The following is a 72,089-nucleotide window of genomic DNA, read 5'->3' on the forward strand; positions in this document are numbered from 1 at the left end:
AGATATGTAATCAGACCCAAGCATACTACATAGATATGTAATCAGAACCAAGTATACTACATAGATATGTAATCAGAACCAAGCATACTACATAGATATGTAATCAGACCCAAGCATACTACATAGATATATGTAATCAGAACCAAGCATACTACATAGATATGTAATCAGACCCAAGCATACTACATAGATATGTAATCAGACCCAAGCATACTACATAGATATGTAATCAGAACCAAGTATACTACATAGATATGTAATCAGAACCAAGCATACTACATAGATATGTAATCAGACCCAAGCATACTACATAGATATGTAATCAGAACCAAGTATACTACATAGATATGTATTCAGACCCAAGCATACTACATAGATATGTAATCAGACCCAAGCATACTACATAGATATGTAATCAGAACCAAGTATACTACATAGATATGTAATCAGTACCTAGCATACTACATAGATATGTAATCAGACCCAAGCATACTACATAGATATGTAATCAGAACCAAGTATACTACATAGATATGTAATCAGACCCAAGCATACTACAAACTGGATTCCAAAAAAGTTGGGACACTAAACAAATTGTGAATACAAACTGAATGCAATGATGTGGAGATGGCAAATGTCAATATTTTATTTGTAATAGAACGTAGATGACAGATCAAACGTTTAATCCGACTAAATGTATCATTTTAAAGGAAAAATATGTTGATTCAAATTTTCACGGTGTCAACAAATCCCAAAAAAGTTGGGACAAGTAGCAATAAGAGGTTGGAAAAAGTAAATTTGAGCATAACGAAGAGCTGGAAGACCAATTAACACTAATTAGGTCAATTGGCAACATGATTGGGTATAAAAAGAGCTTCTCAGAGTGGCAGTGTCTCTCAGAAGCCAAGATGGGTAGAGGATCACCAATTCCCACAATGTTGCGCAGAAAGATAGTGGAGCAATATCAGAAAGGTGTTACCCAGCGAAAAATTGCAAAGACTTTGCATCTATCATCATCAACTGTGCATAACATCATCCGAAGATTCATGCATAACATCATCCGAAGATTCAGAGAATCTGGAACAATCTCTGTGCGTAAGGGTCAAGGCCGTAAAACTAATCTGGATGCCCGTGATCTCCGGGCCCTTAAACGACACTGCATCATAAACAGGAATGCTACTGTAAAGGAAATCACAGAATGGGCTCAGGAATACTTCCAGAAACCATTGTCAGTGAACACAATCCACCGTGCCATCCGCCGTTGCCAGCTGAAACTCTACAGTGCAAAGAAGAAGACATTTCTAAGCAAGATCCACAAGCTCAGGCGTTTATACTGGGCCAGGGATCATTTAAAATGGAGTGTGGCAAAATGGAAGACTGTTCTGTGGTCAGACGAGTCACGATTCAAAGTTCTTTTTGGAAATCTGGGACGCCATGTCATCCGGACCAAAGAGGACAAAGACAACCCAAGTTGTTATCAACGCTCAGTTCAGAAGCCTGCATCTCTGATGGTATGGGGTTGCATGAGTGCGTGTGGCATGGGCAGCTTGCATGTCTGGAAAGGCACCATCAATGCAGAAAAATATATTCAGGCTCTAGAACAACATATGCTCCCATCCAGACGTCATCTCTTTCAGGGAAGACCCTGCATTTTTCAACAAGATAATGCCAGACCACATTCTGCATCAATCACAACATCATGGCTGCGTAGGAGAAGGATCCGGGTACTGAAATGGCCAGTCTGCAGTCCAGATCTTTCACCTATAGAGAACATTTGGCGCATCATAAAGAGGAAGGTGCAACAAAGAAGGCCCAAGACGATTGAACAGTTAGAGGCCTGTATTAGACAAGAATGGGAGAGCATTCCTATTTCTAAACTTGAGAAACTGGTCGCCTCGGTCCCCAGACGTCTGTTGAGTGTTGTAAGAAGAAGGGGAGATGCCACACAGTGGTGAAAATTGCCTTGTCCCAACTTTTTGGGGATTTGTTGACACCATGAAATTCTGATTCAACATATTTTTCCCTTAAAATGGTACATTTTCTCAATTTAAACTTTTGTTCCGTGATTTATGTTCTATTCTGAATAAAATATTAGAAGTTGGCACCTCCACATCATTGCATTCAGTTTTTATTCACGATTTGTAGTGTCCCAACTTTTTTGGAATCCGGTTTGTACATAGATATGTACTCAGAACCAAGCATACTACATAGATATGTAATCAGACCCAAGCCTACTACATATATTTGTAATCAGAACCTAGCATACTACATAGATATGTAATTAGACCCAAGCATACTACATAGATATGTAATCAGACCCAAGCATACTACATAGATATGTAATTAGACCCAAGCATACTACATAGATATGTAATTAGACCCAAGCATACTACATAGATATGTAATCAGAACCAAGTATACTACATAGATATGTAATCAGACTCAAGCATACTATATAGATATGTAATCAGACCCAAGAATACTACATAGATATGTAATCAGACCCAAGCATACTACATAGATATGTAATCAGAACCAAGCATACTACATAGATATGTAATCAGACCCAAGCATACTACATAGATATGTAATCAGAACCAAGCATACTACATAGATATGTAATCAGACCCAAGCATACTACATAGATATGTAATCAGAACCAAGCATACTACATAGATCTGTAATTAGAACCAAGCATACTACATAGATATGTAATCAGACCCAAGCCTACTACATATATTTGTAATCAGAACCTAGCATACTACATAGATATGTAATTAGACCCAAGCATACTACATAGATATGTAATTAGACCCAAGCATACTACATAGATATGTAATTAGACCCAAGCATACTACATAGATATGTAATTAGACCCAAGCATACTACATAGATATGTAATTAGACCCAAGCATACTACATAGATATGTAATCAGACTCGAGCTTACTACAAAGATATGCAATCAGACTCAAGCATACTATATAGATATGTAATCAGACCCAAGAATACTACATAGATATGTAATCAGACCCAAGCATACTACATAGATATGTAATCAGAACCAAGCATACTACATAGATATGTAATCAGACCCAAGCATACTACATAGATATGTAATCAGAACCAAGCATACTACATAGATATGTAATCAGACCCAAGCATACTACATAGATATGTAATCAGAACCAAGCATACTACATAGATCTGTAATTAGAACCAAGCATACTACATAGATATGTAATCAGACCCAAGCCTACTACATAGATATGTAATCAGAACCTAGCATACTACATAGATATGTAATTAGACCCAAGCCTACTACATAGATATGTAATTAGACCCAAGCATACTACATATATATGTAATCAGACTCGAGCTTACTACAAAGATATGCAGTCAGACTCAAGCATACTATATAGATATGTAATCAGACCCAAGAATACTACATAGATATGTAATCAGACCCAAGCATAGTACATAGATATGTAATCAGAACCAAGCATACTACATAGATATGTAATCAGACCCAAGCATACTACATAGATATGTAACCAGAACCAAGCATACTACATAGATCTGTAATTAGATCCAAGCATACTACATAGATATGTAATCAGTAGTGATGAGCAGCAGGGGCAATATTCGAATTCGCAATATTTCGCGAATATTTGGGCGAATATTCGTCATATATTCGAGAATTCGCGAATTCATGATCTCCAGGCATTATTTTCTTGATTGTGAAAATTCGCATAATATTCGCATACAAATTTTTCGCATAAAAATTCGCATGAACTGTTATTTCCACAAAAATCGAATATTCGCAATTACGAATATATTTTGCGAAATTCGAAATATTCGCGAATTCTCGAAGTGCCGATATTCGCGATTAAAATTTGCAATTCGAATATTCGTGATCAACACTAGTAATCAGAACCAAGCATACTACATAGATATGTAATCCGACCCAAGCATATGTCACAACCAGACAGCTGAGAAGCTCTGACAGAGGCCTTTCAGAACCTCCTCCTTGAGTTTCTGTGTTGCGGTATTCAGCTCCTCCTCTCGTTAGCCTCTCTCAGCTGTCATGTGTTGGACTAATTGCTTCCCTTTAAATTCTTCCCCAGAAGGCTTTTCTGGGCGGCTTATACTACTTCCTGGAGTGTGTGTGCACGCTGACTCTGTCCTCCTGTTTGCTTCAAAGCTAAGTGTTGTACCTTTATCGGTTATTTTCTGTTTGCTGGATCTCAGGTGACCCTGACTCCCTCCGTATCTTGTGTAGGGAGCCGGTGGTCGTGTCCCCTCACTATTGTAGGGTGCTCAGGGCTTTATAGTCAAGGTTCGTGGATATGCAAACCTCCACCATTCGGATCTTTGCATAGGCTGAGCAGCCAGGGAAAGTGCCAGGTCTTCTGCAGGGGTCTCCCTTGGTTCCTTAGTTTTTGGATCCAGCGAGTCGTTTATACATGTTGCTTTGCCTTGTTTCCTGTACACCGTCCGTGACATTATAAGCCGCCATAACCGTCTCAAGCATGGATCCGGTTTCACTTTTGGCTGAACGCTTCCAGGGTCTTTCATTGGAGGTAGCTGATCTCCGTAAGACTTTTTCTCAGCTTCAAGTGACCGGTTCAGCTTGCGTTCATGGAGTTTGTTCAGGCCTTCTTCCCCACTCCTCTGGTGATGAGGAATGGAGGGTGGGGATCATTATATCGCTGCTCAGAGGTAACGCTCAGTCCTGGGCATTTTTGCTGCCGGAGGGGGCACGGCCTCTCCATTCAGTGGATGAATTCTTTTTAGCCCTGGGTCAGATATATGATGATCCGGATCGTATTGCTCTGGCTGAGTCTAAACTATGTCTATTATGCCAGGGTAAACAGTCCGCAGAAATATACTGCTCAGAATTTCGGAGATGGGCAGTTGATACTGGTTGGAATGATGCTGCGCTCCGAAGTCAATTTTGCCATGGTCTTTCAGAGGGATTGAAAGATGCATTTGCCTTTCATGAGAGGCCTATTTCTTTGGACTCTGCTATGTCTCAGGCCGTTCGTATTGACAGGCGTCTTAGAGAGAGAGGAGAGATGTCTCCTTCCTGTCATACGCAGTCCCAGGACAGTGCAGCGGTCCCGTTCTGTGCGCAGGGATCTCAGTCGCCGTCAGCCCCTTCTGAGCAGGAGCCCATGCAGCTGGGGTTGATTGCTTCTGACAATAGAAGATTCAGCTCGCATGGGAGGGTTTGTTTTTGTTGTGGAGGTATAAATCATTTGGCAAATATTTGTCCCTCTAGGAGATTCAGGCAGTTTTCTGGGAGTAATAAAGAAACAAACAGGAAAAAATCTTTTAAAAATGTTCCGTCTGTTACTATTGGCAGGGTTGAGGCGGAAATTGAAGGTTTTCCATTTGCTTGTAGTTCCCGTTTTGTCCTGTCGGCTAGGGTGGCGCTAGAGAGCAAGAACATTTTTTGTGAGATTTTTGTGGATAGTGGAGCAGCGGTTAATCTCATTGATAATCAATTTGCGATAACTCATGGTTTCCAGGTGCGCACTTTGGGAAAGGATATTCCTGTTTTTGCTATCGATTCCGCTCCACTTTCTCAAAAATCACTAAGCATAACCCCACCATTGATTGGCAAGCGAGGCAAATAAATGGTTGGAGTGACTTTTGCAGAGAGAATTGCCTCATGACATCTGTTTCTGAGGTTGCTACTAAGACTGTACCATCTTTTCTCTCTGAATTTTTGGATGTCTTCTCTGAGAGTGGAGTTCAGGATTTGCCCCCGCACAGGGAGTACAATTGCCCTATTAATCTCATCCCAGACGCCAAGCTGCCTAAATCTCGTTTATACAATCTTTCCCAACCTGAGAGGATCGCTATGCGTGCTTATATCTCTGAGAGTCTGAGAAAAGGACACATACGACCCTCGAAGTCACCTGTTGCCGCTGGTTTTTTCTTTGTTAAGAAAAAAGATGGTTCTTTAAGACCTTGTCTGGATTTCAGGGAGCTGAACAATATCACAATTCGTGACCCTTATCCGCTTCCTCTGATCCCGGACCTATTTAACCAGGTTGTTGGGGCTAAAGTCTTTTCCAAATTAGATTTAAGAGGGGCATACAACCTGGTCAGGGTCAGAGAAGAGGACGAATGGAAGACGGCCTTCAATACCCCTGAGGGCCATTTTGAAAATTTGGTTATGCCTTTTGGTTTGATGAATGCCCCAGCCGTTTTTCAGCATTTCGTGAACAGCGTTTTTTATCATTTGATGGGAAAATTTGTATTGGTGTATTTGGATGACATTTTGATTTTTTCTCCCGATTTCAAAACTCATAAGGAACATTTACGTCAGGTCTTGCTCATCCTGCGGGAGAATAAATTATATGCGAAACTGGAAAAATGTGTGTTTGCGGTTCCAGAAATTCAATTTCTGGGGTTTCTTCTCTCCGCTTCTGGTTTTCGCATGGACCCCGAGAAGGTCCGCGCTGTGCTTGAGTGGGAGCTTCCTGAGAATCAAAAGGCACTGATGCGTTTTTTGGGCTTTGCCAATTATTACAGGAAGTTCATTTTGAATTATTCTTCTATTGTTAAACCACTCACTGATATGACCAGAAAGGGGGTAGATTTTTCTTCTTGGTCAATAGAGGCGCGTAAGGCTTTTTCTGATATCAAGGAGAGTTTTGCTTCCGCTCCCATCTTGGTGCAACCTGATGTTTCTTTACCCTTCATAGTTGAGGTTGATGCTTCTGAGGTGGGTGTGGGGGCGGTCTTGTCTCAGGGTTCCTCTCCTGCCAAATGGCGACCGTGTGCCTTTTTCTCAAGAAAACTCTCCTCCGCAGAGAGAAATTACGATGTGGGAGATAGGGAATTGTTGGCCATCAAGTTGGCTTTTGAGGAATGGCGCCATTGGCTAGAGGGAGCCAGACACCCTATTACCGTATTTACTGACCATAAAAATCTGGCCTACTTGGAGTCAGCCAAGCGTCTGAACCCGAGACAGGCCAGATGGTCGTTGTTCTTTTCTAGGTTTAATTTTGTTGTCACGTTCCGCCCTGGAGTTAAGAATGTGAAGGCAGATGCCCTGTCACGTTGTTTTCCGGGAGGCGGGAATTTTGAAGACCCGGGTCCCATTTTGGCTGAAGGTGTGGTGGTCTCTGCTCTTTTTCCTGAATTGGAGGCAGAGGTGCAGGCAGCCCAGTCAGAGGCTCCTGATCTTTGTCCTCCTGGGAGGTTGTTTGTGCCTCTCGCTTTAAGACACAAGATTTTTAAAGAACACCACGATACGGTCCTTGCTGGGCACCCGGGGGTAAGAGCCACACTGGATCTCATTGCTCGGAGATTCTGGTGGCCTGCGCTTCGTAAGTCGGTTGAGGGTTTTGTGGCAGCCTGCGAGACTTGCGCTCGTGCCAAAGTCCCTCATTCACGGCCATCAGGTCCTCTCCTTCCCTTACCCATTCCTTCCCGTCCTTGGACACATCTGTCCATGGACTTCATAACGGACCTGCCTCGTTCCTCGGGGAAGACTGTGATTCTGGTGGTGGTGGACCGTTTTAGCAAAATGGTGCATTTCATCCCTTTTCCTGGTTTGCCCAATGCTAAGACGCTGGCGCAGGCATTTGTTGATCACATTGTCAAATTGCACGGTATTCCTTCAGACATAGTCTCTGATAGGGGCACGCAGTTTGTTTCCAGATTCTGGAAGGCTTTCTGTTCTTGCTTGGGGGTTCGGTTGTCATTCTCTTCTGCTTTCCACCCGCAGTCGAATGGCCAGACAGAGCGCGTCAATCAGAATCTGGAGACATATATGCGTTGTTTTGTGGCAGAGAATCAAGAGGATTGGTGTTCTTTTTTGTCCCTTGCTGAGTTTGCTTTAAATAACCGTCGTCAGGAGTCCTCTGATAAGTCACCATTTTTTGGTGCATATGGGTTTCATCCACAGTTTGGGACTTTCTCGGGAGAGGGGTCTTCTGGTTTACCTGATGAGGACAGATTCTCCTCGTCTTTGTCATCTATTTGGCAAAAGATTCAAGATAATCTAAAGAGCATGAGTGAGAGATATAAGCGTGTGGCTGATAAGAGACGTGTGCTTGGTCCTGACCTGAATGTTGGTGATCTGGTGTGGTTGTCTACCAAGAATATCAAATTGAAGGTTCCCTCCTGGAAGTTGGGTCCTAGGTTTATTGGGCCTTACAAAATCCTGTCTGTCATCAATCCTGTTGCATACCGTCTTGATCTTCCTCAGACTTGGAAGATCCATAATGTTTTTCATAAGTCCTTATTGAAACCTTATGTTCAACCCATTGTACCCTCGCCTTTGCCTCCTCCTCCGATTATGGTTGATGGGAATCTTGAATTTCAGGTCTCTAGGATTGTGGATTCTCGTCTTGTCCGCGGTTCTCTTCAGTACCTTATTCAGTGGGAGGGGTATGGTCCTGAGGAGAGGATGTGGGTCCCAGTGACGGACATTAAGGCCTCTCGTCTCATCAGGGCTTTCCATAGGTCCCATCCTGAGAAGGTGGGTTCTGAGTGTCCGGAGTCCACTCGTAGAGGGAGGGGTACTGTCACAACCAGACAGCTGAGAAGCTCTGACAGAGGCCTTTCAGAACCTCCTCCTTGAGTTTCTGTGTTGTGGTATTCAGCTCCTCCTCTCGTTAGCCTCTCTCAGCTGTCATGTGTTGGACTAATTGCTTCCCTTTAAATTCTTCCCCAGAAGGCTTTTCTGGGCGGCTTATACTACTTCCTGGAGTGTGTGTGCACGCTGACTCTGTCCTCCTGTTTGCTTCAAAGCTAAGTGTTGTACCTTTATCGGTTATTTTCTGTTTGCTGGATCCCAGGTGACCCTGACTCCCTCCGTATCTTGTGTAGGGAGCCGGTGGTCGTGTCCCCTCACTATTGTAGGGTGCTCAGGGCTTTATAGTCAAGGTTCGTGGATATGCAAACCTCCACCATTCGGATCTTTGCATAGGCTGAGCAGCCAGGGAAAGTGCCAGGTCTTCTGCAGGGGTCTCCCTTGGTTCCTTAGTTTTTGGATCCAGCGAGTCGTTTATACATGTTGCTTTGCCTTGTTTCCTGTACACCGTCCGTGACAGCATACTACATAGATAACCTATGTGAACCAAGCTTACTGCAGAGTATGGTACCAGGCCAAGTTTTGCCTCTATCAAAAAAATATATCTTCACTACCATTGTAAAAAAAAGAATAAATAAAGCTACACAAAAAATGTACTGTAAATATCTATATACATTTGGAAACATGGTGCGAATTTTGCCTATCTTACAGATCAACAAATATTCCCCAACATCTGAATGTTTTTACACACGTACACATTTACTTACTGTATATGCACACACACACACACACACAGTCATATGCTTTTATACGCACAAAAAGTGGCACATCTCACTGACACTTGCATATACTTTACTCACATAGCCATGCTTATACTCCTACATAAACATTCACACGGGCACATTTTTACATATACATAGACACATAGGCACTGTTTTACACTTACATACTATACATACATATACAAACAAGCAAACTTTAGCAAACAACCATACACAGGTTTCTTATTTGTAGAAATGGAGCTGCAGTCAGGGAAAAGTTATGGCTGGACTGGGGGGCAGGGCCTTCAGGGGAGGCCAACATGATGCGGGGGTTTGGTTCAGGGAGACCCCAGGGGTTAGGATAGGTTAGTTAGTTTAAGGGCTGTTTTACAGGAGACCCCAGGGGGATAATTGAAGTGTAGGGGTGGGGTTTGAAAAGTTAAATTGTGGTTGCAGGGAAAAGAAGGGTGCTATCTCAGATTGGATTTAAAAGAGGCAGGCAGTTTACCCATAATGGAGCAATTGGAGGAAGTCCTTAGACAGCTGCGGGCGGCAGCGGAGGTTCGGGGGCCTGAATGGATCCAGGGCCAGGTGCAGGAGTTGTTGCGGGGGGCGGCTGGGACATCAGCTTTGCCTCAGCCCATTGCTATCCGGACGCAGCGGGCGAGGCGCCGGCGCGCTTCAGTCCACAGGCTCCTCAAAATGCAGAGCCCTTCCGAGGACCCTTCACACTGGGGAGCGGCGGGGAAAGCCTCCTCCCGAACTCCCCAGAGTGGAAGGAATCCGGTTACTAGGAGGAGCTCTAGGGGTGGCCGGGCCCGGTCACCCCCGTCTTCTGGCGGATGCGGCATGGGAGCGGGACCAGGATTTGCGGGCACCCTCACAGGTCCTTGAGGTGAGGGTGCCCCTCTGCGTGTTCATCTCGCCGGGAGGTACGGGGCTGTGGCAAGTCCAGAGGCAGCGTGCGGCAGGCCCCCGTCATCAGAGAGGCAGCAAGAAAGAAGCTTCGCCCCCCTCTGGGTCTTCATTGGACGGGAGCACCGCAAACGTCCCTGGCATTTGTTCTGCTAGGGGACAGAATGGAGGGACATCTTGACCTGAAGATAATTGATAAGCGCAGAGGGCTGGACAACTGGATGCAGGATCTTCAAGTGATGGGGTCACAGAACCCAAGTGAGATTTCTTGGGGACCTGAAGCGCAAGTAGTGGTGGGGGGCTCCCCATTGACTTAGATAGGGGTTTGGGTCAGTTGTTGGGGGGGTAGCGGGCTGGCTTGCAGTTGGGGCACGGGGAGCATCTCCGTTGCCGGCTTGGGGGGTGGCGGGTGCCCCTAGTGGGTATGATATGGTGGGGGTGGCAGGCTAGGCATAGGGGGTAATGTGGCGTCGGTGCAAACTCAGGAAGGGGGGGGCTGCGGAGGAAGAAACGGTTCGGTTAGATGACAAGGCGAGGGGGGAGGTTTATGTATGTTTTGAGGGCCCGTTGGGGGCTCATTTAAAGCAAGAGGTAAGGGAACGTATTTGGAAAGGTGACTATGTTAACATTTTTTCCCTGCTCCCATTAGAGAAGTTTAATCTGGATAGGGTAAGGAGAAACGAGAATAAAAAAGATGAGGAAGAAAGGCAGAGGTATCGTTTAATACCGCAGACGTTCACAAATTGGTTTCAGTCGTTTGTGATATTAGCGAGCGTGATAGGGGAGAAGGCACCTGAGTGCTGTTCTGCCCTGTTCTGCTACTAGGATACAATTGGCGAGGTGGATCGGGTGTACGGGGGGATAGCATGGTTGCAGTACGATGAGCAGTTTAGACAGCAGAAGGCGATGCGTTCGGAAATGAGGTGGGATCACAAAGATATAGCTTTGTGGTTGAAGGTGACTGCACCTAATAGATCGGGTTAGTCCGTGGGGAAGTGGGAGTCAGCTCAATGTCGTGGCAGTGTCCGCTAAGGGATTATGCTTCTCCTTTAACGACGGAGGCTGTTAATTCGGGGCGAAGTGCGATGTTTTAGGGAAAATAGGCAAAAAGGGGGGATAATAATAGCAAAGGCGGAGACGTCAGTCTGTCTGGAAAGGATGGAGCAATTCCTCGCTAGAAATCCGAATAAAGAGGCAGCGATTTTGTTGCAGGAAGGGTTTTTGTGGGGTTTTCAAATTCCGATCGTTCTGGGCGAGGCGGTGTTTTTAAAAAAGAACTTGAGATCGGCTAGGGAACATTTGGAGGTAGTGGCAGAAAATCTTAAAATGGTCTTGCTAGGTAGGATGGCGGGTCTGTTTTTAGAACCGCCGTTAAGGAATTTGCAGGTGTCGCCGCTGGGAGTGGTTCCATTTCCTAGGAGATCGTCGGTCAATGACCATTGTTTTTGGGATGTTTTTTTGTTGTAGATCAGTGTTTGCCAATAGGCTGTTCTCTGTCCTGGGCGTATTTTAAAGCGTTTAGCTCATTTTTAGAATGGGCGGTGGCGGACGTGTCAGGTTCTAAATCCATCATTCACTACCTGGACGACTTCCTGCGTATTGGGCTCCCGGACTCGTGGGTTTTTGCGCTGTTGTTGCTCACGGTAGGTACGTTGTTCAGAGCGTTTGGAGTTCCTTTGGCGGAAGAAAAGACGGTGGGACCGGTCAGGAATTGAGTTTTTGGGGAATAGTGATTGATACGATTAGGATGGAATGTAGACTGCCTATGGACAAGTTTTTGGATTTAAAAAGGGAGGTAGAAAGGGCTAGTTGATTAAAAAAGCCAAATTTGTGGGAGCTTCAGTCACTTCTTCGGAAACTCAATTTAGAGTGCCGGATCATGCCTATGGGGAAGGTTAGAGGGGGCGACAGCGGGTGTGGTTGCACCACATCATTACATCTGGTTAGGTAATGAATTAAGAGCGGACTTGGAAGTCTGGAGTTCTTTTTTGGAGAACTATAACGGTTGCTCGCTATTCATGAGGGAGGTGGTGAATTATTTTGATTTTGAGTTATTTTCGGATGCAGCGGGGGGTTTGTGGTTTTGAGGTGTACTGCGGAGGGCAATGGTGTGCTGGGAGTTGGCCGCATAGTTGGGTCCAAAGGGGATGGGTTAGAAATCTAGCATTATTGGAGCTCTTCCCTATAGTGGTGGCAGTTATGTTGTGGGGGAAAGTCTTAAGGGATAAAAAAAAGTTTGATTCCACTGTGATAAGTGGTGTGGTTCAGGCGATAAACAGGCTATCTGCCTCATCGTCGTTAGTGGTGTGGCTGCTTCAGCGGCTTGTATTAGAATGTCTGCCGCTTAATGCATGGGTAGTGGCAGTGCATGTACCGGGAGTCGACAACTGTATTGCTGATGCTCTCTCTCGTTCGCAGTGGGATCGGTTCCGGCTGCTGGCTCCAAAGGCAGAAGAGTTTGGAAGGGAGTGCTCGAGTTGCCTGTGGGATCTTCTGAAGGGACGGTAGTAGGGCTCATTCAGGCTTTACTGGCACCCGGTACGTGGGCGACTTATTTGAAAGCGTGGCAGTATTGGGAGGACTGGTGTGTTAGATTGGGGTTTGGGAATGAGGAGTTGGAGGTTCCGTTGTTATTGTTTATAGGTCATTGTAGGGACGAGGGATGGTCGGTGGGAAAAATGAATAGTTGTATAGCTGGGTTGGCCTTTGGGTTCAAACTTTGGAAAATGATGGACTTTACAAAGTCCTTTTTGGTTATGAGGGCGTTGAAAGGTTGGCGACGGTTAAAGGTAGGGGAAGATAGTATTAGGCTGGTGTCGTTTGCGTTGCTGTTGGAGTTGGGTGATCAGTTGAAAGAGGTTTGTAATTCGGCATGGGAAGAGCGGATATTTAGATTAGCGTTCTCTTTGGCATTTTTTGGGGCATTACCTTTAGGGGAATTGGTTTGTCCGACGGTTAGTCAGGTGGGAGGGTTGCTTAGGGATGACATGGATTTGTTTCATGATATGGTGGAATTCGTTATTCGTCGCTCAAAGACAGATGCGGAGGGTAGAGGGCGTAGAGTAGGGTTGTTCGGTGTTCCGGGTTGTGCTATGTGCCCAGTGCAATGTTTGAGGGAATATGGTATGGAAATGATGATGGGGTTTTATCATTGTTAGTGCATAATGATGGGTAGTTCTTTTTTGATTGAAACACCTTTATTACAATCAATCGTCATACATACATACTTTAGTACTGTGACGCAGCACAGGCCACGAGTCAGCACTTAATAAATTACTTACAGTCTTCTTTGCGAGCATGGCATTGTTATGTAACGCACAGGCTAACCTACGCTATACATAGCAATGAATGCTACACTAGCATACCTATTCAATCACAAAAACCTTCCAACAAAGCATTTAGACAGTGATGAGGAAAGGGAGGTGGGAAGGAGGGGGTAGGGAGGGGAAACCACATGCCCTCAGCTTTATTGAGAAGACAGAAACAAACGGGGGGAGAGAGGGAAGGAGAGGGGTTTAGTCCTCTTCTTTGTCATCGACGTCCAAGATGTTGTAATCCCGCAGCAGACTATGGATAAGTCTGCGGCAGTCCAGGACGGACTTGTTCTCCCTCCTGAGAATGAGCGTCCTTAAAACAGTACATAAGGTGCTAGGCCTCCTGGATGGCTCCAACAGTATGAGTCCCAGGAAATAGTCCGTACAGCACTGAAGTGTATTGCAGGCTGTTCCTGGGCACAGAGTCTTTGAGTTTGTGTTCCAGGGCATCCAACAGGCCCTGCGCAAAGCGGCACTCCCAAAACAGGTGGTACGATGTTTCCTCCACAAAGGGGCACCTGGGACAGTACCGGGTTTTGCACAGGTTGCGGGCGTGCATGAATGACCAAATTGGCAGTCCTCCCTGTATGGCCATCCATGACAAGTCCTTAAGCCCGTTGTTTAACCTGCTGATGACACATTAGTCCAAACTGTCTTTGCGGTGTCGTCATGGATCCCTGGAATTGACTCCACCACATCCTTTGCTCTGATGAGTTTGTGGATAGTTTTTGGCTTCCACAAGTCGGGCTTGAGGCCCTCCAGCTGATGTTCCCTCACAAACCTGACGACGTCCCCGTAGAACCAGGAAGCGTGCCAGTTGTAAGGGATGGAGCTGCCCCACTTGTCCCAGCCCAGGCCCCTCCAGAGGGGCAGGAGGAAAAAGCGAGACATAGCCTTGCCCTCAGAGCCGTTGGCTGTTCTCAGAGTCCAACGAACGCTGTCACAACCAAAGGCGATCCTCAGTAAAGTGGGCAGGTCTGGTATGCCCTTTCTCCCCTTGCGTGGCTCTTTGTACATGATGGCTCACATCACTCTGTCCATCTTAGATCCCAGATGAAGCGAAACACTGTCCTGGTTATGGCCCTGGAAACGGTGGCAAGAGGGGGCCATGCCTGTCCGGTGTATTGGAGCACAGGCAAAACTTCATTACGCAGGACGAGTGCTTTCCCCTTAATCGTGAGGAGTCTGAGGCTCCACAGTCCGATTCTTTGATTGACTTTGGCCAAGCGTTCTTCCCAAGACTTGAGGACTGCACCTTCCTTCCCGAACCAGACTCCCAGAATTTTGATGAAGTCTGATTTTAAGGTAAATGGAAAGGGGGCAGAAGAGGCCAGTTGCCAGTCCCTGAAGAGCATGGCTTCTGACTTGCCGCAGTTTACTTTGGCCCCTGAAGCTTGTCCGAACTCCTCGCAGGTCTGGACGAGTGCAGTCACCAAACACCGGTCAGCGCAGAAGACGGTCACGTCATCCATGTACAGCGAGCACTTGACCTCGTAGTGTCCAGGTCCTGGTGCGGTGATCCCTCTGATCTCTCCATTCTGCCACAAAGACTCCGCAAAGGATTCTAAAACACAAACAAAAAGGAGAGGTGAAAGAGGCAGCCTTGTCTGACACCGGAGTGGACCGAAAAGGGTCAGTCTTCCAGTCGTTCACCAACACTGTGCTGCAAATGTCAAGATACATCAGGTCAACAAACAAACAAAACCTCCTGCCTAGACTCAGCTTGCGCAAAGCCCTGCCATGAATTCATGAGACACTCGGTCAAAGGCCTTCCCCTGGTCAAGGCTGACCAGGGCCGCATGTACACAGCGGTCTTTGATATATTGTACCGTGTCTTTCATGAGAGCGAGGCTGTCGGCGATTCTGCGGCCAGGAATGCCGCAGGTCTGATCCGGGTGGACGATTCTGCCAATGACGACCTTCAGCTGGTTGGCTAGCACCTTTGCGAGGATCTTGTAGTCCACGTTCAGGAGAGAGATGGGACGCCAGTTTTTCAGGTCGCATCTCTCCCCCTTCCGCTTATACAGGATCGTGATCATTCCTTACCTCAATGATGGGGGCATCCTACCCTCCACCACCATCTCCTCAGAGTTCCAGCAGGTCCGGACAGATCAGATCTCCCAGCGCTACATAGAGCTCCGCTGGGAGGCCGTCAATGCCTGGGGTCCTGCCGGACCTAAATGATCTAGTGGCAGAGAGCAACTCCCCCACCATCAGAGGGTCATCCATTGCCTCCGTACCTGCAGGGTCAAGGTGGTTAGTGATACCTGACAGGAATTTATCGGCGGCCGTCTGGTCGGTGTTCTTCAGGGAGTAGAGGTCGCTGTAGTAGTCTGTGACGACTCCCATTACTTCCTCCTTCCCCGAACGCATGTTGCTGTCTTTGTTTCGAAATTCGCTCAGGGGCGTGTGGCTGGCGTGGAGTTTCCTGAAAAAAAAGGAGTTACACTTCTCACCCTTCTCCAGGTTTTCCACTTTGGAACAGAAGACGATTTGCCTGGATTCTTCCTTGAAGTGCCTTTTCAGCCTCTTTTTGGCCTACTCCAGCTCCTCTCTAACGTTCCAGCTGCACCGGTGAAGGTCTTGCAGGGACTGCAACTCACGCTGCAGCGCTCTGAAGGCCCTCTTCTCACACGCCTGATGTTTTTGCCTGGCCTCACGATTCAGCAGGGCTCAGTTCAGTTTCCAGGACCCACGGCCGGGGGAAAGTGCCTAGGGTGCACTGGACCTGAACGGCTCTGTGATCGGAGAAGAAGCAGGGGACCATAGAGTGCCTTCACCGCCTTACTGTCGATTCAAGAATGGAGTGAGCCATTGGGTCGGCTCCACGTATATTTAATGGAGACTTTCCCCATGGAACCCACAACGTCCTGCAGGGATGTTTTGGTCACCATCTCAATGAGAAGTTTGGAAGTAACGTCAAGCTTGCTTGACGTCCCGGAGCTGCGTCAGTCCTCCTCGATCGGGCAGTTGAAATCCCCGGCCATGACTACAGTCCTAGTAGTAGCGAGTTGCAGTCGGAGGGCCTGGAAGAGCTCCAGTCGCTCACCGTTGTCAGGGGGGGACGTACACGTTGATGAGCCTAACCGGCGCTCCCGCCCAGGAGCCGTCTATGACAAGAAGTCTGCCGCAGACGAGCTCCTGGACGGAGTCAAGTGTGAACGCGTTTCCCCTGAGGAGGATGGCCACCCCGGCCGACTTACAGTCGCCACCACCCTACCAGTAGGAGGGGCCGTGAGACCACTCCCTGGCCAAATGGTTGTATGATCTAAAGTGGGGCAAAGTACACTCCTACAACATAAACACGTCGGCGACCTGTGAAGTAAGAAAGGTTAGTACCGTCTGGCATCTGAACCTGTCCCTGATACTCCTAACATTGATGGAAAAAAGGTTAAAATTTGCCATCATGTAAGAGAAAGAAAGAGGTTAGTGGAAACGATACATCGGCGTCTCTTCATCTTGCCCGCTGTTAGAAATGTCGCAAACATAAAATTTTCCGTTTGCGAATGGCAAACGCGAATTTTCGCAAATGTTCGCGAACGGGCGAACCGCCATAGACTTCAGTAGGCAGGCGAATTTTAAAACCAACAGGGACTCTTTCTGGCCACAATAGTGATTGAAAAGTTGTTTCAAGGGGACTAACACCTGGACTGTGTCATGCCGGAAGGGGAATCCATAGCAAAACTCCCATGGAAAATTACGTAGTTGACGCAGAGTCGGGTTTTAATCCATAAAGGACATAAATCACCTAAATTGTTTGGAATAACGTGCTTTAAAACGTCAGGTATGATGTTGTATCGATCAGGTAGTGTAAGGGTTACGCCCGCTTCACAGTGACAGACCAAACTATGACAGACCAAACTCCCAGTTTAACGCACCGCAAACTACCGCAAACAGTCCATTTGCACAACCGCAAACTCCCCATTTGCACAAGGTTGGATACCAAGCTAGCCATGTCCCGTTCCCTGTCCTCACTGACGTCATTGAAGGTCTCTTTGTCCACCTAGCCACGTACAACACTAAGGGTCCCCGAAAGGTGACAACAAGCCCCCTGGGACGCCTGCTGTGGTTGGTCTTCCACCTCCTCAAAGCCACCTTCCTCCTCTGACTCCTCTTCTTCAGACTCCTCTCTCTGCGTTGCCGCAGGTCCAGCAATCGACGATGACAAGGCTGCTTCTGGTGGTGATGGTGACCACAACTCTTCCTCTTCATGCTCATCTACGGCCTGATCCAGCACTCTTCGCAGGGCACGCTCCAGAAAAAATCTGTTTTTGTCCCCTATCGGGGACTGGTGTATGGAATAGATTTTAGGAACCAGGAGATAGAAAAAGATGCTTGGTCGGTCCTCTTACTTCCAATTTGGGGCACTGCGTGTGTGCCGTGCAATGTACTGTGCAATCCCAATATGAGTGGTATGTTAAGTAGTACTATTCCTATCAGTTTAATCCCTGTTACGTCCCCTATCAGGGGCCGGTGAATGGAATATATTTTAGGAACCTGGAGATGGAAAAAGATGCTTGGTCAGTCCTCTTACTTCCAATTTGGGGCACTGCGCGTGAGCCGTGCAATGTACTGTGCTACCAGATATGAGTGGTATGTTAAGTAGTACTATTTCTATCAGTTTAATCCCTGTTACGTCCCCTATCAGGGGACGTGTATGGAATAGATTTTAGGAACCTGGAGATGGAAAAAGATGCTTGGTTGGCCCTATTACTTCCAATTTGGGGCACGGCGCGTGCGCCGTGCAATGTGCTGTGCAATCCCAATATGAGTGGTATGTTAAGTAGTACTATTCCTATCAGTTTAATCCCTGTTACGTCCCCTATCAGGGGCCGGTGTATGGAATCGATTTTAGGAACCAGGAGATGGAAAAAGATGCTTGGTTGGTCCTCCTACTTTCAATTTGGGGCACTGCGCGTGCGCCGTGCAATGTACTGTGCCACCCTATATGAGTGGTGTGTTAAGTAGTACTATTCCTATCAGTTTAATCCCTGTTAGGTCCCCTATCAAGGGACGTGTATGGAATAGTTGACACACTCATGACATAAATTTTATTCCTCTATGCGTCAATCTTGGTGTAGTGATGACTGTGCTCGTGCGCATGTTTAGCAGATTGCAGGCGATGGCGGTTTTTCAAAGCCTATGGTCATGCTGAGGTAGTTCAGTGACAGTTAAGTGACCCAGAAAACAATGATTCTGCAGTGTGGGCCCATTGTTGGCCTAGTAGGCTTTAATGATCACCTTAGATGATCACAAAGAAAATTAATGTTTTTTCTATGAAAAATTATCCAGCCGATTGCTTTTGGTCTGTTCACAATGAAGCAACGACCTTATCATCTGTGGTGTGCCAACATTGCCATTGCCAACACACTCATAGAGGTGATCGCTTCATTGTGATACACAAGCCCCTTCACCACAACAAGGTAACGATCACGAAGGGGAATTGATGTATGTGCCTTTTTTTTGTTTTGTTTTTAGGTATTGATGTTTTCCAGGCAGAAAGTGCACTAAAACATTGCGGCTTGAACCCTAGTTGGTGGCGGAGAAGTCACGCAAGTCATCCGGCATGCAGAGATAAAATACAGCAGCGTATGGACCATTTTTAGCCCAAGGCAGCTCATCTCATCAGGCCCTTTTTAGTCAAATGTATCGCCCACTGTCAGTCCCTTCGGGATCCATGCCTCATTCATCTTAATATAGGTGAGGTAATCTATACTTTTTTTACCTAGACGACTTCTCTTCTCAGTGACAATACCTCCTGCTGTACTGAAGGTCCTTTCTGACAGGACACTTGAAGCGGGGCAGGACAGAAGTTCTATCACAAATTGAGATAGCTCAGGCCACAGGTCAAGCTTGCACACCCAGTAGTCAAGGGGTTCATCGCTCCTCAGAGTGTCGATATCTGCAGTTAAAGCGAGGTAGTCTGCTACCTGTCGGTCGAGTCGTTCTCTGAGGATGGACCCCGAAGGGCTGTGGTGATGCGTAGGATTTAAAAAGCTCTGCATGTCCTCCATCAACAACACGTCTGTAAAGCGTCCTGTCCTTGCCAGCGTAGTAGAGGTAGGAGGAGGATTACTTTCACCTCTTCCCCTGTTAGATTCCTGTTCTGCTGTGACATCACCCTTATACGCTGTGCAAAGCATACTTTTTAACTTGTTTTGGAACTGCTGCATCCTTTCCGACTTCCGGTAATTCAGTAACATTTCAGGCACTTTCTGCTTATACCTGGGGTCTAATAGTGTGGCCACCCAGTACAGGTCGTTCTCCTTCAGCCTTTTTATACGAGGGTCCCTCAACAGGCACGACAGCATGAAAGACCCCATTTGCACAAGGTTGGATGCCGAGCTACTCATGTCCCGTTCCTCGTCCTCACTGAATGTCTGTTCTTCCCCCCAGCTACGTACAACACCACAGGTACCAGATAGGTGACAACGAGCACCCTGGGATGCCTACTGTGGTTGGTCTTCCTCCTTCTCAAAGCCACATTCCTCCTCTGACTCCTCTTCCTCAGACTCCTCTTCCAGCGTTGCCGCAGGTCCAGCAAGCAATGCTGATAAGGCTGTTTCTGGTGGTGATGGTGACCACAACTCTTCCTCTTCACGCTCATCTACGGCCTGATCCAGCACTCTTCGCAGGGCATGCTCCAGGAAGAAAACAAATGGGATGATGTCGCTGATGGTGCCTTCGGTGCGACTGTCTAGGTTTGTCACCTCCTCAAAAGGATGCAGGAGCCTACAGGCATTGCGCATGAGCATCCAGTAACGTGGCAAAAAAATACCCAGCTTCGCAGAGGCTGTCCTAGCACCCCGGTCATACAAATATTCGTTGACGCCTTATTCTTGTTGGAGCATGCGGTCGAACATTAGGAGCGTTGAATTCTAACATGTCGGGCTGTCGCAAATCAAGCGCCTCACTGGCATGTTGTTTCGCCGCTGAATATCTGAAAAGTGTGCCATGGCCATGTAGGAACGCCTGAAATGGCCACACACTTTCCTGGCCTGCTTGAGGACGTCCTGTAAGCCTGGGTACTTATGCACAAATCGTTGTACGATCAGATTCAACACATGTGCCATACACGGCACATGTGTCAACTTGCCCAAATTCAATGCCGCCAACAAATTGCTTCCGTTGTCACACACCACTTTGCCGATCTCCAGTTGGTGCGGAGTAAGCCACTGATCCACCTGTGCGTTCAGGGCAGACAGGAATGCTGGTCCGGTGTGACTCTCTGCTTTCAGGCAAGTCAACCCCAAGACAGCGTGACACTGTCGTATCCGGGATGTGGAATAGCCCCTGGGGAGCTGAGGGGGTGAAGTTGATGTGGAGCAAGACGCAGCAGCAGAAGAGGACTCAGCAGAAGAGGTTAGCGAAGAGGATGGAGTAGGAGGAGTAGAGGAGGTGGCAGCAGGCCTGCCTGCAAGTCGTGGCGGTGTCACCAACTCCTCATGCTTGGCAGCCGTCAGCAGGTTTACCCAATGCGCAGTGTACATGATATACCTGCCCTGACCGTGCTTTGCAGACCACCTGGTCAGATGGGCCCTTACCCCAACACTGTGTGCCAGACATGCCATGACTTTATTTTCCACAATAGAGTACAGGTTGGAGATTGCCTTTTGTGAAAAGAAATTTCGGCCGGGTACCTTCCACTGCAGTGTCCCAATAGCGAATTTTTTTCCTTGACAGACACCTGACTGTGGGCAGATGAGCAGGAACTGCTCAAGGCGAGAGGCGGAGTGGTGGATGGTTGAGAGGGGGCAAGGAGGACAGCAGTAGTTGACGTGGCTGAAGATGCTGGACCAGGAGGAGGATGGTGGCTTTAAGTTTGTGTGCTGCTTGTACTCATCATCATGTGTTGATCCCATAGGCATTTGTGATGTGAGATCATGTGCCTTCGCAAAGCAGTTGTACCTAAGTGGGTGTTGGACTTCCCACGACTCAGTTTCTTTTGGCACAGGTTGCAAATGGCATTGCTGTTATCAGAGGCAGACACACCAAAAAAATGCCACACTGCTGAGCTTTGCAATGACAGCATTCTGGTGGTGGCAACAGCATGCGTTGGCGTGCTGTCTGGCTGACCCCGGGTGCCGATACATGCTGTGCCACTAGCTCCTTGCGACGACCTCCCCCTGCTTCCAACTCATCTCCTCCTCCTCTCTGTCTCCGCATCTGAACTTTCCCCCTGTTCTTCTTCTCTTCGAGTAGGCACCCACATGACATCCACCGACACACATCGTCATCATCAACCGCTTCACTTGTATCTGACAACTCAGCAAAGGAAGCAGCAGTGGGTACAACATCATCACACCGTACGTCCATGTGTGTAATGCTGCCTGACTGAGACATATCCCTGTTCTCTACATCCTCTGGCAATAATGGTTGCATATCACTCATTTTTTCCAACTGATGTGTAAATAACTCCTCTGACAGATCAAGTGAAGCAGCTGTGGTGCTAGTGTTGGTGGTGGCGGCAGGCGGGCGAGTGGTTACTTGAGAGGTGCCCGAAGCTGAGCTGGAGGAGGATGGTGCGTCAAGGTTCCGAGCAGAAGCTGCAGAAGATTGGGTGTCCTGTGTTAGCCAGTCAACTATGTCCTCAGAACTTTTTGAATTCAGGGTACGTGGCCTCTGAACACTGGGCATTATTCTAGGGCCAAAGGAAATCACAGCACCATGACCACGACGGCCCCTGCGAGGTGGCCTGCCTCTGCCTGTCATTTTTTTCCGATTAGTTGTACTATGCATGCAAGCTACTGTGACACCAGATATGAGTGGTAGCACTGGGCACTGGCAGTAGTTGGCACAGTAGACGCTGTAGGCCTGACACACACGCTTGCAGGCAACTACAATTATATTACAGTGAAAAATTATTATAATTTTTTTTAAATGTAATTTACTGTGACACCAGATATGAGTGGTGGCACTGGGCACTGGCAGTAGTTGGCACAGTACACACTGTAGGCCTGACACACACGCTTGCAGGCAACTGCAATTATATTACAGTGAAAAAGGTAAATTCGACCCAAAATGCCTTTTCATGGGAGATTAATCACTTTTTGACTTGCAACTCAACCAGTGTGGTGTATCTTATCCAATGCCCCTGCTCTAGGCAGTATATTGGGAGAACCAAAAGGACTTTGAAAGTGAGGATATCTGGACATGTGTCCAATATAAGGAAAGGCCACTTGAAACACTCACTTTCAAAGTACTTTAAAGAAGTCCACAACCAAGATCTCAGGGGACTGATATTTATGGCCTTGGAGAGAATAGACATACATTGGAGAGGGGGCAAACATGTTGAGAGAATGTCTAGAGCGGAATCCTGGCGTATATATGATTTTGGAAGTTTGATCCCAGCAGGCCTGAACGCCGAACTGGAAATTTTTGGTTTCCTCTAGACCTTAGGTTGTGTGCCTCTCATCCAATGGGGGATCACATGTCTGGCCGTTTTATCGGCACTGTGATCCCTCCTTGGAGATAGGCTCACAAAAATTGAGAAGATAGCATTTAAATATGATATAGATTAAATAATGAAGTTTTTCTTGTCCCTTCTCGTTTGACATATGGGGCCTCATCTCCACACGAACCAGTCTTATGATCTAGTTTTTACTGTTTTATCTTGATTTTAGTCCCTCGTACTTTTTAAGATATTATCCTTCATTTTTTACATTATTATGTTAGTGAATTTTTGCCGCAGGATATTTTAATTGGAAAGTGGATATAGGATACATACCAAGTCTATATAGTTGGCTATATAGGTATTGTTCAAATATATATATTTTTTATCTGTATACTTCCATATACACTCACCTAAAGAATTATTAGGAACACCTGTTCTATTTCTCATTAAAGCGATTATCTAGTCAACCAATCACATGGAAGTTGCTTCAATGCATGTAGGGTTGTGGTCCTGGTCAAGACAATCTCCTGAACTCCAAACTGAATGTCAGAATGGGAAAGAAAGGTGATTTAAGCAATTTTGAGCGTGGCATGGTTGTTGGTGCCAGATGGGCCGGTCTGAGTATTTCACAATCTGCTCAGTTACTGGGATTTTCACGCACAACCATTTCTAGGGTTTACAAAGAATGGTGTGAAAAGGGAAAAACATCCAGTATGCGGCAGTCCTGTGGGCGAAAATGCCTTGTGGATGCTAGAGGTCAGAGCAGAATGGGCCGACTGATTCAAGCTTATAGAAGAGCAACGTTGACTGAAATAACCACTCGTTACAACCGAGGTATGCAGCAAAGCATTTGTGAAGCCACAACACGCACAACCTTGAGGCGGATGGGCTACAACAGCAGAAGACCCCACCGGGTACCACTTATCTCCACTACAAATAGGAAAAAGAGGCTACAATTTGCACAAGCTCACCAGAATTAGACTGTTGAAGCCTGGAAAAATGTTGCCTGGTCTGATGAGTCTCGATTTCTGTTGAGACATTCAAATGGTAGAGTCCGAATTTTGCGTAAACAGAATGGACCATGTATCCATCATGCCTTGTTACCACTGTGCAGGCTGCTGGTGGTGGTGTAATGGTGTGGGGGATGTTTTCTGGGCACACTTTAGGCCCCTTAGTGCCAATTGGCCATCGTTTAAATGCCACGGGCTGCCTGAGCATTGTTTCTGACCATGTCCATCCCTTCATGACCACCATGTACCCATCCTCTGATGGCTACTTCCAGCAGGATAATACACCATGTCACAAAACTTGAATCATTTCAAATTGGTTTCTTGAACATGACAATGAGTTCACTGTACTAAAATGGCCCCCCAGTCACCAGATCTCAACCCAATAGAGCATCTTTGGGATGTGGTGGAACGGGAGCTTCGTGCCCTGGATGTGCATCCCTCAAATCTCCATCAACTGCAAGATGCTATCTCATCAATATGGGCCAACATTTCTAAAGAATGCTATCAGCACCTTGTTGAATCAATGCCACGTAGAATTAAAGCAGTCCTAAAGGCAAATGGGGGTCCAACACCGTATTAGTATGGTGTTCCTAATAATTCTTTAGGTGAGTGTATGTATATGTTTTTTGTTTTTAATGTTTTTCTTGAGAGAGCAATGTCGCAGGAATGTCTCCTTTATTATATAGCTTAATTGCAACAGGGCGGAGACAATATGCAAAAAACGCACATGTGCACGAAAAACCGCACGGGAAACGCAAGGATGCCGCAAGAAGCTAAAATCGATTCCGGTCCAGCTTTTTGATAATACCGACTGGACTATAAAAGGATGTGATGTTGTAATGGGGGAAGAGCCACTGAGGAAGGGGAGAGAAGTCCCCGAAACGCATTTGGCGTAGTTCACCCCCATAAAGAAAGATCCGGACCAATTACGAAAGATTGAAGATATTCTGATCATTGGAGCGCTCCATAACTTTCTATTCAGAAACAGTCCAAAGATAATAGGACCTAACAGGCTATTCCTGCAAGACAACCACCACGTGATACGGAAGTCTCGGACGAGGACGCCAACGGCAAAAGAAGGAAGCGGTACGGTGTGGTGAGTAATGGCCTGAGCAAATAACATGGGGATAGGCGCTAAAACAAAATAATAATGTCTTTATTAATTGTCTGATTAAGAAATAAGGGGTATCAACCGTCAGTATAATGTGCAAAACTGACTTTAACAATTGTGAAAACACTGATACATACCAAATAGCACCACCATCTGGATTGCCAGTGTAGTCTCACAAGCTACTAGCATAAGGGGCTCATTCAACCACAGGGTTCAAGATGTGTATCCCAGGGTGAAAGGTATCAAGGGGATGTATTGGTATGGGAATTTCACCAAACACCACTCCAAAACAGTGAGAGCCAGCGCGCAGACTCTCACTGCACTAATAATCACAGGTGCTGGACTATGGCAGAGCAATAGCATTCACTCCAGGTGGATTAAAGGAGCAATGGTTGCCCTGACATGTCCCTTATTTGCAACAGCTGAGACATATAATCTCCAACTACTGTTCCCAATTCCATACGGGTAAGATATACATCTATGCCTTACTCACCACCTGTATACAACTACTAGTACAAGCCGGAATATTAGATCCCTCTTTACCGGACCTAGCCACTGTATGCGTAAAGTGTCTTTATCCGACTGTCTCTATTAAGGGGAATATTTCCGGGAAAATACTTCAATATCCTAGGAAGTGACTTTTCAAAATATTGCTAAACTCTGAAGGACCTACCTCCTACGGACCATATATTGAAATTCTATACACATATATTCCTATATGATCGAGGGATACCAACAGTGCATTTTCAAAAATTTGATACGTCACCATCAGTGTGCCTTTACCCTGTGCGGCCTTACTTTTAATTGTTATATTTTACTGTGTGATATTCTATGATATTGTATTTCTTTTTTATTCTTGATTATGTGCTGATTTTATTACAATTGTTACAATAAATTGCCACTTTTCAGATGACCACATATTTGAGTGCCAGTCTTATAGCTTTTACAGTCAAAAAATTGTTGTTGTTTTTTAAATGTAATTTACTGTGACACCAGATAGGAGTGGTGGCACTGGGCACTGGCAGTAGTTGGCACAGTACACGCTGTAGGCCTGACACACACGCTTGCAGGCAACTGCAATTATCTTACAGTCAAAAAATTGTTGTTGTTTTTTTAAATGTAATCTACTGTGACACCAGATATGAGTGGTGGCACTGGCAGTAGTTGGCAGAGAACACGCTGTAGGCCTGACACACACGCTTGCAGGCAACTGCAATTATGTTACAGTAAAAAAAATTGTTGTTGTTTTTTAAATGTAATCTACTGTGACACCAGATATGAGTGGTGGCAGTGAGGCACTGGCAGTAGTTGCCACAGTACACGCTGTAGGCCTGACACACACGCTTGCAGGCAACTGCAATTATATTACAGTGAATTTTTTTATTTTTTTTTATGTAATCTGCTGTGACACCAGATATGAGTGGTGGCACTGGGCACTGGCAGTAGTTGGCACAGTACACGCTGTAGGCCTGACACACACGCTTGCAGGCAACTGCAATTATATTACAGTGAAAAAAGTTTTTATTTTTTATGTAATCTACTGTGACACCAGATATGAGTGGTGGCACTGGGCACTGGCAGTAGTTGGCACAGTACACGCTGTAGGCCTGACACACACGCTTGCAGGCAATTATATTACAGTGAAAAAGTGAAAATATTTTTTTATGTAATCTACTGTGACACCAGATATGAGTGGTGGCACTGGGCACTGGCAGTATTTAGCACAGTACACACGGTAGGCCTGACACACATGCTTGCAGGCAACTGCAATTATATTACAGTGAAAAAAGTTTTTTTGTTTTTTTTTAATGCAAGCTACTGTGACACCAGATATAAGTGGTGGCACTGGGCACTGGCAGTAGTGGGCACAGTACACGCTGTAGGCCTGACACACACGCTTGCAGGCAACTGCAATTATATTACAGTGAATTTTTTTTATGTAATCTGCTGTGACACCAGATATGAGTGGTGGCAATGGGCACTGGCAGTAGTTGGCACTGTACACGCTGTAGGCCTGACACACACACGCTTGCAGGCAACTGCAATTATATTACAGTGAAAAAAGTTTTTATTTTTTATGTAATCTACTGTGACACCAGATATGAGTGGTGGCAGTGAGGCACTGGCAGTAGTTGCCACAGTACACGCTGTAGGCCTGACACACACGCTTGCAGGCAACTGCAATTATATTACAGTGAATTTTTTTATTTTTTTTTATGTAATCTGCTGTGACACCAGATATGAGTGGTGGCAATGGGCACTGGCAGTAGTTGGCACTGTACATGCTGTAGGCCTGACACACACACGCTTGCAGGCAACTGCAATTATATTACAGTGAAAAAAGTTTTTATTTTTTATGTAATCTACTGTGACACCAGATATGAGTGGTGGCACTGGGCACTGGCAGTAGTTGGCACAGTACACGCTGTAGGCCTGACACACACGCTTGCAGGCAACTGCAATTATATTACAGTGAAAAAAGTTTTTATTTTTTATGTAATCTACTGTGACACCAGATATGAGTGGTGGCACTGGGCACTGGCAGTAGTTGGCACAGTACACGCTGTAGGCCTGACACACACGCTTGCAGGCAATTATATTACAGTGAAAAAGTGAAAAAAATTTTTATGTAATCTACTGTGACACCAGATATGAGTGGTGGCACTGGGCACTGGCAGTATTTAGCACAGTACACATGGTAGGCCTGACACACACGCTTGCAGGCAACTGCAATTATATTACAGTGAAAAAAGTTTTTTTTTTTTTTTTTTTTTTTTTTTTTTTATGCAAGCTACTGTGACACCAGATATAAGTGGTGGCACTGGGCACTGGCAGTAGTGGGCACAGTACACGCTGTAGGCCTGACACACACGCTTGCAGGCAACTGCAAATATATTACAGTGAAAAAAAAATATATATTTTTTAATGCAAGCTACTGTGACACCAGATATGAGTGGTGGCACTGGGCAAGTGGGCACAGTATACGCTGTGGGCCTGACACACGCGCTGGCAGGCAACTGCAATTAGATTACAGAGGAGAAAAAAAGGCAGACTGATGTACTAGCCCTAAAAAGGGCTTTTTGGGGTGCTGTCAGGACGCTGTCCTTACAGCAGATCAGAAGAGTCTTTTAGGACTGGAGTAGACACTGAATACACTGGCCTAGCTATCGATTTCCCTATTAAATCAGCAGCAGCTGCACTGTCCCTGCTCTCACTAACACTGCAGCTTCCGAATGAATCTAAGATGAATGCTGTCCTTGCTTTTTGCTAGGAGATGGGAGGGTCTGGCATATGTTCGCCCGCCGCTGCGAACGCGAACAAGCGATGTTCGCCGGGAACTGTTCGCCGACGAATAGTTCGGGACATCTCTACCCGCTGTCTGTGAGTGACCTCTCCAACAGCCGGCACTGTTCTGCGATCTCGTCGAGGGCTTCGGATTTCTGGGGGACTTCTTGCGGCTAGGTGGTTTCCCCGCTGGCCACTGCTACCTCCACATTGGTCTCGTCAAAGGCTCTCTGTGGTGTGGAGGTTTTGCTGTTCGGGGGCCTTGTTGATGGCTACCGGGTCTTCCACCTGCTGCTCCAATTCTTCTGCTTCTTCTTTGTCAGGCAGGGGGATTTTCACTGCCTCAACCATCTTTTTCTTGGAGTGGTCAGGGGCTGTGCTGTCCCTCACCTTTCTTTTCCCCTTTCTTTGGATGACACCTGGGGATTCAAGAGGGGAAAAATCCTCCATAGAGAGCTCTGCAGCAGCTGGAGGAGAGGTTAGTGCTGCTGCAGTAGTGGCAATGGGGCGGGTTGGGCGGTGGAAGGTGCCACTGAGGTAATGGGCAGTTGGATATGGGAATCCTAGTGGTGGTGACAATGGGGCGGGAGGGGGGCCGGGAGATGGGGGGGAGCATGCCCTAGGGCAGGTGTCTGCTTACCCTCCTTCTTTTTGGACTCCTTCACTTTGGGTCTTGTTGCTGCCAGAGGTGAGGCTGCGGTGGGGTTTCCGCTGGCCCGTGCTCTGGCTGTGACCGTTGCCCAGGTGCGTTCTCTTTGTGGGCAGTCCTTGTAGATGTGTGAAGCCAGTCCGCATAGGTTGCATGCCGTCTTCTTAGGGCAGTCCCGGGTTTCGTGCCCTGCCACATGACAGATCCAGCAGGCCGCCTCTTTGCAGTCTCTCAGCCTGTGCCCCTTCTTGCCACACTTCCTGCAGGTCTGCGGCATGTCAGAGTAATAGATGAGCGCTTGAGAGTTGCCCAACGAGAAGGTCGAGGGCAGGTGTTGCACGCCATCCGGGTCGGTGGGGTCCCTGTTCAGGCGGACGATGACTGACCACTTGCCTGTCCAAAAGCCGTTTCTGTCCAAGATGTGGGTGGGGTCTCTCACCACAGTGCAGAAACGCTTCAGGTAGGTGACGATATCCTTGCCTGGGATGTTTGGGTTCCACATGGCGACGGTCACTCTCCTTTCTTTTCTCTGGACTGGGCAGCTGCCCACGAAGAATCGGAAAGGGTGGCTTTCACCATCTCCCAGTACCTCTTGCACATGGCCACAGAGGCGAAGGTGATCCAGAATATCCCAGCGAAGAGGGAATGGATGCTTGTCACCTCCGACTTGGCGAATCCCTGGTCCAGAACCATCTTCTCGCCAAACACATCCTGGCTCATGTCCGGCGCTCTCCCGTCTACTTCCTTTAGCTTTAGGACGACTGTCTGCCTCATCCAGAGCTCCAGGGGAGAGGAGCAAGGGTCGGGCTTCTGGCCTTCTCGTTGCTTCGGAGGAACGGGCGCTACCGGGTCAGTAGCCGATGAAGTGGAGGCTGCTATTAGTGATTTGGATGGTCTAATGTGACCTTTAGCCAAACTCTGTGATATACTCTCGCATGACTACTCTTTCAGGTTCAGAAAGATTATACTACCGAGACTTTGGCAATTCAGCTCCAGGAATAAGGTTGACGGGGGCAATCATACTCCCCGATGAGGAGCTGTCCAGAATTAGAAAAAGACTGCATTTTTCCACATAAACAACTTCATTCATTTCCATGACTCAAATCTGGTATTGCAGCTCCTCTCTGTTCAAGTGAATGGGGCTGAGCTACAAAACCAGAAATCACCAATTAATGGGTGGTGCTTTTTCTGGGAAAAATTTGCAGTCAAGTCAGTGAAGGGTTTACCACAGTTGGGGTCCAGTGGTGGGGATAATATGAGCATCATACTATCCACACTGCTAAACTCTAATCGTAAGAAATCTGTGCCCTTACAGATAACTTTGCCTGCACTTGATACTTTGCAGACAGTGCTGGCAAAGTTAATATATCTGTAGTAGTTGAGGGAGAAGACACCGGTTTTGCTGACCTACTCACAGGTTTTGTCTGTGCTCTACAGTTAGATCCCCCCATGCAATTTGCAATTGGCTGGTGGCACAGGGAACACAGGGAAACAAAACACCTTTACTGGACATAGATATATTACAATCTAATATATATGTGTCTGCAGCTACTACAGATATATTAACTTTACATGCTAGCCACTAGCATGGCCTTAGACGCACTCATTAAAGTTGGTGGTCAATGTGGGCCATGCTCTCCCCCCCCCCCCCCTCCCCGAGCCTTGGACAGCCACCCAAACAGCCCCTTCTATAATCCTACATGTGAGCAGATGTGTGGAGGTAGTAGGGGAGACATGACGGGAGTATTGGTTACCTTTCGTCCGACCCCTAATACTTACCTGTCTCTCCTCCAGCCCTCTCCAACCAAAACCATCCCGGCCCACTATTCCAAAATACTCCAAGCCTTTAATAAAAACTCAGACACCTGGAATAAATTTGCCACAGCAGCCGTTTTATTGACATACAACAAACATATATAAAAAAACATATATAAAAAAACATAACTCTTTAAATAAATCCACCCAGGGGGAGGTCCTTGAAGGCCCAAATAACTGAAATTACTCCACCGGGGTGAGCCAATTTAGCCTCCAGCCGTTGCCCACCAGCTCAGAAGCACCACTGATTGGCCCATTTTAATTTCGCCACCATTGGGAGACCATCCCCGCCCAAGGAGCCCTCCCATCATCCTCACCTGTGAATATAACCAACTTCAAGGACTTCCCCCCGCCACAAACGCACAGACTTGACCCCTTAAGTATGTGCGTCCCTCCACAGCTTTAAAGCTGTCTCAATCCTGTCTTGTAACGCCAAGTTCCACAAATCCTGACCCACTGCATTCAAATGCACCCCATCGGCCCTCCCAAAAAAAACACCCCTTTTTCCAGCTCTGTATGCCTCACCGCAAACAACAAGAGGTCAAACTTCACATCCCGAAGTCGCTCCCGAAATGGCCTCGCTGCCAAATCGTTTCCGCCCACATGCTGCACTAGCACATCAGGTGCCCTATCTTGCCTGACTAAACGATTCACCCCCGGCAACACCCTAGTTGCTGACCGTCCGGCCGAACTGCTGCCCAAACAGCCCCCCAGAAGACATAGGAATGTCCCAGAATCCACACTAGGGCTGGAACTGCACCTGAAACGAGAAACAAAGAAAGAACAATCCTGCCGATATCAATTTTACATACGATTTAAACAAATATAAGACTTGAAACGAATCGATTCCCGCCGTCCAATGCGCTTAATAACCTCAACCCCCAACGAGCCACCTCCATCATCTCACCAATCCTAAATGAATGACTTGAATATCCCGATTTCCCCAGTCCCAACCTCTCTAAGCATTTAGAAAAAAACTGCCGCAAACTTACAACGTGATACGAACTACCCATCTAACTGTAGAGCACAGACAAAACCTGTGAGTAGTTCAGCAAAACCGGTGTCTTCGCACTCAACTACTACAGATATATTAACTTTGCCAGCACTGTCTGCAAAGTATCAAGTGCAGGCAAAGTTATCTGTAAGGGCACAGATTTCTTACGATTAGAGTTTAGCGGTGTGGATAGCATGATGCTCATTTTTTCCCCACCACTGGACCCCAACTGTGGGAAACCCTTCACTGACCTGACTGCTTATTTTTCCAATAAAAAGCACCGCTCATTAATTGCTGATTTCTGGTATTGTAGCTCAGCCCAATTCACTTGAACAGAGAGGAGCTGCAATACCAGGTTTGAGTCATGGAAATGAATGAAGCTGTTTCTGTGGAAAAATGCAGTCTTTTTCTAATTCTGGACAGCTCCTCATTGGGAGTATAATTGCCCCGTCAACCTTATTCCTGGAGCTAAATGGCCAAAGTCTCGGTAGTATAATCTTTCTGAACCTGAAAGAGTAGTCATGTGAGAGTATATCACCGAGAGTTTGGCTAAAGGTCACATTAGACCATCCAAATCACAAATGGCAGCAGGGTTCTTCTTTGTTGAAAAAAAAGGATGGAACTCTTAGGCCATGTTTGGACTTTCATGAGCTTAATCGCATCACTATCCGTGATTCCTATCCCCTTCCTTTGATCCCAGATTTATTCAATCAGACTGTCGGTGCCAAGGTGTTCTCTAAGTTGGATTTGAGGGAGGCATATAATCTGATAATAGTCAAGGAAGGGGACGAATGAAAAACTGTCTTTTATACTCCTGAGGGTCATTTTGAGAATCTGGTCGTGCCTTTTGGTTTGACCAATGCTCCTGCTATTTTTCAACGCTTCATCAATGACATCTTTCATTATCTGGTAGGCAGGTTTGTGGTGGTTTATCTGGATGATATTTTAATTTATTCCCCTGATTTGGAGACGCATGAGGATCGAGTGAGACAGGTCTTACAGATCCTAAGAGAGAATAAATTGTATGCTAAGATGGAGAAGTGTGTGTTTGCGGTCCCAGAACTGCAATTCCTGGGGTACCTACTCTCATCTTCGAGTTTTTCAACTGATATGACTAAGAAAGACGTGGATTTCTCAGTCTGGTCTGAAGAAGCATTACATGCTTTTTCAGCGATAAAGGAATGTTTTGCTTCTGCTCCTATTCTGGTGCAACCTGATGTGTCGCAACCATTCATTGTGGAAGTTGACGCATCAGAGGTAGGGGTTGGAGCAGTCTTGCCGCATGGTCCTTCTCCTAGCAAATGGCGCACTTGTGCTTTTGTCTCTAAAAAACTTTCTTCTGCCAAAAGAAATTATGATGTAGGTAATAGAGAGGAATAGTGTCATTGGTTGGAAGGAGCGATTCATCCTATTACGGTAATTACTGATCACAAAAATCTAGCTTACCTGGAGTCGACTAAACGTCTGAACCCAAGCCAGGCCAGATGGTGGGGGGGGGGGGGGGTGATTTGGAGGATCCTTTTTTAGATATTGGCCCAGGGAGAGGCACACGATTCCTGTCCTCCAGGGAAGTTATTTGTCCCTTCGGAACTACGACACAAGGTGTTTAAGGAACATCCTGATACTGTTCTTATGGGACACCCTGGGAGCAGATCCACTGTGTATCTCATTTTCGGGAGATTCTGGTGGCCAGGGTTATGTAAATGTGTTAAGGGCTATGTGGCAGGTTGTGAGACTTGTGGGCATGCTAAGGTGACTCATACTCGGCCTTCAGGATCTCTACTTCCCTTGTCTATCCCATTCTGACCCTGGACTCATTTGTCCATGAACTTTATCACAGATTTGCCTAATTCCTCTGGGAAAACTGTGATTCAGGTGGTTGTTGACCCCTTCAGCAAGATGGTGCACTTTATACCATTATCAGGTTTGCCTAATGCCAAAACTCTTGCTCAAGTGTTTGTTGATAACATTGTGAAACTACACGGCATTCCCTCTGATGTGGTGTCTGATAGAGCGACTCAATTTCTTTCCAGATTGTGGAAGGTGTTCTGTACTCGTCTGGGAGTCCAATTGTCCTTCTCTTCTGCCTTTCATCCTCAGTTGAACAGACAGACTGAACGCACTAACCAGAATCTGGAGACTTATTTGAAATGTTTTGTCTCTAAGAATCAAGAAGAGTGGTCTTCATTTTTGTCATTCACCAGTTTGCCATAAATAACCATAGACAGGAGTCTACTGATAAGTCGCCATTTTTTAGTGCATATGGGTTCCATCCGCAGTTTGGCACATTTTCTGGTACTGAGACTTCTAGTATACATAGTAACATAGTAACATAGTACATAAGGCCGAAAAAAGACATTTGTCCATCCAGTTCGGCCTGTTATCCCGCAAGTTGATCCAGAGGAAGACCCCTCTCTAGTAGCTATAGCCTGTAATATTATTAAGCTCCAGAAATACGTCCAGGCCCCTCTTGAATTCCTTTATTGTACTCACCATCACCACCTCCTCAGGCAGAGAGTTCCAGAGTCTCACTGCTCTTACCGTAAAGAATCCTTTTCTATGTTTGTGTACAAACCTTCTTTCCTCCAGGCGCAGAGGATGTCCCCTCGTCACAGTCACAGTCCTGGGGATAAATAGCTGATTGGATAGATCTCTGTACTGACCCTTGATATATTTATACATATTAATTAGATCTCCCTTATTAATTAGATCTCTCTTATTACTTTAGTTGCCCTCCTCTGGACCTTCTCCAGCTCTGCTATGTCTGCCTTGTTTACAGGAGCCCAGAACTGTACACAGTACTCCATGTGTGGTCTGACTAGCGATTTGTAAAGTGGTAGGACTATGTTCTTATCACGGGAATCTATGCCCCTTCTGATGCAACCCATTATCTTGTTGGCCTTGGCAGCAGCTGCCTGACACTGGTTTTTGCAGCTTAGTTTGCTGTTTATTAAAATTCCTAGATCCTTTTCCATGTCAGTGTTACCGAGTGTTTTACCATTTAGTATGTACGGTTGACTTGCATTTTTCCTTCCCATGTGCATAACTTTACATTTATCAGTGTTAAACCCCATCTGCCACTTATCTGCCCAAGCCTCCAGTCTATCCAGATCCCTCTGTAGTAGTATACTGTCCTCAATAGTGTAAATTACTTTACACAGTTTAGTGTCATCTGCGAAAATTGATACTTTACTATGCAAGCCTTCTACAAGATCATTAATAAATATATTGAAGAGAATAGGGCCCAATACTGACCCCTGAGGTACCCCACTAGTGACAGTGACCCAATCTGAGTGTGTACCGTTAATAACCACCCTCTGTTTTCTATCACTGAGCCAGTTACTTACCCACATACAGATGTTTTCTCCCAGTCCGAGCATTCTCATTTTATATACTAAACTTTTATGTGGTACAGTGTCAAATGCTTTGGAGAAGTCCAGATATACGACATCCATTGATTCACCGCTGTCAAGTCTAGAACTTACCTCCTCATAGAAACTGATTAAATTAGTCTGACATGATCGATCCCTCACGAAGCCATGCTGATATGGCGTTATTTGCTTATTTCTGTTGAGATGCTCTAATATAGCATCTCTCAGAAAACCTTCAAACAGTTTACCCACAACAGATGTTAAACTTACCGGCCTATAGTTTCCAGGGTCTGTTTTTGGCCCCTTTTTGAATATTGGCACCACATATGCCATGCGCCAATCCTGTGGGACATTCCCTGTCAGTATAGAGTCTGCAAATATCAGAAATAAGGGTCTGGCTATGACATTACTTAATTCCTTTAGGATACAGGGGTGTATGTCATCCGGTCCTGGCGATTTGTCTATTTTAATCTTTTTAAGTCGCTGATGTACTTCTTCCTGGGTCAGACAGGACACTTTTAATGGGGAATTTATTTTTGCATTCTGCATGTCATCTGACAATTTATTTTCCTCAGTGAATACATTGGAGAAAAAAATATTTAACAGCTTTGCTTTCTCCTCATCGCTCTCTGCGACTTCCCCCTCATTACTCTTTAAAGGGCCGACACCTTCAGATTTATACTTTTTAACATTTATATAATTGAAGAATATTTTAGGGTTAGTTTTACTCTCTTTGGCAATTAATCTCTCGGTCTCTAGTTTGGCCGCTTTTATTTGTTTTTTACATGTTCTATTTTTTTCCTTATAGTTTTTCAGTGCTTCCGTGCTCCCCTCCTGTTTCAGTGAATGATATGCTTTCTTTTTGTCATTTATTGCTTTCGTTACAGTTCTATTTATCCACATTGGTTTCTTTTTATTCCTTAACCTTTTATTACCATACGGTATGTACCTCTCACAATGAGATTTTAGGATGTTTTTAAAGATATCCCATTTTGTGGCTGTATTTTTATTTTTGAGGACTTTGTCCCAGTTAGTTTGGCCTATGGCCTCTCTTAGTTGGCTAAATTTAGCTTTTTTGAAGTTTGGTATTTTTGTTCCTCCCTGTAGAAACGCTCTTTTGAATGATAATTGGAAGGTTATTACTTTGTGGTCACTATTTCCCAGGTGTCCCCCAACCTGCACGTCTGTTGTTCTGTCCGGCCTATTGGTTAATACTAAGTCCAGTATGGCCGTCCCTCTAGTCGGGTCCTGAACCAGTTGGGAGAGGTAATTGTCTTTGGTTATTGCCAATAACCTGTTTCCTTTATGAGATATACAAGTTTCAGTTTCCCAGTCTATATCTGGGTAGTTGAAGTCCCCCATAATAACCACCTCATTATGATTTGCCGCCTCGTCTATCTCGTTTAGTAATAGATTTTCTGTGGACTCTGGTATATTAGGTGGTTTATAGTAAACTCCTATTAGTAATTTATTGTTGTTTTTAGCTCCATGTATCTCTACCCACAGTGACTCCACATGTTCATGTCCCTCATTTATATCTTCGCGGAGTGTGGGCTTTAGACCGGACTTTACATAGAGGCAGACCCCTCCTCCTCTCCGGTTTTGACGATCCTTTCTAAACAGACTGTAACCTTGTACATTAACCGCCCAGTCATAGCTATCATCCAGCCATGTCTCAGTTATTCCCACTATGTCATAGTTCTCCTCACACATCACTAATTCCAGTTCACCAGTTTTATTAGTCAGGCTTCTGGCATTAGTATACATACATTTGAGAGGTTTATGTATATTTTTTACCCTACACCTTTCCTTCTGAACTGTTCTAGTCCCTCCTTCCATTCCTCCCCCAGTCCCATTACTTTGCCCCCGGTCTCTATCTGCACTATCTTCCGGTCCTATAACGTAATTACCCTCCCCCCCAGTCCCTAGTTTAAACACTCCTCCAACCTTCTAGCCATCTTTCTCCCCAGCACAGCTGCCCCTTCCCCATTGAGGTGCAGCCCGTCCCTACGATAGAGCCTGTAACCGATAGAAAAATCGGCCCAGTTCTCCAGGAACCCAAACCCCTCCTTCCTACACCAGTTCTTGAGCCACTTGTTAATCTCCATAATCTCCCGCTGCCTTTCTTGTGTGGCTCGTGGAACAGGCAGTATTTCGGAAATACTGTATACCTGAAGAAGAAAGATTCTCCTCTTCGTTGTCATCTATTTGGCGGAAAATTCAAAACAGCCACACAGAATCATCCACTCTTAGGTCCGGACCATTCATACTTTTTCTGTCAGCCACACGTTGTTGCCCATATTCAAGTTATTTAGAATTTTCCGCCATATAGATGACAATGATGATGAAAAACGTTCCTCCTCAGGGATACCAAAAGTATCAGAACCAGAAAATGTGCCAAACTGCGGGTGAAACCCATATGCCCCAAAAAACGGTGACTTACCAGTGGACTCCTGCCTACGATTGTTTATAGCAAACTCTGCCAAAGACAAAAACGAAGACCACTCCTTCTGGTTCTCAGAGACAAAACATCTCAAGTAAGTCTCCAGACTATGGTGCGTTACGTCTGTCTGTTCGACTGAGGAAGAAAAGCCGAAGAAAAGGACAGTTGTGCCCCCAATTGAGTACAGAACACCTTCCGGAATCTGGAAACAAACTGAGTCCCGCGATCCGAGACCATGTCAAAGGGAATGAAATGGAGTTTCACAATGTTGTCAACAAACAAATGTGCAAGTGTTTTAGCATTAGGTAGGCCCTGCAATTTTATAAAGTGCACCATTTTACTAAAGTGATCAACTACCACCAGAATAACTGTCTTTCTTGAAGAATTAGGTAGATCAGTGATAAAATCTATGGATAAGCGAGTCCATGGTCTGGACGGGATGGGCAACGGAAGTAGAGATCCGGAAGGCCGAGTATGTGTCACCTTAGCACGTGCACAGGTACTACAGGCTGACACAATGTCCTCAACACACCTACGCAACCCTGGCCACCAGAATCTACAAGAGATGAGGTTGGCATTGGATCTACTTCCAAGGTGTCCCATAAGAACCGTACAGTGATGTTCCTCAAACACCTTGGGACGCAATTCCGATGGCACAAACTGTTTCCCAGAGGGACAAGAATCCAGTGCATCTCCCTGTGCCTCTAACACCTTCACCTCTAGGTTAGGGTAAAGAGCGGATATCACCACCCCTTCCAAAAGTATAGGACTCAGATTTTCAAAACCATCACTTCCAGAAAAACTATGTGAAAAACCAGGATGATAGGTGACAATGAAATTTAATTTGGTGAAAAACAAAGACCATCTGGCTTGTCTCGGGTTCAGTCGTTTAGCCAACTCCAGGTAAGCCAGGTTTTTGTGATCTGTGAACACCGTGATCGGATGAATCGCTCCTTCCAACCAATGACACCATTCCTCAAAAGCCAACTTAATGGCCAGCAATTCTCTGTTACCGATATCATAATTTCTCTCTACGGGAGAGAGTTTTTTAGAGAAAAAGGCACATGGACGCCATTTACAAGTGACGGGCACTGCAATAAAACTGCTCCTACCCCCGGATGCGTCTACTTCCACAATGAAAGGTTGTGATACATCCGGCTGCACCAATATAGGGGCAGAAGAGTAGCATTTCTTAATCGCAGAATAGGCTCGCAATGCCGAATCAGACCACACTGAGACATCTTTCACTTTCTTAGTCATGTCAGTTAAGGGTTTTACTATTGTCGAATAATTCTGAATACATTTTCGGTAATAGTTGGTAAACCCCAAAAACCGCATAAGAACCTTCAGATTTTCGGGTCGATCCCAGTCTAATACAGCATGGACTTTCTCTGGATCCATTCGAAAACCTGAAGATGACAGCAGGTAGCCCAAAAACTATACCTCTTGTACATCAAAAACACACTTCTCTAATTTTGCGTACATATTATTGTCCTTTTTTATCTGTAACACATGTCTAATGTGATCCTGATATGTTTCCACATCTGGAGAATAAATTAGAATGTCATCCAAATACACGACTACAAACCTCCTCACAAGGTGCTGAAAAATGTAATTCATAAAATGCTGGAAAACCGCAGGAGCATTGGTCAACCAGGCATAACCAGGTTATCAAAGTGCCACTCAGGAGTATTAAAAGCCGTCTTCCATTCATCCCCTTCCTTGATCCTAACCAGATTATATGCCCCCCTTAAGTCGAACTTCGAGAACACCTTGGCACCAATAATCTGGTTATGGCCGAAGACTTTGATACTTTTTTTTAACAAAAAAAAAATTGCTGCCGCTGGAGACTTGGAAGGTCTTATGTGTCCTTTAGCTCGGTAATATACTCTCTCATGGCCAGTCTTTTAGGTTCAGAAAGGTTATAGAACCTAGATTTTGGCAATTTAGCTCCGGGAATAAGATTAATAGGACAATCATATTCCCGATGCAGAGGTAAATCCTGGCATCCACTCTCAGAAAACACGTTGGTAAAATTAGATATGAAAGAGGATAATGTCTTAGTAGTTAAAACAGAAAAATATGTATTCAGGCAATTGTCAATGCAATAATCACCCCAATCCAGCATCTGTCTAGCTTGCCAATCAATGGTTGGATTGTGCGTGCTTAACCACGGTAAACCAAGAACCACTGGTTCAGGGAGACCCTCCAACACAAAACACAAGATAAATTCTTGATGAAAGTCACCCACTCTTAATCTGATATCATTCACCACTTTAGATAAACACTTCTGAGCTAGAGGTGCAGAATCAATAGCAAAACCAGAAATATTTTTTTTCTAATGCACTCGGTGACAACCCGTGCATACGGACGAACTGAGCATCAATCAGGGTCACCCTGGCCCCTCTGTCAATAAACACCTCAATCCCCACAGTTTTTTGACTCTAGCCCCACTTCAGCAGCCAGGAGAAAGCAGGTACTACCAGTAAAAGACAAATGCACATTTTCTGACTCCCTATCTATTACCAGTATGCTTAAAAGAGGATCCAGGAGTAGCTCCCCCTAATTGCATGGGTTCATCCCAAGACGTAAACCCAGGAGTAGCTTCACCCAAAGTAGGACGATACATCATGTGATAGTACGTCCTGAGAGTGGGGGCCCCTAGATTTCCCTCATGCATCTATACCACAAGAAACATTTAGTTGAAGTTTCCTTTTTGGAAGTTGGGGCCAAGATTTATTGGTCCATATAAGATCACTGCCATTAATAATTCTGTAGCTTTTAGTCTTGAACTTCCTCAGGCCCTGAAAATTCATAATATGATTTCTAAATCTTTGTTGAAGAGATATGTTGAACCTTTGGAGCAGTCTTCCTTGCCACCCGCTCCTGTCATGGTTTGGAATTTTAGACCGCCAAGATAATTGACTCAAGTTCTCCATAGATCTCTTCAGTATCTTGTTCACTGGAAGGGTTATGGACCCGAAGAGAGGATGAGGGTACCAGCATCTGATGTGAATGCCAGTCATTTAGTGAAAGCTTTTCACAGGTCTCACCTGGATAAGGTCAGTCTTTGGTGCCCGGAGGTCACACATAGAAGGGGGGAGTACTGTCACTGACGTTTCCGCGACAGGTGGCAGAAGAACAGTGAGACTGGCAACACGTGGTTTGATATGACAGGTTTTCCCTGTGGATCAATAGGCGTCTGTGTTGTTTCTGGTAATGGCCACACCCCTTGCCTCAGGTGTTGCTAATGTGGTCATTTAACCTTCCTTATTTATTATTGCTTCTCCCTATTGGCTTAGAAACTTTTGGGAATGTGAAAAACATACAATTTGCAGCAATATATATGGATGGCTATGCATGGTGTTGCTGCTCATCCCATCCACTTCTAAGAACGAACTGCTTCATTATGATGACAGGCAGGGATCAGGCCCCTCATTGACCAAACATTGATGATCTGTGTTAAAGTCATTAATGTCAAATCCTAGAGAACCCTAAACCTCTCCTCTATTTGTATACACTTCCATATTTTAAGCCTCTTTCACATCAGCATTGTTTTCTGTTCTTCTGCATTAGCTTGTCACGGAAGGTGTACAGAAAACTAGAAGACACAAAATGAAGATCCGACTGACTGGATCCAAAGCTAAGGAACCAAAGGGAAAGCCCTGCAACAGACCTGGCTCTCTCCCTAACTGCTCAGCCTATGCAAAAATCTCAATGGTAGATGATCGCATATCCTCGTTCCTCGACTGTATAACACCTGAACACCCTAAAATAGGGAGGAGACACGACCCCCGGCTCCCTACACTTGATACGGAGGGAGTCAGGGTCACCTGAGATCCAGCAAACAGGAAAACACAAATGAATGAACAAAACTTATCTGTAGAAGAATCAGTAGTAGCATCCAGCACGCACACACTCCAGGAAGTTGTATAAACCGCAAAGTGATGCAGTATGGGAAGGGATTTAAAGGGATGCAATCAGTGCAACTACATGACAGCTGAGAGAGGCTAACGAGATGAGAAAACGAAAGCAAATCAAAAGGAACCTCAAGCAGGAGGTTCTGAAGAACGTCTGACAGAGCTTCTCAGAGTGGACCCGGACACTCAGAGCCCACCTTCTCAGGATGAGACCTATGGAAAGCCCTGATGAGACGAGTGGCCTTAATGTCCGTCACTGGGACCCACATCCTCTCCTCAGGACCATAACCCTCCCAATGAAGGTGGTACTGGAGAGAACCGCGGACAATACGAGAATCCACAATCCTAGAGACCTGAAATTCAAGATTACCATCAACCACAATCGGAGGAGGAGGCAAAGACGAGGGTACAATGGGTTGGACATAAGGTTTTAATAAGGACTTATGAAAAACATTATGGATCTTCCAAGTCTGAGGAAGATCAAGACGGTAGGCAACAGGATTGATGACGGACAAGATTTTGAAAGGCCCAATAAACTTAGGACCCAACTTCCAGGAGGGAACCTTCAATTTGATATTCTTAGTAGACAACTACACCAGATCACCAACATTCAGGTCCGGACCAGGCACACGTCTCTTATCCGCCACACGCTTATATCTCTCACTCATGCTCTTTAGATTATCCTGAATCTTTTGCCAAATAGATGACAAAGACGAGGAGAATCTGTCCTCATCAGGTAAACCAGAAGACCCCTCTCCAGAGAATGTCCCAAACTGCAGATGAAACCCATATGCACCAAAAAATGGTGACTTATCAGAGGACTCCTGACGACGGTTATTTAAAGCAAACTCAGCAAGGGACAAAAAATAACACCAATCCTCCTGATTCTCCACCACAAAACAGCGCAGATATGTCTCCAGATTCTGATTGATGCGCTCTGTCTGGCCATTCGACTGCGGGTGGAAAGCATAAGAGAATGACAACCGAACCCCCAAGCGAGAACAGAAAGCCTTCCAGAATCTGGAAACAAACTGTGTGCCCCTATCAGAGACTATGTCTGAAGGAATACCATGCAATTTGACAATGTGATCAATAAATGCCTGCGCCAGCGTCTTAGCATTGGGCAAGCCAGGAAAAGGAATGGAATGCACCATTTTGCTAAAACGGTCCACCACCTCCAGAATCACAGTCTTCCCCGAGGAACGAGGCAGGTCCGTAATGAAGTCCATGGACAGATGTGTCCAAGGACGGGAAGGAATGGGTAACGGAAGGAGAGGACCTGATGGCCGTAAATGAGGGACCTTGGCACGAGCGCAGGTCTCGCAGGCTGCCACAAAACCCTCAACTGACTTACGAAGCGCCGGCCACCTGAATCTCTGAGCGATGAGAGCCACTGTGGCTCTTGCCCCCGGGTGCCCAGCAAGGACAGTATCGTGGTGCTCCTTAAAAATCTTGTGTCTTAAAGCGAGAGGCACAAACAACCTCCCAGGAGGACAAAGATCAGGAGCCTCTGACTGGGCTACCTGAACCTCTGCCTCCAATTCAGGATAAAGAGCAGAGACCACCACCCCTTCAGCCAAAATGGGACCCGGGTCTTCAAAATTCCCACCTCCCGGAAAACAACGTGACAGGGCATCCACCTTCACATTCTTAACCCCAGGGCGGAACGTAACAACAAAATTAAACCTTGAAAAGAACAAAGACCATCTGGCCTGTCTCGGTTTAGACACTTGGCTGACTCCAAGTAGGCCAGATTCTTATGGTCAGTAAACACGGTAATAGGGTGTCTGGCTCCCTCTAGCCAATGGCGCCATTCCTCAAAAGCTAACTTGATGGCCAACAACTCCCTATCTCCCACATCGTAATTTCTCTCTGCGGAGGAGAGTTTCTTCGAGAAAAAGGCACACGGTCGCCATTTGGCAGGAGAGGGACCCTGAGACAAGACCGCACCCACACCCACCTCAGAAGCATCCACCTCAACTATGAAGGGCAGAGAGACATCAGGTTGTACCAAGATGGGAGCGGAAGCAAAACTCTCCTTGATACTAGAAAAGGCCTTACGCGCCTCTACCGACCAGGAGGAAAAATTTACCCCCTTTCTAGTCATATCAGTGGGTGGTTTACCAACAGAGGAATAATTCAAAATAAACTTCCTGTAATAATTGGCAAAACCCCAAAAACGCATCAGCGCCTTCTGATTCTCAGGAAGCTCCCACTCAAGCACAGCGCGGACCTTCTCGGGGTCCATGCGAAAACCAGAAGCGGAGAGAAGAAACCCCAGAAATTGATATTCTGGAACCGCAAACACACATTTTTCCAGTTTAGCGTACAATATATTCTCCAGCAGGATGAGCAAGACCAGACGTAGGTGGTCCTTATGAGTTTTGAAATCAGGAGAAAAAATCAAAATGTCATCTAAAAATACACTAATACAAATTTCCCCATTAAATGATAAAAAATGCTGAAAGACGGCTGGAGCATTTATCAAACCAAAAGGCATAACCAAATTCTCAAAATGGCCCTCAGGGGTATTGAAGGCCGTCTTCCATTTGTCTCCTTCTCTGACCCTGACCAGGTTGTATGCCCCTCTTAGATCCAACTTGGAAAAAACTTTAGCCCCAACAATCTGGTTAAACAGGTCCGGGATTAGAGGAAGCGGATAAGGGTCACGAATTGTGATACTGTTCAGCCCCCTGAAATCCAGACATGGTCTTAAAGAACCATCTTTTTTCTTAACAAAGAAAAAACCAGCGGCAACAGGTGACTTCGAGGGTCGTAGGCATAGCGACCCTTTCAGGTTGGGAGAGATTGTATAAACGAGATTTAGGCAGCTTGGCGCCTGGGGTGAGATTAATTGGGCAATCATACTCCCTGTGAGGGGGCAATTCCTGAACACCACTCTCAGAAAACACATCCGAAAATTCAGAGAGAAAAGATGGTACAGTCTTAGTAGAAACCTCAGAAACAGATGTCATGAGGCAATTCTCTCTGCAAAAGTCACTCCAACCATTTATTTGCCTCGCTTGCCAATCAATGGTGGGGTTATGTTTAGTGAGCCAGGGTAGCCCCAACACTAGAGGAGTAGGCAACCCGCTTAGGACGAAATATGACACCATCCTCAACATGAGTATCACTCACAATCAAATGGATATTGTGAACTATGCCCTTTAACGATTTCTGACAAAGTGGAACGGAATCAATAGCAAAAACAGGTATATCCTTTCCCAAAATGCATACCTGGAAACCATGAGTAATAGCAAATTGATTATCAATGAGATTGAGAGCTGCTCCACTATCTACAAAAATCTCACAAAAAATGTTCTTGCTCTCTAGCGCCACCCTGGCAGGTAGGACAAAACGGGAACTACAAGCAAACGGAAAACCTTCAATTTCCGCATCAACCTTGCCAATAGTAACAGATGGAACGTTTTTAGAGGATTTTTTTCTTTTTGTTTCTTTATTACTCTAAAAAAACTGCCTGAATCTCCTAGAGGGACAAACATTTGTCAAATGATTTATACCTCCACAACAGAAAAACCTTCCTATGAGAGCTGAATCTTCTATCGTCAGAGGCAAGCAAACCCAGCTGCATGGGCTCCTGCTCAGAAGGGATTGAGAGCGACTGAGACCCCTGTGAACTGAATGAGACCGCCGCACTGTCCTTGGAGTGAGTATGACAGGAAGGAGTGATCTCTCCTCTCTCTCTAAGACGCCTGTCAATACGAACAGCCTGAGACATGGCAATGTCCAAGGAGGTAGGTCTCTCATGAAAGGCAAATGCATCTTTCAATCCCTCTGAAAGACCATGGCAAAATTGACTTCAGAGTGCAGCATTATTCCAACCAGTATCCGCTGCCCATCTCCAAAATTCTGAACAGTATATCTCTGCGGACTGTTTATCCTGGCATAAAAGACGTAGTCTAGACTCAGCCAGAGAAATACGATCGGGATCATCATATATCTGACCCAGGGCTAAATAAAAAAAATTCATCCACTGAGCAGAGGGGCCGTGCCCCCACCGGCAGCGAAAAGGCCCAGGACTGAACGTTATCCCTGAGCAGCGAGATGATGATCCCCACCCTCTGCTTCTCATCACCAGAGGAATGGGGAAGTAGGCAAAAATGGAGTTTGCAAGACTCTCTAAAACGAACAAAATTCTCACTACCCCCAGAGAACGTATCCGGAAGCGAGATTTTAGGCTCAGAACAAATTCCATGAACGCAAGCAGAAACGGTCACCTCAAACTGAGAGACAGATTTCCGGAGATCTGCTACCTCCAGTGAAAGACCCTGCATGTGGTCAATCAAGGTTGAAACCGGATTCATGCTTAAGACGGTTTTGGCGGTTTATAATGTCACGGAAGGTGTACAGAAAACTAGAAGACACAAAATGAAGATCCGACTGACTGGATCCAAAACTAAGGAACCAAAGGGAAAGCCCTGCAACAGACCTGGCTCTCTCCCTAACTGCTCAGCCTATGCAAAAATCTCAATGGTAGATGATCGCATATCCTCGTTCCTCGACTGTATAACACCTCAACACCCTATAATAGTGAGGGGACATGACCACCGGCTCCCTACACTTGATATGGAGGGAGTCAGGGTCACCTGGGATCCAGCAAACAGGAAAACACAAATGAATGAACAAAACTTATCTGTAGAAGACTCAGTAGTAGCATCCAGCATGCACACACTCCAGGAAGTTGTATAAACCGCAAAGTGATGCAGTATGGGAAGGGATTTAAAGGGATGCAATCAGTGCAACTATATGACAGATGAGAGAGGCTAACGAGATGAGAAAACGAAACGCAACCACATCAATATTCAGGGATTAAAACAACAATATTTTATTTATAACTGGTAAAAGACACATGTATTCAAAGTACATAAATATGTGTACACGGGGACAAATCACAGATATAAATCACCTATTCCACAGACCCATGGCACTAATTATGCCGAGACCAGCCCCCTTGCTTTGTACTCTCCGGAAAACTCCCGGCAAATGGGATCATGCTGGGGGGATCTGGATCAAGGCAAGCAGTTTGATTGCACGCATGCTATCTATGTAAAAATATGCCTTACTTATACGGCTCTAATCTGCAGATTTAAAAGAAGCCGAAAAGGTGCACTACATAGCGATATTACCTACCAAATGCAGGGGCTGCGGGCAAGGTGAAGTTACTCCTCAACGCGCGTTTCGCGTATCGTTTGCTTCCTCAGAAGGAGTTGGAAATCAGGGGACAGAGAACAGATTAAAAAGCGGCCGCTCACCAATCAAGCGCTAGGCTTACGGTCATGTGGTGCATCACATGACCCCCACGTCACTACGACGGCGCATGGCCTATCAGCGTCCGCCGCGTCAGCTGGCTTCCGCCCTTCCCCTGAGGCCGATAGAGGAGAGGGCGGTCAATCTGATCGCCATCGCCCCCACCCAACCTACACTGGAGAGAAAGGGCCAAAGCGGACCGGCAGACCGAACGGCCATGCGCACATGTGACAGGTACCAATCGCGCACTGAGGATCTCCCCAGATACTGTTATGATATGACATCTGGCCAGTAGATGCTTATGAGGTCCTTAATATTGCAGACATCATTGTATTTTAAGGAAAAAAGTGCTAGTGCCTATTGTGCTCAGAACCATAAAAGAATTCGCATCGTTATATATATTTTTTCACATGGTTTTTAGTTCATAACTCAAACAAGGACTAATTTATATTATAAGATAAAGTGCAAGTGCATATTATACTCTAACCCATGGAGAGCAGATTCATACCATGAGACAAAGTGCAAGTGCGTATTAATCTTAAACCATGAAAAATTCATATTAATACATATTGATAATTAATAACTCAAATAACAAATATCAAATATCCCATATAATTATTGGTACATTTCAAAATTATAGTACCAGAATTAATGGAACAAACAAAATAAACAAATAATGATTTTAACGTGTTAGTATTATCTACCCACATATAATTAGTGCCTAATGGTAATGATGTGTATATTACTAAAACTCCTAAAAATAATATATAACTGTGCATATTTGAACATACATAATAAAAAATGCTGCAAATTTAATAAATATATAAAAAAACAGGATCTCCGTCTGCGGCCAAATTCATTGGGACCTAATTCATTGGGTGAGATATCAAGATCCAACTAATGCGCGGGATCACGGCACACATCAATGTTCATGGTGAGTCGACAAACTAGAAGAATATATATAAGACAACAATTAACATACATTTATACAAATCGTGTGGCAACACCACATTTTAAAAAGAAAAGAAATGGGTAAAAAAATCCCATAACCGCCCCTAAAATGAAGTCCCTGTTCAAAGGAAGGAGCTGAAGCCAAAACTTTCGTTTAATCCCTTGGGGGTCAGAGTTTTTAATCTAAAAATCCATCTTGTCTCAATCTGGGCTAAGATTTTACTGTAATTGCCCCCTCTAATCCCCAGGTGTATTTTATCGATCCCTCTAAACCTCAGTCCGGTTGGATTACATGAGTGATGAATTTTAAAATGTTTGGGAAGGGTTTTCAGATCATTCAGATCTACAGTCTCTTTAGCTTTTTCAATGTCCCGCACATGTTCTCTTACTCTTTTGCGGAACTCCCTTGTGGTCAGACCAATGTAGATTTTATTACATGGGCAAGTCGCGTAATAAATAATACCTGTGGTCATGCAGGAAATATATTCTCTGATATTGTAAGTTTTGATTTTATCGGAATCCATAAACTGAGTTGACCTATCGATGTTGGCGCATGCTTTGCAGGCGCCACATGGATAGGACCCCTTGATCAAGGTATGGTCATTTGTTTTTCGCCCTGGTATATAATGGCTGCGTACTATTGTATCTTTTAAATTTCTAGAACGTCTTGCCGTTAAAAGGGGTTTCTCTGAAATGCATTTACTCAGTTTAGCATCCGTCTTCAGAATATTCCAATGCTTATTTAGAATTTCATATAGGTGTTTCCACTGGTTATTATAGTTTGTAATGAACCTTGTATCCTGAATAATAGTAGTAGATGCCATCTTATCAGTTTTTTTCTCCTCATTGGGACATAATAATTGTTCTCTTTTACGTCCCTTCGCTAGTTGGATGCCCTTTTTAATTTGTCTGTTACTATATCCTCTTTCTTTAAACCGATTTTTTAGTTTTTCAGATTCCATCAGGTAGTTTGTTTCATCTGAGCATATTCTTTTAAGGCGTATAAACTGACCTTTAGGGATTCCATCGATTGTGGATCTCGGATGCGCTGAGTTGGCATGTAGTAGAGAATTGACTGCAGTTGTTTTTCTATATATTTCTGTATGCAGTTTTCCTTCATCATCAGCTTTGATCTTAATGTCCAAGAAATCAATTGCACGTCCTGCTTTAAAGGAGAGCTTGATGTTAGATGTGTTATTGTTTAAGGTGCTCATAAACATGTTGAGATCTTCCATGGTGCCCTCCCATATGAACAGTATATCGTCGATATACCGAATCCAGTTGTGGACTCTATCAATATGTTCAGGGGGGCCACCATGGAAGATCTCCCTCTCCCAAGCTCCCAAAAACAAATTAGCGTACGATGGGGCACATGTGGCCCCCATCGCAACGCCTTGTATCTGTAAATAAAATTTGTCCTTGAAGACGAAAAAATTGTGATGTAAAATGAAATCCAATAATTGTAACAACAACAAATTCAAAGAAGGTTCCAAATTATTACTTTTTAGGAAGTTTGCCGTGGCACGTAACCCGTCCTCATGACGTATACTCGTGTAGAGGGACTCTACGTCTGCAGTTACCAGGATCATCTCTTCGGTAAGTTGTCCCCGTGTACACATATTTATGTACTTTGAATACATGTGTCTTTTACCAGTTATAAATAAAATATTGTTGTTTTAATCCCTGAATATTGATGTGGTTGCACTCCTTTCTGTGTGTGTAAATTCATAATTTTGAGGAGTGTACCTCTTGAACTAGAGACCTTTATGGTGTTATTGAGAAAACGAAAGCAAAACAAAAGGAAGCTCAAGCAGGAGGTTCTGAAGAACGTCTGACAGAGCTTCTCAGATGTCTGGTGGTGACATAGCTAGTCTGAAAAGTGGTGCAGCCATCTTGGATGACAGAAGAGAAGATTGGGAACCAGCAGCTCTTCAGCTGAAAAGATGAAAAGTAGGGCACTGTGTAAGTAGGGCACTGTGTAAAAAGATGAAAAGTAGGGCTCTGGTTGTCCGGGATTGGGGACATTGGTGTAATTGTTTAACAAGCACATAAATATTACATACAGTGCCTTGCAAAAGTATTTACCCCCCACCCCCCTGACTTTTTTCGTATTTTGGTGCCTCACAACCTGGAATTAACATGAATTGTTTGAGGATTTGCATCATTTCATTTATAGAACATGCCCACAACTTTGAAGATGTTTTTAATTTTTTCATTGTGAAGCAAACAACAAATAGGACAAAATAACAGAAAAAGTCAATGTGCATAACTATTCACCCCCCGAAAGTCAATACTTTGTAGAGCCACCTTTTGCCGCAATCACAGCTCCAAGTCACTTTGGATATATCTCTATGAGCTTGCCGCATCTTACATTCCTCCTTGAAAAAAACTGCTCCAGCTCCTTCAAGTTGGATGGTTTGCCCTTGTGAACAGCAATCTTTTAAGTCTGATCACAGATTTTCTACTGGATTGAGATCTGGGCTTTGACTAGGCCATTCCAACACATTTACATGTTTCTCCTTAAATGTTGCTTTAGCAATGTGTTTGGGGTCATTGTCCTGTTGGAAAGTGAATCTCCGTCCTAGCCTCAAATCACGCACAGCTCTTTCTTTGATGGCCGAAAAGTTAAATTTTAGTCTCATCAGACCAGAGAACCTTCCTCCATACATTTTGGGAGTCTCCAACATGCCTTTTCGCAAACTCACAACGCACCTTTTTGTTTCTAGCTAAAAGTATTGACTTTCTTCTGGCCACTCTGCCATAAAGCTCAACTCTATGGAGCGTACGGCTTATTGTCTTCCTATGTACAGATACTCCAGTCTCTGCTGTGGAACTCTGCAGCTCCTCCAGGGTTACCTTAGGTCTCTGTGCTGCCTCTCTGATTAATGCCCTGCCCGGTCCGTGGGTTTTGGTGGGTGGCCGTCTCTTGGTAGGTTTGCTGTTGTGCCATGTTCTTTCCATTTGGTTATGATGGATTTGATGGTGCTCCTGGGCATCATCAAAGATTTGGATATTTTTTTTATAACCTAACCCTGAGGCTACTTTCACACTAGCGTTCGGGGCTCCGCTTGTGAGTTCCGTTTGAAGGCTCTCACAAGCGGCCCTGAACGGATCCGTCCAACCCTAATGCATTCTGAGTGGATGCGGATCCGCTCAGAATGCATCAGTCTGGCACCGTCTGTCCTCCGCTCCGCTCAGCAGGCGGACACCCGAACGCTGCTTGCAGCGTTCGGGTGTCTGCCTGGCCGTGTGGAGGCAAATGGATCCGTCCAGAGTTACAATGGAAGTCAATGGGGGCGGATCCGTTCGAAGGTGACACAATATGGTGCATTTTTTAAACGGATATACCCCCCCCTATTGACTTTCAATGTAAAGTCTGGACGAATCCGTCTGAATACAAATTGTACTTAGACTTTTTTAGTAAAATATAATGCAGACGGTTCCGTCTGAACGGATACCATCGTTTGCATTATAGGAGCGGATCCGTCTGTACAAATACCAGACGGATCCGCTCTGAACGCAAGTGTGAAAGTAGCCTTACTTGTACTTCTCAACAACATTGTCCCTTATTATGTGACTTCTGAATGTAATTGGCTGCACCAGAGCTTTTTATGGGCTTCCTAACAAAGGGGATGAATACATACACACATGCAAATTTTCTGCTTTCTATTTCTAAACAATAGTTTTATTTATATAATTTTCTCATTTCACTTCACCAACTTAGACTCGTGTGTTTTGATACATCACATAAAATTCAGATTAACAAAACATTGAACTTAAGGCTGTAATGTAACAAAATACGAAAAAAGTCAAGGGGGGGGAATACTTTTGCAAGGCACTGTACATGACTGTCCTACCTTTGCCAGACTTTTCTGATGCCCCGTATTCATTGCACAAATTCTCAGTCGGAAGTGAGTCTTTTCTCACATTCAGTGACGTGCTGGGTCCCTTTCTGCAGAGCAAAGCCACTTCTTCCGCTTCGCAGGGAGCCCGGTGACATCACCATCAGCAGCAGTGATTATGCCGAGCGCTCGGATGAGCGGTAACTAGGCGGTAACAGATTGCGCTAAGCCACGCCCCTCCGGTGCAGTGACATCACCGGGCAGGGAGTTTTCTTCTCAATGAAGGTGGCAATATGTGTGGCAGGAGGCATGATATTATTCCAGGGGGCGGAGTCATGGCGGAGATGATAGTCATCTGAAACCACGTGATGCCGCTCTGTGCTGCGACCCACAGCCGGCAGTGCGGCAGGAAGTTAGGCAAACATAAACATAGATGTAAACAGTGCGTGGGGGACCGTCGGAGCCCTGTAGAAATGGCAAAAATACCTAAAAACATATGGGGGACCTTGAATGAGCAGTTAATAGTGAGTACACTTAAAAAAAAATAATATCCTGACCTACCCCTTTCATATTAATTTATTTCTCGAACTGGTGAGTTGCTTTAACATGTTCAACTTGAATATCAGGCTCTGACTGGCCTACAGGGGTACAGATGAATCCCTTGGTGGGCCCTTGACAAAGGTGGGCTCCCAGTCCATCACTCCCTGTACAATTGGCACATTGCACAGTAGATTGACCACACCACATACATATAGGCAACATACAGAATTTCAACCAGCCTATGTTCATACAAAAAACTGGTTAGATTATTAAACAAACTACCCAGTTTATAGAGGCATCGAGTGTCTGAGATGACTTCTAGGTACCGAGTTAGTCCAGCCAGTATCCTCTTCCCCCAGAGATCAACGTCTCGAAGTCGCTGCAGGGATCCCCATAATCAATCAATTTGAGCACCTAGCTATGGGCTGCCAAAATGTGAGCTGTAGTATTTGCATGTAGCTGTACAATAGACCCATTGAATCAATTTTACTGGTGCGCTCTAGGCATCCCACTCCAACCTGACAAATATAATCTACAGTATTAAGGAAACCTGGAGACATCGTGAGAGTAAATTCTGGGATCAGTAAGATTTTATGAGAACGTTTTCAATGTTTTTTTTGTTCAGCTTGCCCTTCTGTCCTTTCAGTTTAACTCTTCTGCCATTGAACTCTGATACTGATGTACCATCTAGTGGGCAACTAAGGTAACAACAATTTTAAATTAAAGAAGCCACCTAAAGTTTATATAGCAATAATTTATCAATGGAATGGCAGGAATTAGCACTCCAATTGTGCTCGGATCGGCTCATTACGAGAGGGTCCCCTACCTAAGCCTATACTCCCCCCCCCCACCCACCTAGAAGCAGCAGAGTTATGCCGAAACTGCTTATCGAAGGGTAGCCTAAAGGGGGCCACACCAATGATGAGTCCTGAGAAGAAGGGAGGGCTTCTGGGTGGGTCAAAAGAGTTCGAACCGACAAGTGGGGGCAGGAAAGCCAGGTTTAAATAATTAAAGCCCCGCCTCCCCTCACACAAACACGGCACTCTTTAATTGCCTACTACTTGTGGTCAGATCGGCTCATTACGAGAGGGTCCCCTACCTAAGCCTATACTCCCCCCCCCCTACCTAGAAGCAGCAGAGTTATGCCGGAACTGCTTATCGAAGGGTAGCCTAAAGGGGCCAAAAGAACCATGCATAGGAGTTTTGAAAGACTTTGATAACAGAAACTACAAAACCAAAACTCGGAAAGCCAGTGACATTTTGTATTAAGGATCCGGAATATAACGCATGGAACACGCGGAACTCCAACGACCGAACCGTTTGATTACATGTACTGGTACCTTATGCATGGACGCCGCAGCTGCCGCGCCCCTGTGGAAGGAATGTCCTGTGATCGAGAGAGGATAGACCCCTGAACCTGTTAACTAAACCCGAATGTGCTGAATACCTGCCAGGTATAGTTAACAGTGCTATAGGACAGGTTTAATTGAGAGTGGCAAAAACCCGACGAAGCCCAATAGGTGAGTGATAGGCCCCTGGCCAGCAGCCGGGTAGGTGTTCATATTTCTGAAACAGACGCCAAGCTGTCTTGTAAGCCCTCAGAGTATTACTGGCCAAGGAATTGGCCATCAGTCTGTTAGCTATGGTGAGATGAGAGACTAGTCCCAGCGCAGCTGGGCCTGGTGAGGAATTGGCATTGGCAACCGATCTGCCCCTGGACAAACCTGAAAGAAAAAGTGGAAAAAATTAATTTTTTTTTTATATATATTTTTTTTAAACGGAGAAGCCATGCGTGAGACTCTAATGGCAGAGTCATATGTGTAAACCTAAAACTGAGAAGCTATGCGCGAGAGACTCTAATGGCAGAGTCATATGTGTAACCTAAACGGAGAAGCCATGAATGAGAGACTAATGGCGGAGTCATATGTGTAAACCTAAACGGAGAAGTTGTGCGTGAGAGACTCTAATGGCGGAGTCATCTGTGTAAACCTAAAGCGGAGAAGCCATGCGCGATAGACTAATGGCGGAGCTATGCGTGAGAGACTCTAATGGCGGAGTCATATGTGTAAAACTAAAATGGAGAAGCCATGCGTGAGACTCAGATGGCGGAGTCCTATGTGTAACTAAAACGGAGAAGCCATGCGTGAGAGCCTCTAACGGCGGAGTCATATGTGTAAGCCTAAAACGGAGAAGCCATGTGTGAGAGACTCTAATCGCGGAGTCATATGTGTAACCTAAAACAGAGAAGCCATGCGTGAGACTCAGATGGCGGAGTCATATGTGTAACTAAAACGGAGAAGCCATGCGTGAGAGCCTCTGACGGCGGAGTCATATGTGTAAACCTAAAACGGAGAAGCCATGCGTGAGAGACTCTAATGGAGGAGTCGTATGTGTAACCTAAACGGAGAAGCCATGCGTGAGAGCCTCTAACGGCGGAGTCATATGTGTAAACCTAAAATGGAGAAGCCATGCGTGAGAGACTCTAATTTTGGTTTGAATTTTTTTTTTTTTTTTTTTTTACTATAAACCACTTACGCAGCTCCAGTATGGGCACAGCTCTGAGTATGAGCATGAAGAGCATGGTATAGCGCAGGTCACCTGAACGGACTAACTAACATCCTGTGCCTAAATAACCCCCTTGGAACCTTATGTACGGCCGCCAGCAGGAAGCCAGCCACCGCCTATGATCTGCTCCCCCTGACCGAGCCTAGTACTCCTTCCCCCGATCCCTGCCTACCTAACGGCACGGCGGCCCGTGCCAGACTTTATTGAAGATGAGGAGCGGGGAAATGGTGTCCTGCACTTTTACCCCCAGCCGCGTGGAGAGCTCACGCTGCTCCCTGGCAGAGTGCACTAGTGCGCCAGGGGCCGACCCACCGCCGGCTGGACACTCGTACCGCGTAGGGAGCAGCGCCGCTCCCTGGCAATGTGCACCGGATCAGAGGGAGCCCTTCCTTTACCGTGAGCCCCGGCCCCCGCCGGTTTGAATCGCGTGCCGCGTGGAGAGCCGCACAGCTCCCTGGCATTATGCGCCGGTGCGGGAGTGCCCCCACCTAGGGGCTGGTTATTGTGACTGGAACCCGCTGGGTGACTGAGGCCTGACCGGACCTACCTGTGACCGTGAAGGCTGACCCCCCCAGGCCGTGGCTGACCCGCGTGCGTAGACGTGACGCAACTACCTGTAGATGCTCACCCAGTGCCTGTAGTCAACGGGAGTGCGACCGAGTCTGTGGATGTGACCGACTGGCCCCTGTAGTCGTGAGGGGACCCTACATCGGGAGTAGCGGTAACGGACCATCGCCTGTAGACGTGGTAGTATTACCTCACGAGTCTGTTGACATGAGACTAATGCCTGCAGTCGTGGCAGGGCTTTATAACGAGTCTGTAGTCGTGACAGACTAATGCCTGCAGTCATGGCAGGGCTTTATAACGAGTCTGTAGTCGTAACAGATTTGTGCCTGCAGTCGTGGCAGGGCTTTAGAGCGGGTCTGTAGTCATGACAGACTGATGCCTGCAGTCATGGCAGGGCTTTATAACGGATCTGTAGTCGTGAGAGACTGATGCCTGCAGTCGTGGCAGGGCTTTAGAGCGGGTCTGTAGTCGTGACAGACTGATGCCTGCAGTCGTGGCAGGGCTTTAGAAGGAGTCTGTAGTCGTGACAGACCTGGCAAAGCAACATTCCTATCTATACCATTTTTTATTTTTATTTTTACTTCTTTCCCCCCACTCAAAGGCCACGACTGTAGGCGCCACCCTGTAAGAGATGCGCCAGAGGCCTGGCCATCCGAGATAATGGTGGATGCCTTTGCCTCAGCATCAATTTTTATAGGTACATACTATATACACTAATATCTATACCACACTAGGGGCATAATTATTTATCTCAGGGTTAATTTAAAAATAAAGTGCAAGCGGATAAAGAGAGCGCAACAAGGAAATAAGGAAATGATGCTTCTCTCATCTGTAGTAAAAGAATAAAGCCTCATTCATACGTAAGTGTTTTACGGACGTGTGCTGTACGTGTTCTCTACGGACAGCACACGTCCCTATTCATTTAATCTGTGTATTCACACATCAGTGTTTCAGCACTGTCCGTTCTTTTAGTATGGATGCATGCTCTATTTTGTTCCATCACACGCATTATAGTCTATGGGTCTGATGCCATCCGTGTTTCACAGATCATTAATAGGAGACTCTTTGAAAATTATTTTTCAGCTGTTCAGTGTCAGTGAAACACAGATGATACACGGACAGCAAAAAACAGACACACGGACCCTTCACGGATGCATCGCTGACCACCTGCTTACGGATTTTAACACAGACGTGTGAATGAGACATAAAGAAGAGGTTATATCCAGGTTCAGCCCTGAACCCGGAGAACCCCTTGAAGGGCTCATGCACACAAACGTAAATCCTTTCCATTTTTGCAGCCCATATGCGGAACCATTCACTTTAATGAAGCCACAAAAAAGGAAATGACTCTGTCTCTGTTTCTGCATTCTGTTTCTATATGTCCGCATGGGCATTCCGCAAAAAATATAACATATCCTATTATTGTACACATTATGGACAAGGATGGGACTGTTCTATTAGGGGCATGAGCCCTAAATGTCAGATTTAAGTCCATATAGTGCACAGTGTCTATCGAATCCAGAAAGTGCATAGCGTGAAAAGACTGTATACTCATGGCTGTCTGTCCTGTTGATGACATTTTTCAGACAGCAGGCAAGACATGAGAGATCTATCTGCAGGGCAAATGTTTTTTTACAGTACAAATTAATTTATGAAGTTATTGCTCAAAGTCTCACAAGACTTCACAAAGCAACAACTTTGGCTCATCGGAGCCAATACATTCTAATACTGTACTAAGCTCCTGCTCCGTACAGTATTCGAACGAAGTTCTATGTGAATCGACTTCGTATGTTTCATCCAAAGTTGATTCGCTCATCCCTACAGACGAGCTAAAGGCTGCTATCAAAGCTGCTTCCATGATACCTCAGCAGCTGCACAGGCTGATCCCCTCCATTCCACACCGCATTGATGGAGTAATTCATGTAAAAGGAGCCCTGACCCATTGAGTGCATATACTGTACATACTTTTCAGTAGGCCAACATTTCTGAACTAAAAATATTTTAGTTGGTCTCATATAATATTCTAATTTTCAGAGATACTGACATTTGGGTTTTCATTAGCTTTAAGCCATAATCATCAGCATTAAAATAAACATTCTACATAGATCACCTTGTGTGTAATGAATCTAATGAGTTTCATGTTTTGAATGGAATTACTTAAATAAATAAACTTTTCTATGATATAAAAAAAATTTAAGATGCACCTGTACTGCGTGTGTGCTGAATGCGCTGCCCAGAGGTACTCTACACTGCCTGGTCCTGTCAAAGTGGTTGGGTGCAACTATCAAGGCAAATTAAAATCCTTATGCCTGAGAATTGGGGGCACTGATAATCTGACAATCACACATTTCAACATGCAAGTGGTTTTAGTTACACATACTGTATGTGGAGACAGATTTCCTTTAACTGATAATGGTAAGGCAATAAAAATACAAGACAGCCATATGGAATACTCATATTTTTCAATACATAACAGGGGCATCCAACTGACAACTTTCACTAGTATCTGCACCAGTGCAGCAATATGTTTGTGGCACACTTTGGTGCGGCGGTCTTGGGTACCACATTTTTCCCGGTATGCTCCCCAGATGGTCCGGTATGGTGATCAGACAATTGACGCTCCCCAGAAGTAGTCATTATTACATTTTTCTGGCAAAAAACAGCGATGCTGTATGGTATACAATCTGGGTCAGCAACCTCTGGCATTGTAAAACTACAAATCCCAGCATGGGCGTAGGGATCACCATAGCAGCCATAGCAATGGCTATGGGGCCCTACGCCACTGGGGGCCCGGGCCGCATGCTGAGGATTATTATTTTTTATTCATGTGGTATAGCTACAGGGGTCGCAGGCCCCTCCAGGACAGACAGAGAAAGCGCTATCTGCAGGGCCTGTGGGCTGTGGGCAGTGCGATAGGGGGCGGCCGGAGGCAGAGAGGCGTACCTGCAGTGAGGAGAGGGAGTGGTCCCGCTCCCAGTCTGGGCGGCAGTCCTACTGGCCGGAAGTGGAAGAAGTGGCGCGTACAGCGAAGCTGCCTGCTGCTGGGCCAGGCAGCGCTGCTGGAGTGTGGGCGTGCAGACGTTCAAGTGGCTGTGAGGTGAGGGCAGGCTGACTCTGGGACTGGTAAAATTTACTCTGGAGTCCTGGACCATTATATCTAGGAAGGAGGGGGAAGCAGGACCCTGAAGATCTGGACCAGTACATTTAAGGAGAAGGGGGAGCGGGACCCTGGAGGTCTGGACCAGTACATTTAAGGAGAAGGGGGGAGCAGGACCTGGAGGTATGGTCTGGACCATTATATAGGGGGGAACAGGACACTGGACCATTATATCTGGGGAGGAGGGGAAGCAGGACCCTGGAGGTCTGGACCATCACATTTAGGGGGGAGCAGGACCCTGGAGGTCTGGACCAATTTATTGAGGGGGGAGCCACAGGATCTCCAAGGTCTGGACCATTAAATTGAGGGGGGGGAGCAGGACACTTGATGTCTGGACCATTATATCTGGGGACTGGCGGTGGGAGATTTAGGATTGGTGTGGGCGTGGGAGGTCTAGGAGGGGTGTGGGGATGTTTGGGTGGGAGGTACTGGAGGGGTGTTTGGGTGGGAGCTCTGGAAGGGGTGGGAGGTCTGAGAGGTATGTGGGGGTGGGAGATCCGGGAGGGGGGCCATAATTTTTTTTGCTATGGGGCCCAGTCACTTCTAGCTACGCCCCTGAATCCCAGCATGCTCTATTCACTTCTATAGGAGTTCTGAGAACATCAAAAAAGTGTGCATGTTGGGAGTCGTAGTTTCACAATAACTTTTTTTTCCCCGTTTACATTCCGGTTTTTTTAGGTCCGTATACGTATGCATTCCGTTTCCATATTTTCCGTTCAAAGATAGAACATGTCCTATTATTGTCTGCATAACAGACAAGGATAGTACTGTTCTATTTAGGGGACAGATGTTCCGTTCCACAAAAAACGGAATGCACACGGATGTCAGCTTTATTTTTTGCGGATCTGTTTTTTGAGGACCACATTTTTCCCGATATGCTCCCCAGATGGTCCGGTATGGTGATCAGACAATTGACGCTCTGCAGAAGTAGCCATGATTACATTATTCTGTATATTATACAACTGGGGTCAGCAACCTCTGGCACTCCAGCTGTTGTGAAACTACAAATCCCAGCATGCTCCATTCACTTCTATAGGAGTTCTGAGAACAGCCAAGCAAGTGTGCATGTTGGGAGTCAAAGTTTCACCAAAGCTGTAAGGCCTCTTGCACACATTCGTTTTTTCCCCCATTTTTTCCGTTTATGTTCCGTTTTTTGCGTTCCGTATACAGTTCGCATACGGCACCATTCATTTTAATGGGTCCACAAGAAAAACGGAATGTAACTCCGTATGCATTCCGTTTTCGTTCAAAGATAGAACATGTCCTATTATTGTCCGCATAACTGTCAAGTATAGTACTGTTCTATCAGGGGCCAGCTGTTTCGTTCTGCAAAAAACGGAATGCACACGGACGTCATTCTTATTTTTTACAGATTCGTTTTTTGCGGACCGCAAAATACTGAAAAATCCATAGGGTCGTGTGCAAAAGGCCTAATGCTGAAGGTTGCTGATCCCTGGTATACATAAAAGCCAGTGTAAAATGCCATCAGGATAAGTTGAGAGGAGTTTTACATAGACTTGTTTACAGCTGGTGATTCTGCTAATGATCTAAGGCCTCTTTCACACTTGCGTTGTCCGGATCCAGCGTGTACTCCACTTGCCGGAATTACACGCCGGATCCGGAAAAACACAAGTGTACTGAAAGCATTTGAAGACGGATCCGTCTTCAAAATGCTTTCAGTGTTACTATGGCAGCCAGGACGCTATTAAAGTCCTGGTTGCCATAGTAGGAGCGGGGAGCGGGGGAGCGGTATACTTACAGTCCGCGCGGCTCCCGGGGCGCTCCAGAGTGACGTCAGAGCGCCCCATGCGCATGGATGACGTGCCATGCGATCACGTGATCCATGCGCTTGGGGCGCCCTGACGTCACTCTGGAGCGCCCCGGGAGCTGCACGGATGGTAAGTATGCTGCCGCTCCCCGCTACACTTTACCATGGCTGCCAGGACTTTAGCGTCCCGGCAGCCATGGTAACCATTGAGAAAAAGCTAAACGTCGCATCCGGCAATGCGCCGAAACGACGTTTAGCTTAAGGCCGAATCTGGATCCGTGCCTTTAAATGGGCATTCATTCCGGATCCGGCCTTGCGGCAAGTCTTCAGGATTTTTGGCCGGAGCAAAAAGCGCAGCATGCTGCAGTATTTTCTCCGGCCAAAAAACGTTCCGTTCTGGAACTGAAGACATCCTGATGCATCCTGAACGGATTTCTCTCCATTCAGAATGCATTAGGATAAAACTGATCAGGATTCTTCTGGCATAGAGCCCAGACGACGGAACTCTATGCCGGAAGAAAAGAACGCAAGTGTGAAAGAACCCTAACACTGGTTTTCTGCTGCAGATTTTGCTGTGTGAATCTAGCCTTACAAAAAATTAAAAATAAAAATAAATGTAAACCAATAACATACTAACCAAATGTGTGTGTGTTTTTATAGATAAACAGAAGTATTTTACATACTTTCATGGGCGCATGCGTCTGGCACCATTGCAGTGCCGTCCTTGCATGCTCAGGTTTGGCACAAGCTGTCCCGCGCCGCCCTCCTGGGCACATGCGTGTGGCACCGCCGTGTTACACCTGGGTGCTGATTATTGCTTGTTGTCTATACTTGGGTCTGTTTTCCATGCTTCTTATCTCGCTTGCACACATCATCCGTAGTCTTCCTGGATCGCCCAGGCTCGTTCCTGTCTCTGTCATCCTGGATCGTCCAGGCTCGTTCCTGTCTCTGTCATCCTGGATCGCCCAGGCTCGTTCCTGTCTCTGTCATCCTGGATCGCCCAGGCTCGTTCCTGTCTCTGTCATCCTGGATCGCCCAGGCTCGTTCCTGTCTCTGTCAGCCTGGATCGCCCAGGCTCGTTCCTGTCTCTGTCATCCTGGATCGCCCAGGCTCGTTCCTGTCTCTGTCATCCTGGATCGCCCAGGCTCGTTCCTGTCTCTGTCATCCTGGATCGCCCAGGCTCGTTCTGCCTCTGTCATCCTGGATCGCCCAGGCTCGTTTTGCCTCTGTCATCCTGGATCACCCAGGCTCGTTCTGCCTCTGTCATCCTGAAACGCCCAGGCTCGTTCTGCCTCTGTCATCCTGGTTCGCCCAGGCCCATTCTGCCTCTGTCATCCTTCCCGGTCCTCCGGTCCCGCTTCTTCCTTCTCTTCCCTGCTCTCCAAAAGCGATGTTCAAGAACAATGATAATATTAAAATCTAATTGGTACAAGTTCTTCTTTAGTAAACCGGACCTGGGGGTATCTACAACTGTTATTAGGTATAATTGCATGGATGGTTTTCTATTGTTTCATTTATTTTGCAGCACATTCCAGCCGAGAAGCCATGGTTGGCAGGCACGGGGCTGGCCGGCCTGTTTCTCCATTCCGGTAAAGAAAAAAAAAAAAAAGGGAGGGAAGAGAAAAGAAGCTTCGGGAACGCAGCGGAGAGACCAGACACCGGTGTGATCATTAAGGTGCTGCCTTGCGGACGCTGCTGCGGGGTCTGGAACTGCGGTTCTGGTTCCCATCGTCTATGCTACCGCTGGCCCAGGTTAAGTAGGTTCAAACCTCCAGTGGACCCCTATTCCCACAAGTGCCTATCAATTGCTGCACAACCGCTCTATGCCTCCTCGACTGGAACCAGAAACGGCACCTTCCACGGCTGCTACCAGATGTAGCACAGGTTATCCCCTCTGGGGTAGCTAACTCCATGAATGTTGTTTTAGCTGTGGGATTTTGTTGCCGTGCCTTTTTCCGGTTTCCTAATGTACCATTTTGGGCAATCTTTTCTTATAACAAACAGGGCCGCGGTGCTGTCGTTTATTTAGTCTTCCCGATCAGCCAAGTAGCTGCTCATCAGCTTCCCGAATTCTTCAGGTATCTTGCTTCCGCCTTTTGTCTGTCTTCCCTGCTTCTTGACACACTCCCACGTCATCTGAGGTCTCTGTCATCCTGGATCGCCCAGGCTCGCCCTGCCTCTGCCATCCAGGATCATCCAGGCTCGCCCTGCCTCGGTCGTCCTGGGTCGCCCAGGCTCGCTCTGCCTCTGTTTTCTGGATCGCCCAGGCTCTCTCTGTTTCGGTTATCCTCGGCTCCTGTCATCCTGGATCGCCCAGGCTCGCTCTGCTCCTGTCATCCTGGATCGCCCAGGCTCGCTCTGCTCCTGTCATCCTGGATCGCCCAGGCTCGCTCTGCTCCTGTTATCCTGGATCGCCCAGGCTCGCTCTGCTCCTGTCATCCTGGATCGCCCAGGTTCGCTCTGCTCCTGTCATCCTGGATCACCCAGGCTCGCTCTGCTCCTGTCATCCTGGATCGCCCAGGCTCGCTCTGCTCCTGTCATCCTGGATTGCCCAGGCTCGCTCTGCTCCTGTCTTCCTGGATCGCCCAGGCTCGCTCTGCTCCTGTCATCCTGGATCGCCCAGGCTCGCTCTACTCCTGTCATCCTGAGTCGCCCAGGCTCGCTCTGCTCCTGTCATCCTGAGTCGCCCAGGCTCGCTCTGCTCCTGTCATCCTGGGTCGCCCAGGCTCGCTTTGCTCCTGTCATCCTGGATCGCCCAGGCTCGCTCTGCTCCTGTCATCCTGGATCGCCCAGGCTCGCTCTACTCCTGTCATCCTGAGTCGCCCAGGCTCGCTCTGCTCCTGTCATCCTGGGTCGCCCAGGCTCGCTTTGCTCCTGTCATCCTGGATCGCCCAGGCTCGCTCTGCTCCTATCATCCTGGATCGCCCAGGCTCGCTCTGCTCCTGTCATCCTGGGTCGCCCAGGCTCGCTCTGCTCCTGTCTTCCTGGATCGCCCAGGCTCGCTCTGCTCCTGTCTTCTTGGATCGCCCAGGCTCGCTCTGCTCCTGTCATCCTGGATCGCCCAGGCTCGCTCTACTCCTGTCATCCTGAGTCGCCCAGGCTCGCTCTGCTCCTGTCATCCTGGGTCGCCCAGGCTCGCCCTGCTCCTGTCGTCCTGGATCGCCCGGGCTCGCTCTGCTCCTGTCATCCTGGATCGCCCGGGCTCGCCATGCTCCTGTCGTCCTGGATCGCCCAGGCTCGCTCTGCTCCTGTCATCCTGGATCGCCCAGGCTCGCTCTGCTCCTGTCATCCTGGATCGCCCAGGCTCGCTCTGCTCCTGTCATCCTGGATCGCCCAGACTCGCTGCTCCTGTCATCCTGGTTCGCCCAGACTCGCTGCTCCTGTCATCCTGATTCGCCCGGGCTCGCTCTGCCTCAGTCATCTAGATCCCCTAGGCTCGCCCTACCTCGGTCATGCTGGATCGCCCAGGTTCGCTCTGCCTCTGTCTTCCTGGATCACCCAGGCTCGCTCTGCCTCTGTCTTCCTGGATCACCCAGGCTCGCTCTGCCTTTGTCTTCCTGGATCACCCAGGCTCGCTCTGCCTCTGTCTTCCTGGATCACCCAGGCTCGCTCTGCCTCTGTCTTCCTGGATCACCCAGGCTCGCTCTGCCTCTGTCTTCCTGGATCACCCAGGCTCGCTCTATCTCTGTCATTCTGGATCTCCCAGGCCCGCTCTTCTTCAGTCATCCTGGGTCGCCCAGGCCCACGTTGCCGCTCTCATCCTGGATCGCCCAGGCCCACGTTGCCACTCTCATCCTTGATCACCCAAGCTTGCTCTTCTGCCGTCACCTGGACCATCACATCACTAACTACCCAGTGCCTTCCCGAATCGCTCAGGTCATTTAACAGCCCAGCCTCGGCCTGAATCACTCAGGCCCTTGTTACCTCCCGTGTCGGTCGGTTCAATTAACTATTTCCCTCCTACAGCGTGGGTAGTCTTCTTGCCCACTTATTCAGGTCTACCCCGCACTGGCTCCAGGCACAGTTCAGCCAGATAGATCTTGGAGGGTGATAGGCATCCCTCCCGACTCCACGTCAATTTACACCTCAGCCCCTACCACAAGTATTAAGGCTGGTTACAGCCTGTATTTGTGGGCGGGGCTGCTGACTATATCTCCCTCACGCGTCCTCACCCTGAGGACGGTTGCTTCATGCCCCACCCTCCCGACCCTTCTTTCTTTCATTCCACTCTCTTGGGTGGCCCACTTATTCAGGCCTACCCCGCACTGGCTCCAGGCACAGTTCAGCCAGATAGATCTTGGAGGGTGATAGGCATCCCTCCCGACTCCACGCCAATTTACACCTCAGCCCCTACCACAAATAATAGTAGTAAGTCTATAATAGTACACAGCTTCATGGATAACCCAAACTCCATCAAGTCAATAACAGTCATCCCAGGGTGCGGCTCTAATAGCAATTACGAATGGAAAGATCCAGATATGTCTTCTTCATAATTAAATACATTCTAGAAGGCATAATTAGTGAATCAATCAAATGATGGTAAGGACAGCATCACTCACTATGCACCATATGGATGACTTCTGGAACTAAATTAGGTTTACCGAGTTACTTTAAATAACTATCATATATACCATCCGAAATTAGAACATCTACATAAGCAAACATATGTCTTAGATCTGACAGGATTATGTATTAAATTGGATTTTTTTGTCTCCTTAACCCATTTGCGACATTAGGTGTGCATGTACAGGATCTTTAAAGGTGGTGCCTGCTGAGGAGCTGAGCAGGCACCACAGCTGCCGGGTGCCTGTTTTACACAGTGGACACCTGGTGGCAGAGTCCATGATCAGTAATAACGCAGATGACAAACTTTTAACCCCTAGATGCCATAGTCAATTGCAACCATGGCACCTGAGCAGTTATTTTTCAGGAGTGCTACGCTCCCAGGGACCAAATGGCTTCCACTCGCAGAGATCGAGGGAGCTGTTCAGTTGCTATAGCAGCCTCAGGCTTTCTGAAGGCTCTGGGATCTGTTATAGTGTCCTATCAGACCCGGCCTGTGGCAGGACTTGATAGGAACTGACTGATTTTCCAATAGACTTCAATGGTAAGCCATTGCAGTCTACTGCATAAGCAATCAGACGATCACATGTTAAATTCCAGTATTGGGACTAGAAATAAGTGCATCAGAAAAAGTTTTTCAAAAATATAAATATGCAAATCACATAACTTACCCTATTAAAAAAAATATAAATCACTAGTACTGCTGTGTCCTAAAATGCGCGAAATATTAAAACATAAATGTATTGATCCCATACATTGAAATTAAAAAAAATATCAAAATGGCCAATTGTCTGTTTTCTCGTTGCTTCACTTCCCAAAAATATTTGAATAAAAAGTGATCAACGATTCATACATACGCCAAAGTATTATCAGTGAAAGCTACAGATCACCCTACAGAAAAGGGAGCCTTCATGCAACTCCATAGATATAAATATAAAAGTTATGAGGGTCAGAATATGGCAATGCAAAGAAAAAAATTTAGTTATTTCAAAGTTTTTATTTTCTTTAAAGCATAAACTCACATGAAATGCTATATAAATGTGGTATTGTTTTCTTTAAAGCACTAACTCACATGAAATGCTATATAAATGTGGTATTGTTATCGTACTGACCAGCAGAATGAAGTAAGTAAAGCAATTTTACTGCATAGGAAAATCCGTAAAAACGAAACCCATAAGACTGTGGCAGAATGTATTTTATATATTTTTTTTTTATTCCACCCCATGTGGAATTTTGTTCCAACTTCCCACTACATTGTAGGCAATATTAAATGGTGCCATTAGAAAGTAACCTTGTCTTGCAAAAGACAAGCCCTCATATGGCTATGTGAATGGAAAAATAAAAAACAAGTTATAGCCCTGGGAGTAAAGAAAAAAAAAAAGAAAAAAAAGAAGAAAAAAAATATGAAAATTTAAGCGACATGAATTGGTTGAATTCATCATGTATATTTCCCTTATATAGAACAAAGCATGTAACTTTAAGGCCTAGTTTACACTTTAGTGATTTAGCCAGTGATTTCCATCAGTGCTTGTGAGCCAAAACCAGAGGTGGAGGCTATACAGAGATAAGGTATAATGGGGAGATTTGCACATATTCTGTGTTTTTGGCTCACAATCACTGATGAAATCACTGAAGTATAAACTAGGCCTAATGGTGCTGCCACACATTGAGGCTATGCTGCGTTTTGGATGTTTCTTCAACATACCTGCAGTTATAGTGTGTTTTTTTTAGGGTTACATTAATGTAATTTATTTCTGCTGAGTGTTTTCCCTTGCTGGAAGAGAACTCACCATAAACACAGGTATGTTGTTGCAAAACTTGCATTTTTTAATGCCTATTTTTTTGTTTGCCACATCAAAAATGCAGAACAGCCATGGCGCGTGACAACACCCTCATGCTTTCTACACAGCTGTTCCCACTGACTATGAATCTTTAAATTAAGCTGTATCCAAACAACCTTAAGGTTATGGTCAATTTTGGAACATTTTTTTTAAATTAATGTTTTTACTCATTTTGGGCTAAAAATAATTTTTCAACCTGCCTCTATTAAAAATTGTAAACAATTTTTCTTCTACAGCTTTCAGTTTCAGTGCAGTCTAGCAGGCTCTCTGCTCCACACTGAATTTGTAAGGGAGCTGCCCTGTAGAATGGATCTGTAGCCCCTTTCTGTACTTTCCTAACAGCTCACAAACACTCACTGTAGCTGGCCAGTAAGACCTGTACTAGGTTGCTAGTATAGTTTATATAGCTTATATGTGTATACAGCTAGACCTGCCAATAGCCTTAATACAGTCCCTATGTTTATGTGGCAAAAAGACAAAAGCAGAGTTATTTACTGTGACACGTGAATGTGTTTTGGATGTCATAACTGTTATATTTTGTGTTCACAGAAGCAGAAAAAGATAATATGTTTTTAAGATTAATTTTGTAATGTAAGGTAAGCACAGTGACACAGCAGAAACAACAGAAAGCATAGTGATAATCTGTTGTTGCTAGGCAGAAGTCTAGACCAATCACAGCCAGCTTCTCACAAAGCAAGAGTTTTCACCAATCACAGCCAGCCTCGCACACAGCCTGTCTGGGAAATCCCCTAGCAGAAGCTGCTAGAATCATTATTCACCAGAGACAGGAGCTGAAGATACATTCACTCCACTGAGAGCTGTGTTTCTATGGAAGCAGAAAGGCCAAAATAGGTATTTAAAACAGTTATAGAATGTGTCGGCAGATAAGAACCATAAGAGACTTTAAATAAAAACAAAAGGACAGTTTGTAGTACACGGACAGCATTTAAAGTGAAAGTCATTTAGTGCCTGCATTTATCGCTGTTGTATTTAAAGTGACAGTAATTTATTTCTGCATTTGTCAGTATTGCATTTAAAGTGAAATGATTCTTAATATTCGTATTGATTATCAGTATTGCATTTAAAGTAAAATGTCTGAACCTAGTATTACCAAGAAGCAGCACTGAAAGGAAAAAAGTCTGCCAGAATGTATGATAAATGGAAATTATACATTAAAGACATTTATAAAAATCTAAAGCAAGAAAGTATAAAATGGGAACTTGAGTGATGTGGTAGAGATGGTAGAAGAATATGAATCAGAGCTTATGGCGGCATATGTCAACCTGCGGTCATTTACGACACCTTCCCAGGATATTGTAAGGAACATGGACACATGTACGGCGGTCACTAAAGATTTGGTAAAGCTCATGAGAGAACTATCATCTGCAGAAAACTATGATGAAGTTAAAGCAAGAAGTAGTATGAATGAGCTTTTTATGAGAGACTATGCAAGGTGCTTAGGTGGTACCACAATCTCAAGTGTGACTTCCTTTGCTAGCAGAAGTGCCACCCATATATCAGAGTGCTCAAATACTTCAGCCAAAAGAAAGGAATTAGCTAAACAATTTGCTGTCAAGAGAGCAGAAATTGAAATGGAAGCTGCCATCGAGGTGCAGCGCCAACTGATGGCTGAAAAAGATGCACAACGCCATCAGATGGAATCTGAAATGGAGGCACAGTGCCATCAGATGGAATCTGAAATGGAGGCACAGCGCCATCAAATGAAAGCTGAATTGAAAAGTCTGGAAAGGCAAAAAGATGTTAAGATCATAGAAGCCAGTCTTAGAGTACACAAAGAGGATATGAATCAGAGTAGTCATAGGTTCAAATCTGTACTAAGTGAAGAAGCAGACTCCTACTATCCTACATACTCCCAGAAGAATGGAAGGAAATCTCGAGCACTTAGTGAGGAAATAAGTCATTATCCTTCCATCCCTGCTCAGAAAGATAAAGAGAGGCCTAGTCCAGTGTTAGGAAAAAGGTGTGTGGATTTACACTCTCTCTCTACCGAAGAAGCCTACAAGCAAGCTTGGGAAAAATGTAATGCAAGATATGGTCATCCTTTCTTAGTACAAAGAGCTATTAGAGAGAACTGGCCTAAAATAGGTCCTAAAGAACACTTCAGACTCCAAGAGTACGATGACTTCCTGAAAGCATGCAGCAATTCCATCCCACACCTTCAAGGACTGGAAGTACTGAACGATTATCTAGAAAACCACAGGATTCTAACTAAGCTACCCGAAGAAGTGGCTTCTAGATGGAATTGCCATGTGACTGAACAGTTAGATCTAGGCAAGAACTTCCCAAGTTTTAAAGAGTTCTCTGAGTTCGTCAATAAAGAAGCACGGATAGAATGTAATCCAGTAACAGCATCTTACGTCTTAAAATGCATAGTAGAAAGGCCTGTGAAAGATATAAGACGCGCAAGAGCAACTAGCTTTTCAACATAGCAGCTAAAGGTCCAGATACCAACGAGAGCAAGTTCAAAGTCACTACTGGGATCGGTAGAGAGACAGAACTGACAAATCTTCAGACTACCTTCAAGTGTATGTTCTGTGGAGAGAACCACTCCATACATAAGTGCCAATTGAAGGAGGAGTCCCCAGAAGAAAATACAAAATTTGTGCTGGATAACCAACTGTGTTTAAGATGCCTAAGGGAAAAGGCCATGTTACTAAGGAGTGTAAGAAAAAGGCCACATGCAGCGTTTGCAAAGGACGCCATCCTACACCACTACATGAACAACGTCCAAAGAAAGATAAATCCTCAATAACTAAAGATACTGAGGGAGGAAAGAAAGTATCAGTATTCTCTTGCAGAGTGAGAAAAGGAGAAAGCAATGGCACATAAATCGTTGTACCAGTGTGCATTTCAAATCCTAAAAGGAGGAACAAGAAGGTCTACGCCTTTGCGCTACTGGATGCCCAGAGTGACGTCACCTTCATTGATCAAGAAATCTGCAAGAAATTACAATTGGCTACAGAACCAGTGAAGCTCAAACTTACCACAATGAAAGGGAGAGACACATTTGTGAACAGTCAAAGGACTGAGAGTTAGAGGACTTCATTCAAACTGCACATTAGATCTACCTCCAGCTTATACAAAAGACGATATACCTCTAGATCGAGATCTGATACCTACCTGTGAAACAGCCAATAAATGGGAGCACCTATCTGTCATTTCTCATGAAATGTCCCCGCTGAAGGAGTTTGGTGTTGGACTGTTGATAGCTTACAATTTTCCCAAAGCCTTGGTACCATGAAAGGTAATCACAGGAGGAAAGGGTGAACCATACACTGTTCAAACTGATCTAGGATGGAGTGTTGTTGGAGGAAAACAGCAGATCGCAAACTCAAGACAGGTGACAGGTTTGTGTCATTGAATATCTGTTAAAGAGTTACCAACTGCAAGTGCAGCAAAAGTAATTAAGATCCTTGAATCCGACTTTGCCGGCATAAGTTCTAAAGAAAAGAGTGTATCTCAAGAAGACAAAGTTCGTACACACTCTAGAAGAAAGTATTCAGCAGAATCAACAAGGTCATCTTGAAATGCCCTTACCTTTTAGAGAATGACCTTGTCTTCCAAATAACAGACATTTTGCCCTAGCAAGATTGAAATGTTTGAAGAAAAAGATGGGAAAAGATCCCAAATTCAAACAGGATTATTTGAAATTCATTGAAGGCATCCTCCAAGGACATGCAGATAAAGTTAATAACAAACCTAAAGAAGGAGAAATGTGGTACATCCCACATCAAGGCGTTTCACCACTCAAATAAACCAGATAAGATTAGAGTAGTATTTGATTGCTCAGATCTTACAAACACTTTGCCTGGAGTACTCTGTAGATTCAGAAAGTATCCCGTAGCAGTCATGTGTGACGTTGAAAAGATGTTCCACCAGTTTCATGTGAAGAATGAAGATAGAGACTTTCTGAGTTTTCTATGGTGGGAGGATGGAGATACAGATACAGAGCCAGCAGAATACAGAATGAAAGTACACTTGTTTGGAGCAGTATCATCTCCAGGTTGCACCAATTTTGGTATGAAGTACCTGGCTAATCAGAATGAAAAGGATTGCCCATCAGCAGCAAATGTTCTGGAGAAAAACTTTTATGTAGATGATAGTCTCATAAGCCTAGAGTCTACAGAATCAAACTAGTGAAAGAAAGCCAAGAGTTATGCGCAAAAGGAAAACTGCGCCTTCATAAATTCATCTCAAACAACAGAGAGGTATTGAAATCCATCAGTGACTGAACATGCAGCAACAATAAAGAATGTAGATCTCAATTATGATCATCTTCCAGTTCAGAACGTACTTTGATTGGGATGGAATATAGAGAACGACAAGTTCTTCTTTGAAGTATCGATTGAAAATAAAGTTGCAACTAGACAAACCATTCTTTCCGCAGTGGCTTCTATATTTGATCTATTGGGATTCTTGGCCCCAGTAATCCTCAGAGCAAAAGAAATACTACAAGAATTATGCAGACGAGCCCATAACTGAAAATTTGAGGCCAAGGTGGGAGAGTTGGATAAGAGACTTGCAAAACTTGAGAGAATTTCGAATACCCAGATGTTTTGTACCTCATGGTTTCGGAAAGTACAAGAAAATAGAACTTCATCATTTTTCAGATGCCAGTAGTTATGGTTATGGTCAGTGCTCCTACATCAGAGTAATAGGAGAATAAAAGATACACTGTGCCCTGGTTATGGGAAAGGCCAGAGTTGCACCTACCAGTATTCAGACAATACTAAGACTTGAACTGACAGCAGCCATAGTTTCAGCATCAGTAAGCAGGTTTCTGAGAGAAAAATTGGAATTGAAAATAGATGAAGAATATTTTTGGACAGACTCACAAGTTGTCCTAGGATACATAAACAACGAAGCTCGGAGATTCCATATCTTTGTCACCAACAGAGTGGAGAAAATTTGGGAAATAACAAATCCGGAACATTGGCATCACATTTACACAAAGCATAACCCAGCAGATCATGCTTCAAGAGGCCTCAATGTAACTGAATTAAAAAATGTAAACTGGTTCACCGGTCCAGAGTTCCTTTAGGAAAAGGAAATCACACCCAGTAAAGGTTACACAGAATTGTCTATGGGTGATCCAGAAGTAAAAGTTGTACAAACATTGAGCACTGCTGCCAAGTGTCAAGATGACATACTTGAAAGACTAGCCAGATGTTCAAAATGGAATACAGTCATAAACGTAGTAGCTTGAATTCAACATTTGGCAAAATAAATCATTGAATGTAGAAGAAAGAATGAAGGCTGAAAAAACAGTCAAAAGACTCATTGAACAGAGATTCTACAGTGAAGAGTTGAAGAGACTTAGTCAAGAACCTAAAAGGCTTCCAAACAACCACCTATTGAACAAGCTTAATCTTGTTCTGCAGGATGGTATACTGAAGGTGGGAGGGAGACTGGAAAATGCTCGTTACCTATCAGAGTGAGGCATCCAGCAATTCTACCCAAAAATTCGAC

This window comes from Bufo gargarizans, chromosome 5 (genome assembly GCF_014858855.1).
Source record: "Bufo gargarizans isolate SCDJY-AF-19 chromosome 5, ASM1485885v1, whole genome shotgun sequence".
NCBI lineage: Eukaryota > Metazoa > Chordata > Amphibia > Anura > Bufonidae > Bufo > Bufo gargarizans.